This window comes from Sceloporus occidentalis, unplaced genomic scaffold, assembly GCF_023333645.1.
Source record: "Sceloporus occidentalis isolate IW3139 unplaced genomic scaffold, rSceOcc1.0.p SCAF_7, whole genome shotgun sequence".
In the NCBI taxonomy this organism is placed as follows: Eukaryota; Metazoa; Chordata; class Lepidosauria; order Squamata; family Phrynosomatidae; genus Sceloporus; species Sceloporus occidentalis.
Genome location: NW_028316987.1, coordinates 7,557,760 through 7,609,330, shown reverse-complemented (window position 1 = coordinate 7,609,330; position 51,571 = coordinate 7,557,760). Strand labels below are relative to the sequence as shown.

Sequence of the window (51,571 nt, the reverse complement as noted above, 5' to 3'; positions counted from 1 at the left end):
AAAATATAAGTTTAGTTTCATTGACTTTTCCAACCTGAATGTCTTCCAGATGTTTTGGACATCAGTTCCCTTCATTGTTTACCATGGTCAAGTTAATTGGGGCTGATAGGAACTGTAGTCCAAAACATTTGGAGATTCAGTTAGGGATAGCTATTTTTAAATAATGAGACTTCAAGCCTATTAATTTTAATATCTCTTATTGCTACATCTATCAATATCTATCAATGGAAACAACAGTCATAGCAGCAGTAGTTATAACATTTTAATATGGTTTAAATCCAGTATGGAAAAGTATTGTTTACTGATATAACATCATCAATGTAAGTAGTGCTTCACAAGGACAGAAATTCTCAAATGTTGATAGACTACAGTCCCTACCATACCTGATTACTGGTCTGTCTAGTAGGACCTGACAGAAGAGTCCAACAACATCTGGAGGTCTGCAAGTACCATACCCTTGCTTTACAATGTCAATCCAAGGGGCCTTATGCAACACAATGTGGTTGTAGGAAATAACTATGGAAACAGCAGAAACTGTATGCAGAGTAAAACAGTGAAGCATCATGTGTATGGAGCATGTCCAGAGAAGCATATCTAGAGGAGGGCAACCAAAATAGTGAAAGGTCTGGAAACCATGCCTGTGAAGACCAGCTTGGGAAGCTGAGTATGTTTAGCCAGGAGAAGAGAAGGTTAAAAGGTGACATGATAGCCATGTTTAACTATTTGGAGGGGTGTCATATTGTGGATGGAGCAAGCTTATTTTCTGCTGCTCCAGAGACTAGGGCATGGGGCAATGGATTCAAACTACAGGAAAAGAGATTCCACCTAAACATTAGAAAGAACTTATTTGGAAGTTGCATTCTCTTGTACCTATTCTAGTTACCAAAAAACAGGCTTCTTGTTTTCAGCAGAGGGTGCAGGTTTTTCCCCTCACTGTTAAGTTATTGTAGACATGCCAAGAAATTTTATTGTACTTTAAAGAGCTGAGCATGGTTGGGGATTAATCCCTAGATCAAATGATAGGTTGGGCTTTTCTCTTCCTGGTCACAGAACCAAGTATGATCTTCAGCTTGATGCCAGATCAGACATGATGCCAGAAGACCAACATGGTTCTTTTCCTGACTTTTTTTCTTCTCTTATCCAGTTACTCTTTCTCCAGAGACAGCTCTTTCAAGAGGGATGAACCTGCATCTGCAACTCATCTTCCTCCATCTCCTGTGCCTTTATGCACAGGCCTGGGCACATGAAAGCCCCACGCAGTATGAACAATTGAAGGCGCTGGACCAGCCAAAGAACAGAGATCTGGTAAGACAGCCAATTCCAGATTGTCTTCCTTGAAGTCATTTCCAATTTATGGTGACCCTAAGTCCACTATATAATGGGGTTTTCTTGGCAAAATGTATTCTGAGGGAATTTGCCACTCCCTTCCTCTAAGTCTGGGAGAGTATGACTTGCCCAAGGTTACCATGGCTCAGCAGGGATTTAAACTCTGGTCTTTGTCCAACGCTCAAACCTCTATGCCATTCTGGCTCTCATTTAATCTCATTCCAGATGGAGGAGGTTAATTTGTGCTTAGTTCTAATATGTATGAAGAAAAATCCTACATTTTCCAAACACAGCGTAAAAGTTCCAGAGGAAGAACTACACTAAAGCTCTCTTCTCACCGCCCCAGAACTCCTCATTTTGCTGAGATAGTCCCATTCTCCATGGCCATTCTACAGTAAATGTTGGTGAGCAGGGGAGGAGGCATTGGAGAAGCATCTGGCTAAGTTCCTACCACCAAATGCAGACTGATGACATTATTTGCTGAGATCTGCTGGGCTCTTCCAGAGATCTTGATGGATGATACCATTCCGCATCTAGCAATGGAAGCATAGCCAAAAGCATCTTTGATTCCCCACATAAACAGGCACACAGTGGATTTATGTTTGCATATGTCCCCAGCCTCTGTGTTTTCCTTCTTAATGTACCATAGCCTGAACCCAACTCACACATCTAGGTTAGAGGATGTAACTCCTTTTCTTTAAGTCTCACACTATCTAATACAGTACAGTATAGCATCCTGTCCAATGCCTGAAGGCAGCAGGCTAGTTTAGGGGATGGAAATTTGGTTGTGTAGCCCATAAAATGCCCTGGCCATATTCCAGGGTGCATCTACACTAGAGGAAAAATGCAGTTTGACACCACTTTAACTGCCATGGCTCCATGGACCCTTAAAAACACATTACAATACAGTACATTACAAACTGGACGTTTTTTTTTGGGGGGGGGGGATTAAGTACATTTTGTTTATTAAACAGGAGTAACTTTTGTAGAGCTGACTCTACCATAAGGCAGAGTGAGACAACTGATTTAGGTAGTTGATCCTGAGGGTGCATCTACACTGTAGAAATAATGCAGTTTGATACAACTATAAAGTGCCATAGCTCCATCCAACAGAATCCTGGGATTTGTAGTTTTACAAGGTCTTTAGCCTTCTCTCTGAGAGTGCTGGTGCCTCTCAAAACTACAACTCCCAGGATTCCATAGCAAGAAGCTACAACACTTAAAGTAGTGTCGAACTGCATTATTTCTACAGTGTAAAGTGGTATCAAACTACATTATTTCTACAGTGTAGATGCACCCTCAGCATCTACCATCTGAAACAGTTGCCTCACTCTGTCCTAAGGTAGAGTGAGCTATACGAAAGTTACTCTAGTTTAGTAAACAAAATGTATTACATATGAAGGCCAATTCCTTTCCATCCACACACTCTGCTGGCCTCATTTCCCCTTTTGTTCTTCTTCCATTCTCTCAAGAGATACTCCAGTTAAAAGCCCTGAGCTTTCTGAGTTCACATTCCATGTTTCTCTCTATTTCCGCTGGGCCCTACTTAATGCCTCACCTGGCTCTGAGGACTCTGAGGCATCTCTTTTACAAGAACAAAAATGGCTTTATTATGCTTTGGATTGCAGAAGAAGCAGGGATGAATGTATGAAGAGACAGAATGGAGACATCTCAGGTGACAGATGCCATATGAAGTTGAGTGGTACTTTTTATGTGCCACAAGACCTGCACTATACACTCAAGACTAGCCAGTTGCCTTGAAGTGCAGCACAGGATACTGTTCCATCTCTGCTGTTGAGACAGGTGTCAGCTACCTCTCAACTCATCTTCCTTATGGGTGATGGAGGCATGTGTGTTTTGTACTTTTCCTCAGGCTTAAGGTTGGCTGAATGAAAACTGGAGTGAGCTCCTGTACCTGTAATGGTTGTGAAGAAGGGGAAGTTTCAGCAGATGTCTCTTGTCATGCAACCAGGTAACAAATGACATCTGCTAAAATTTCCACTTCTATCCAACCTTTAAAAAGTACAGGAGCCCTCTTCAGATTTCACTCTGGCAACCCTATAAATCCAGGCAGGAAAACATCTTGGTTTGGCCTTGGGAAGTAGAAAAATGTCTGCTCAAAACACTGTACTGAGCCCTAGTGATTGATTTTGGATCTGGAGTGAGAATAGTGTGGTTCATGTATTGCTGGCTGAGAGTCCTCCTACTATGTCTTCTAGCCATGCCACAAAAATTCAACCTCAGAATGGATAACTGCATCCCAAAAATCCTCCAGGGGGGATGATTATCAATTTTAACTCTATTTGTAGAGATCGTGCACCTTTTTGGAAGCCCAAAATAGTATTTTCCCCCTAATCTGAAAGTGATAAATGGGCAGGTGAAGACTTCTGAGGAGGTGACAAACAGGGAAGATATGGACCGTTGGCCATCTGTGCCTGACCACCTGTGTTTTAGGTCGATGTGATCTCACACAATGCAAAAAACCCACAAATTGTGGTCCAACACCAAATGCAATAGGGTGGTAATGAAGTGACAGAATCCTAGGAATGGACTATACCGTTTCAAGGTGAAGTTAGAGGATACCATTTATGGATGTTCCTACATTAAAACATTTTTGAAAAGAGAAAACTAACACAACAGAGAGAAGACTGGGCTAGAACCTCTCTTATTGATATGCTGTTACATTTATATGTATATACATTATATACATTATATATTGATATGTTTTAATTTTAGTTTGATCAGAGAGTTGTTGGGTTTTAAAAAACAAAACAAAACATGGCACCATTCAAAAATGTACACTCTATTTGAAGTGGTACCATCCTCTCTACTACCTTGGGATCCTGCCATCTAACTTTGCTGTCTCTGTACGTCAAACCACAAGATTATCTTTATTAATAAGACAGAACTGGTATTGTGCATGCTTCCAAATCTCATACTACTATATTCCAGCCTCTTTCTTCAGACACTATATCCATTCTGTAGAACAGTGTTGTATGTCTTAAAAGCTGATGTAGGCAGCCTTTATTTTGAGTCTAGCCTTTGGAATGTCTAGATCAATATTACCTGCACTGACTGTGAACAGTTCCCCTGGGTTTCAGAAGTCTTTCCTAGCCCAGTCTGAAATTGCCAATGACAGAAGCCAGGACCACTGATATGCAAAGCCTGCAATCCACCGCTAAGCTACAGCCTTTCTAAAAAAAAATGACATCCTCCTACTGAAATACTAGATGGCCCAAAGAAACTTGTTTCCCCTTCTTTCTTCTGTTGGAAGCTCAGTAAATTATATTGTCACTTTGGCTAGACAGAGACAGAACAAACACCTATAGCAGCAGCACTATGTGATTCCATTCCCTCTAGTCATCTTCTCTTTTCCTTTGAACAGACTGGATTTCAAAGTGACAGTCAGACAATTCCGATACCTACAAACAATAATGCCCATTAAACTGATAAGAAGAGACCTTAGCTCAGGGACAGAGGACATCTATTGAATACAAAGTACCTTTGTATTCCTGGCATCTCTGACTAAACAGACTGAACAAAAAACAGACTGAAATCTTGAGGCCCTGTTCACAGCTAAAAGGCAACAGGTTTGACGAAAATAATCTCTGCCTGAAGTCTTGAAGAGACATCGGTAGTCAGAAAAGAAAATAAGAAACTAGATGTCTCCAAAATTTGGATGCACTATAAAACAGCTAAGCTTGCTTTTTTCAGAAATAAGTGGAGATGCTGCTTTCGGATAGGTTTGTCTGACACTAGTATGGGGTCCAGCAACTGTTCAACATAGTTTCAGGATAAACTATAGAAAAAGAGAGAGATTGCAAAAGGAACCATAAAAATCGAGTTTTGATGAACAGTAACCAAACAGTGTTTCATATGATTTCATGTCATGTAGTTTCTCCGTGCCCTGCAGTCGTACCTGAATAGTAAAGGCATCCAAATTGAAAAAACTGCTCCAGTATTTGTCTGGGTCTCGATGAGTCACAACACTGGGATGGATGAGGCTCAGGAAGAGAGAGATCTGGTGGTCCTGGAGCCTGTGGCAAAGAAATGAATAGACACGAACAGTAGGTGAGCATCCCTCACACACATCTTTTACATCATATATTAGGTTCAAGATGATACACCTTGGATGACAGAGTGGAGAACATTTGACCCTTCAGATGTTTTAGACTGATTCCCATAAGCCCAGCCATCATAGTCACTGGTAAGAGATTGTGTAAACTGTAGTCCACACATCTGGAAAACCAAAGGTTCCACACCTCTATTATGTGAGGCAATGGGGAAAAATCCAAAATTCATGTTCTTTATTAAAGTGTTGATTTCCAAATCTAACACTAGGGGCCCCTAAGATGTATTTTTTTAAAATCCTGCTAAATTTTTGAGGTGGTAATATTGATACCATACAGGAGGCATAGAGGTGGAAGACATCATTTGGAGCCCTTTCACACTACTGATTTATAGCTAGGTTTGCCAGTTCAGGCCTTGGGTTTTATGGGCAAAAACTGGAGATCTAGGGATGGACTCTGGTGCAGTCATTAAAGGTTGTAAAATTGAAAGTATAAACTGCCAGGTACATTTGCTCATAGCTTGTCATTCAAACACATGCACACATAATGCATTTTCCTGTTTGGAAATTAAGACAGAAATTCCAGCTAAAGAGGCTGTTCCCAAATCAAGGTGAGATTATGGAATTATTCCTTCTCCTCTGTTTAGGGAGAACATTTAATTTTGCCTACTTGATTCTAGCCAAAGGTTAATGCAGAGCAGAGTGGAGGGTGATCCCATGTGCCACAATTGGGAGAAAGGAGATAGCGAACTACCATATATACATATATATACGTGTATAAATTGATCTCAAGTATAAATTGAGAACAGGTTTTGGGAACAAAATTATGGATTTTGATATGACCTGTGGATAAGTTGAGGGTAAAACCCAGGGGTATGAAACAAAGGATGTAAAGGACAAAGCAAAGGAGAATGATGCCAAAGAATTTACAAAATTCCGGCAGGCATAACTGTTTATGCTCACACTAAAAGCTAAATCAGGGGTAGGCAACCTGCGGCCCGCGGGCCGGATGCGGCCCGGCGAGGCCTTGGGACTGGCCCCAGCCTGGTCCTGCCGCCAATTGCCACCGGGGCCTTTGGCCTCTCGTGCACAGGTGCAAGGGGAGCAATTGTCTATAGACGCCTCAGAAACATGCATTTATATTAACATTTTTTTAAAAATCAGCAAATTTTTTGCGTGTCCTCCACTTTTTTTAAAAAAAGTGTCCAACATTTGAAAATGTTGTCCTACATTTGTCCCGGTTTATTTATTTATTTAATTTTTTTAAAAAAATTATTTAATTATTTATTTTTTGGCTTCAGCCCCCCCAGTTGTCTGAGGGACAGCAACCCGGCCCCGGGCTCAAAACGGTTGCTTACCCCTGAGCTAAATGGATAAGGAAGGAACTATGGTAAATGGTGGCTGTGTGATGTGTAGGGGAGGCAACCAGGTGCTGGCAGGGCTGAGAAAGGATTAATTCACTAAAATTAATTATATTGGGTGATAACAATAGCATCTAATATAAGAGGTATCAGAAAAATACGAAGAAAAATAGAGTATAGTTTTAAATAAATAAATCCGTAACAATGGCAGTACTTACGCACTCAACAATATTTGAGTTGCAATAAGAGAAGGGAGAGGCTGTGGGTTCACTCAAAATGCTTTTACAAAATGAACTCATTCACACCCTCTCTCTCATCTGTTTAGTCCATGTGGCAAATTCTTTCCCTTTTTAATGCTTTTTTTTTTCTTTGTCAATTTTTAAAATTCTGTTTAGGTAAAATGATGTGTCTTCGTACTGCTGATCGTCTTTTCCTGAACATCTTTGCCTTGCCGTCTTGGTGTCGCACTGTGGTGTTTTTTTTAAAAAATTGCCACTGAGTTTTGATTTGGACGTCAGATTACCTCTTCATGTTCTTTAGGGTGTATGTGTACTGTAAAAATAATGCAGTTTGACATCACTTTAATTGCCATGGCTCCATCCTACAGAATCCTGGGATTTGTAGTTTTTTGAGGTATCAGCACTCATTGGCAGAGATGGCTAAAGGCTCTGTAAAACTACAAACCCCAGGATTGCATAGCATGGAAAGCTTGCTGAAGTGGTGTCAGACTGCATTATTTCTACAGTGTAAATGCATCATTACCTCGTCCTAAAAAAATCTGTTCAAGCCCAGTTCATTTAAGAGTTCATGTGGTATAATGGTTTCAGTATCGAACCAGGACTCTGAGAGGCCATAGACATTCCCATTCAGCTGAGAAAATCACTGTCTGACCTTAGACCAATCACTGTCTTTCAGACTCATCTTTTTCACAGTTGGTAGAATTCAGACATAGGTGTGTTAGTCTGGTTTGGTATGCAAAAGGATATTTGTAGTAGTAGTAGTAGTAGTAGCAGCAGCAGCAGCAGCAGCAGCAAATTATTGTTATTATTTCCTATCCACCTCTCCCTATGGATCGAGACGAGGAACAACAACAAATCAACAAATAACAACATCATCTCCCCTTGATGATGTATACTGTTCAATCCAGCTATTTGTTATGGTTTTAATGTTTTGTATGATAATTGGTTTTAGATGTTGTATAGTTTTTAATAGGTATGGGTGGTTGGTTTGCACATAATTGGGGATATATGTTGTTTATAATTGTTGTTTGTTGTATTTTTTTTGTTGGAAACCGCTATGATCTACACAGGAATAGCGGTATTAAAAAAAAATCAGTTAAAACACATCAATTAAAACATGGAACCGTTTAAAAGGACAAATAAGACGTACACATTTTAAAACAGTCTATATTTAACATTCAGCATCTTAATTTTTTTACCTTTGAAACTGAGCAAAGAAGTTTGTAGCATAGGCTTTCACAGTCTGTATCTAATTCATCAAATGCAAGTAGATTTAGGGCCTGAACAGACAGGCCATAGACTAAGCAGTGGTGGCGAACCTATGACACCCATGCCAGAGGTGGCACTCAGAACCCTGTCTGTGGGCACATGCACCATCGTCCCAACACAGAGTTCACTAGAGTTTGTCACTAGAAATCCAGAGGGATGCGGCACTTTGCAAAAATTAAGTAGGCTTTGGATTTCAGTTTAGGCACTTGGTCTCTAAAAGGTTCTCCATCACTGGACTAAGGTATGCTGTTTAAATGATGCATGCATGCTAAGAGGCCGGAAGCCACGCCAAAGCCATGCTCCAGTCCTAAGGACTGGAGTGCAGCTTTGGTACAGCTTCTGGACTCTTAAGATGTGTGTGTCATTTAAACAGCATAGCTCCAAAGTGACCCAAAGCAGCTTTATTTTGACCTGTCTGTTTGGGCCCTTAGTCTATGAAAGCTTATGCTGAAAACTTATGTGTCCCAATTAGTTTCACCTTTGGTGCTACAATATCCCTTTGCATACTACTTCACAGGGATTATTGCGAGCATGGAACCTGGTTGTGGGGGGAAGAAACATGAGCCTGTGTTCACTGCAAGAAAGACAGTTTGTGGATATTAAGATCAAAATATAAATTTATTTTCATGCCTGCTCACAAAAACCATTATGTGAACTTCGATGGCTTATGACAAATAGATACTTGGCATCTTCACAGCAGCATTGAGGAAACACTATCAGTTCATACTGTCATGTCAACCAAAGAATCCCATACAATGAATCTGTCTCCTTTCCTCAGAGATCTGAGGGAAAAAGGGAAAGCCAGTAAATTATCACATAAGGATTTTTTGTTGTTGCCATAATCGGTGTGGTGTTGGGGATATTAGGGCGCCGGCTTTAAATTGTACTTTGTGATGAGATATATAGATGCATTATGTGTATAAATGAGTGGTTATAAAGATGTGGTTTCAATCATTTAATTGAGATTGTTTTATTTCATGTATTCCCATGGGGTTCTGTGGGTCCCTCTCCTAACCCTCATCCCTTAAATGTTCTGAGAGAAGTACAGTAGCACCCAAAATCCACAAAACAGTGGCACCTTTTACTGGTATCACTGTTTTGTGGCTTTTGGATGTTATTGTATTTGGCTACAATGGCCGACATGACTAACCCCTGGATATAAGGCTGAGAGAACATGACTTGCCCAAGGCCATGGCAACCCACTGCCATTTTATATTAAAGGGCAAGTCAGACTCTCTCAGCTTCAGAGGAAGGCAATGGCAAACAACCTCCTCTGAAGAAACATGTCCCCCCAAAAAACAACAACCCCTGTGACAGGTTTGCCTTAGGGTCACCATAGGGCTTGAAGGCACACAACAACACAAGGTGACCAGATGTTCAAAGCTGCAAAGGAGGACAAGGCACTGCGAAATGGAGGACGTTCCAGAAAAAAATGGAGGACCAAATAAAAAAAGCCAAAAACACTCATGGAAATGTAAAAAAAATCATGCTTCTCATTCATCCTAAGACATTTTGGAATTCCTCCTGGGAAGAAGGTTTAAATGGAGGCAAGGTGACCAGATGTGTCTTAATAGCCAGGGGAGGACATTGCAAACCCCCCAAATGTAGGACAGTGAAGAAAAATGGAGGACATGCCCAAAACACTCATAGAAAAGTAAATTCGTGCTTCTTAACCGTGCTAAAAACGGAGGACACTTTGGAATTCCTCCTAGACAGGAGGTTGAAATGTAGGCAAAGTGACCAGATATGTCTTAACTGCCAGGGAGGACAAGGCAAACCCCCTAAGATGTAGGACATTTCAAAAAATGGAGGACACTCCCGAAACACTCATAGAAAAGCAAATTCATGCTTTTTAGCCATGCTCAAAATAGAGGACCTCTTGGAATTCCTGCTGGACAGAAATGTAGGACATGTTCTTGAAAAGGAGGACGTCTGGCAACCCTAACCACAACAACAACAATCCGCCTCGCGTCCCATTTTGGGAGAAAGGCGGAATATAAACATAATTTATACATATTTTTAAAATTTGAATTGAATGGGGTTCGAGGCACAAAGAATCAAACTGGATCCCAATACAATAACAAAACAACATTTTATTTTAAATAGTCCCTCCTCCCTCTCAGAAGGAGTACTTCCGGTGGCAGGGAAAGCACTTCCGGGTCAGGGGACACTTCAGCTGGGGCTGCCCAGCTGCTGAGCGAGAGAGGTAAGGTTTCTCAATCAGTGGCTTTGGGGGATTCGGAGGCTGCATCCGCACTGGAGAAATAACCCAGTTTGAGACCGCTTTAACTGCCCTGGCTCAGTGCTAGGGAATCCTGGGAACTGTAGTTTATTGTGGCACCAGAGCTCTCTCTGACAGAGGAGGCTAAGTGTCTCACAAAACTACAGTTCCCAGAATTCCCTAGCATTGATTGAGCCAGGGCAGTTAAAGTGGTGTCAAACTGGATTATCTCTGCAGCCTGGTTCCAGAGGTTAAGCTTAGAGCCCACTTGTAAAAACATAATCAAGCATAGAGCAAAATCTAGAACAGTGATAGCCAAGGTTTGGTCCTCCAGATGAAGTTTGGACTTCAGTTCCCAGAATCCCTGGCTTTTCAGCCAAGGTGACTGAAGCTTCTGGGAGCTGGAGTGTGAAATACCCAGAGGACCAAAGTATAGTGAGCCCTTGTTATCTGCTGGGGTTTGGGTCCAGGACCCCCGTGGATAACAAAATCCGTGGATGCTCAAGTCCCATTAAATACAATGGCAGAGCAAAATGGTATCCTTTCTATAAAATGCCAAATCAAGTTTTGCTATTTGGAATTTATGCTTTTTAAAAAATGTTTTCAAGCTTGAATCCATGGATAAAAACATCTATGGATAAAGAGAGTCAGCTGTAAAGAGATCTTGTAGCACCTTTGAAACGAATTGAAAGAAAGAAGTTGCATCTGAGGAAGTAGACCTAAGTCTAGGAAAGCTGATGCTGCCAACATCTTTCTTTCAGTGAGTCTGAAAGGTGCTACAGGATCTCTCTAGATACTGAGTCTACAGATTAACACAGCTGTACTGTAGCTTTGAAAAAAAGACATTGACAGCATGAGCTTTCCTAGACTAATGCATCAGAGGAAGTAGATCTTAGTCTAGGAAAGCTGATGCTGCCAACTTCTTTCTTTCAGTTTGTCTCAAAGGTGTTACACAGCTGTGGGTCCCAAACTTTGGTGTTCCAGATATTTCAGACTACAGATCCCGTAATTCATGAGTGTTGGCCATGCTGGCTTGGACCTCTGGGAGATGAAGTCCAAAAAACACCCAGAGGACCAGAGTTTGGGAACCACTGTGCTACCAGATCTCTTTACATAATAGAGGACCAAAGTTTGGGAACTACTGATTTAGAAAATGAGGATGGGAAGAAGAAGAAAACCTAAAGCCATGAACCCCAAACTTTTTGATAGTAATCCTAGTGAATTCAAACGTTATAGTCCAAACTTTGACCCCAAAAACCTGAGTTGACTTATCCAAGGGTCAGTGAAAGCACTATAGTTTAACTTTTACTTAAAAGGGAACCTTCCCCTGGTGAAAAGCCAAAAGTGTCATCTGTCCTGGAAGCACTGACGCCATCCAGCCTAGTCTGAGCACAAATAGTTATCTGTGCTGAAATTTTTTGGTATTGTTTTCCTTGGCTTCATCCTTTAGATCCTTTGTTACATGCCCTTGGTTTTACCCTTGACTTATCCATGGGTCATATCAAAATCCATAATTTTGGCCCCAAAACCTGCCCTCGACTTAAACATGACGTTGACTTATTGATTATATACGGTACATCTGATCAAACATGCCTAAAATTGGGTTGTTAGGCCACAATGTTACACTGTTTAACTTAGATAAATGAAATGGTCCAGAAAGATGATGGATGTAGAGGTAGGTACATAGATAGTTACAGTTTCTTTTGAAGGGGGAAGTAGTCTAAGAAGAGAGAGATCCAGGTAGAAATAATATGATATGCTATCCGGTTAAAGTTCCTTTGTTAGTCTGGAAACCTGGAATGTAGCAGGTGCAATTACACTATATATAATACCACGAAATCCAGCACTTAACATAGTTTGTTTTAGATTTTGCGATGGAAATCTTAAATATAACAATGTTATGGATGCAGGTTTGTGTATAGTTACATGAGAATTTGCTACATTGAATTTGGGGAATTGTATTATGTGAGGGGAAGAGGAAAGTATTGAGATGGAAAGGTGGCGTATAAATAAATAAAACACAGGTGATCTTACTTCTGGGAAAACAAACATGCATTTGTGCTGCACATTTAATGTATTAAATCATAAATAAATGCAATGGCGTTCCTTATATTTGCTTGACAAATAGTATGGAGCCCTGCTTGGCTGGGCAGTTGGAAAAATAATATAGGTCGAAAACAGACTGCAGAAATAAGCCAGTTTGAGACCGCTTTAATTGCCCTGGCCTGGCTCAATGCTAGGATATTCCAGGAACTGTAGTTCTGTGAGAAATTTAGCCTTCTCTGTCAGAGAACTCTGGTGCCACAATAAACTACAATTCCCAGGATTCCCTAGCGCTCAGCCTAGGCTGTTAAAGCAGTCTCAAACTGGATTATTTCAGCAGTGTGTTTTGGACCACAGTCAACATTACTTTTGAAAATTGGTCAAGTGGGAATGGGAGGTTGTGGGATACTGGGAAGAGGAGACAGACATAATTACATTGTAAGACATTCTTCCCTTCTAATATCTCATTTTCAGCAATTTCCATATGGCTGGCTGAGAGTTAATAGAAAAAGATGGAAAGAAATGCTGACTGTTACTCATTTCCACAGTTAAATTGCCTATTAACTAATGTTAAATACAGTAGTTAAAAATAAACAAAGACAAAGCTATAGAAGAGAAATAGGGGACATCTTAGTAAGCAAAGTGACTGTAGGTGCATGCATTTTATCTTATGCATGAATCTGTTAGTTATTCTATTCATATTTCACCCCACCCACAAGTTAGAGCACACTGTAGCTTCACAGCAATCTTTGGAGGTAGGATAGGGTGACTGAACATAGCTTTCCAATGTTGGTAAACTGAAGGCTGAATGCAGCTGAATGCAGATTTTATCGTGAGAATTTCTAATATTCTTCTGCTAATAGGAAAATACTTCTGAACTTCATGGTCTGATTTTTCAGTTTGTATGTAGTAGGCAGTGGTGGGGTTACATAAAGTCCTTTATTTGCTGCTTCCCACTAACCTTTGCTTCTCTTCTCTTTTGCACAATAGCAGCATGTCGGTTTTCCGCTCAGGCCTGCTGGTTCTCACATCACCACTGTCAAAACTTTCCCTGCGCCTTGTTCCTATTCTCACATCAGCTGCCCGGCTGGTACAAGACACCCTCTATGTTCATCTGCAGCCCGGGCTCAGCCTGACAGGTTCCACGCAACCCCGCTCCACGTATGTCCCGGCTACATCTGAGGTCTACAGCCTGATCACCAAGTTGTATGCTGATGCTGGTATCCACCACCACCTTGACGTCCGGGTGTTACTCACCAACATCCTCAACCAGGGTGCTTCTCCTCCCGCACTTGAGTCTGTGCAGAATCTTTCCCAGCCACCCGAAGTAGTGCTCACTGACTTTGAAACCAGAGATGGCGGGCAGTCCAACCCCGTCAAGCAGCGCCTGGAACGGTATGCGACTAGCTGCTACAGCTGTCGACCCAATCTTATCTCTGTTTTGCTATACCCAGAGTATGAACTAGAACCTAATGATGGGGAGCTGTCCCCACAGCAGGAGGCCAGTGTGACAGAGGAGCCTTTGCAGAGCTACAGTGATGTTGTCGTGGGAGGCACTTTCGATAGACTTCACTGTGGTCACAAGATCCTTCTGAGTGTGAGCTGTATGCTGGCGGAAAACCGGCTTCTCGTGGGCGTCTCCGACAAAGATCTCCTGAAAAGTGGGTCTCTTTGAGTCATGTATGCCTTTTATCCAAGCTCCCACAAAACTGTTTAGAAAAATCAAGAGCATTTAGGGCAGAGTGGTCAAAGTGCAGTCATCCAGAGGTTTTTGGACTGCAGCTCCCAGCTTTTTTCACCACTGGTTTGTTTGGCTAAGGCCATCTAGAAAGCTCAATTTTGCCCTGCCCTGATTTAGGAGAATGCTAAAGAAACTCCAGATTCTTCATATGTAATCTTGTTCTGTGACTGGAATCACAGCCAGAAAATCCTGGGATAGGGATTGTGGTGACAGCAGGGAAGGAGGAGGAGGTCACTTATGGCCTAGCAATGTGATGTTGGTTCTTAAGAATTCAGACGTTTTATAGCTCTTATTCTATACTACTAGTTAAGTACATTTGAAGGCCTTGAAAAAGTTTTTAGGGATGAGACCTACAGTATTGTTAGTCCAACTAGAGTACACTCATTAAATCAACAGGACTTGTTAAATCAACACTTAAATTCCATTGATTCAGTGGCTCAACTCTAGCTGGGACCAATAATTGAATTTAACCTGCCGTTTTCTACATGCTAGCACTAAATGTTTAGGAATTAATCTGTAAAATAGAGAAATATTACTGATTTTTAGAAACCATCCTAAGATTTCTGTGTGTCTCAAAATGTTCCAATCGTTTAGGACATCTTAGGGCTGTTACAGACCGGCATGAAAAGCCAGCTTCCAGCTGCTTGGGGGTGTGGCGTATACACAGCACATGCTCCCAAAATGCCCAGAAGCCAGCTTTACGCTGCCAGGCTGCCTGCATTGCAGCTGGCCTCAGGGTGCTCCGGCAGTGGGAATAAACTCTTCTAGAACACAGCTTCATAGCCTGAAAACAGAGACATTGAGAATAGCTACTGAATAAAAAGTGTATATACTCTGAAGGTCTTCCATTTCTCTAGCAAAAGAAAAAAGACAAAAAGAAGAAAGAAACGTGAAGAAAACCAAGTGAAAGCAGTGACAAGAACGCAAAAATCATACGTGCCCGATTGCCTGAGCATGCATGATTTTGTTGCTGATATTTAGGAATGTGAAGTATTTGTCAGCACCAGCAGCTTTTATAGTTTCTGTGAAAGGCAGAATTCATTCTAAATACCTTGTTTGTTCTCACCCCTTTCCCCTCCATTTACATCATTACAAACCTCCTTATGAGGTGCACTTTGATAATTTTTAAAGTATGTTAGTTTGGTTAGGAACAGCCCTGATGGATCAATCAAAAGGCCTAAGTAATCCACCATCCAGTTTTCTATAGCCTCTATTAGCAAGACATGAGGGGAACACCTCTTTGCTGGTTATAAGTTCCAAAGGCTTGCATTGAGAGACATAATGCTTCTACTGTTGAAGAGAATTTATAAGCATCAAGTCTGGTAGCCATTGATAGTTTTATCCTCCATGAATTTTTAAAGCCATCTAAATTGGTGGCTGTCACTGTGTCATGTGGGCAGCCAGTTTTGTATGTTAACTAGGTGAAAAAAATAATTCTGTTTGACTGTTCTGAGTCATTCAGCATCTCACCTCACTAGGTAACCCCAGATCTGAATATGGGAGTGGGAGGAAAAACTATTTGCATTCCCCAAATATGGGTAATTTAACCCACAACTGTATTTTCTGTAAATTAACTTTTTCTGAATAACCCGGACTGGCAGACACCTAAAATTGAGTTTTTGGATACTAGTACTTTTTTGTAACCTACACCTGGCTTTTTAAAATCATATTAATATAAATCTTTCAATAAAATATTGCTAGCAAACAGTTCCCATTTCCCTTCTTCAACTTTACCCTAGCCTTCTTTACTCCCCTCGCCCCATTGTATAGTTAAAAGAAAAACTGACACAGGATGACAGATCTTATGTGTATGAAAAAGCATTCATCATGCAAAATATTCCTCAGTTACAGCTAAAAGCCTCACCCTTGACATCCCCCTCGGACATATTCCAAGTAGAATCTCATCTGTGTATAACTCCCAAGAAACCACTATAGGGGCAGATTTCCTCATTTTGTATATGTCAACTACTGGGACTACACCAGTATTTTTTTCAACCATCCTTCATGGTTCAGGAGGGACTAAACACTTTCCGGTGGCCAAAACTACAAGTTTAGTAACTAAAAAATCCCTAATTAGCTATTTTTTCTGGTTTTCTTTGTACATCCAGTCAGTCTGGTCCAACTGAATAAGGCATAGGTCACTGAAATTTATAGGAGGAATTGGCTGTGATTTTTAAAAAGTTTCTTGCCCTCTTTGCTACAGAGGGGGGAAAAACAGATTATGTTAAAAATGTTGTGAGTGTGCCTTGAACTCATCTGTAACCATCAGCATCCCCTCCCCTAAAGTTTCTAACGACTTTGCAGAATTATTTTGGAGAAGTTTTCAAATGTGGTTTGTCTCGTTGCCCAAGATCTCCTGGTTTGGTTTGAAGTGTGAGGGCTTCAAAGCATATCTGAATGTGGTGCATGAAAGTTCTCACTTCCAGTAACTAAGCCCTAGGAAAGCAGGAAAACCACAAACAAAATATGGGAAGCCATGAAATGGTGTCATTAGGAAAAGGTGCTATAGCGGTGACATGAATGCCATGTTTAAATATTTGAAGGGGTGTCATATTGAGGATAGAGCAAGCTTGTATTCTGCTGCTTCAGAGATATGGAGCAATGGATTCAAACTACAGAAAAAGAGATTCCTCTTAAATATTAGGATAGTAGTCGAATTCAAGATATAGCTGTGTTAGTCTGTAGAATCAGTATGCAGAGAGACCTTGTAGGACCTTTGAGACTAACTAAAGAAAGAAGTTGGCAGTATGAGCTTTACTAGACTAAAGTCTACTTCCTGAGATGCATTTGGTGGTGTGGTAAATCAGTGACAGACTTATATGCCCTTGGTTTATGGGAATGTCAATTTAGATTCAAAACCCTTTGTGTATGGAAATGAAGTGACAAACCCAGTTTTAATTATAGTTGTTTATGAATGAAGGCATTGAAAACTACCTATCCATTCTCTTCACCACAGGCTAGTTCCAGTGTCAAACAGGATTTGCCACTTCATTTCCATGCACAAAGGCTAGTTTTCAATGAATGCATCTGAGATTTCATACTTTGAGGGGGAGGGGGGAGAATAATATGCTTGCAATACAACACCCAGAATCTAACAGGCAGCATGGCTTTTGGCTTTAAAAATTACATTTCTAGGAAGTAAGTCTACTTGGAACTTTCCCTTCCCTGAACCTAATCCTGGTTTGAACTGTGTGCCTCTTGCACAAGAGCAGGAGAGGCATAATAAAATAGCTGGTCTTATCAGGTTCAAAATATTCCTGGTGCCATATACATTTATGATGAACTGATGAACATTTTTTTTTCAAACAGGTTTTTGCACTTCCTTTAACCCAGAATGCTTTGAATGCTTGTTTCTCTGATAAAGGATGGAACCAGAGATTTGAAAAGTGACTTTTTTGCCGGGGGGGGGGGGGGGTACTACACGTTCCATAATCCCTCACTATGGTAGCCTTTGATAGGCCAGGTAGACAGATTTGATCAAAGAACCAGGTTTAGTTGCAGCCTTTCACAATGGGCTGTTTTCCTGTGCTCACTGCTTCTATACACACACACTATACACTTTTCTCTAGACACTACTCAGAGTGACAGTTTTGCTGCACAACGCATCTCTCTCTTGAGGCTAAATCTCTCTCAGTGATCCTACATGGAGGGCTCTTTGTACATTCCAAATAAATAAATTAAAATGACAGTTCCCACCCCTCCTCCATTTTGCAGATAAGACACTGATGGAGCTGATCCTTCCCTTTGAACAGCGTGTAGCTCAACTTAATGAATTCCTGGTGGACATCAAGCCCTCCTTGCGGTATGAAATCGTCCCTATTTTTGACCACTTCGGCCCATCCATCACAGACTCTGAACTGAAGTGTATCGTGGTCAGCGAAGAAACTCTCAAGGGTGGTCTGGCAGTCAACAGGAAGAGAGTAGAAAATGTAAGTGTGCGGTGTGCCTCCCACAGCCTCTTTCTTGTAATCAGATCCTTCATTTCATGGGCTCATGTTAGTCCTGTTCAGGAGTTACTGATTTGAATCAACATGTGAAGTGATGAGCACCTTACTCGCGCCCCCCCCACCCCCCAGTTGTGGCTTTCTTCACTTGGAAAGTGACAGGCATGCAAAGCAGCCAGTTACTGTTTAGCAAGGAAATTCTATGTCCATGCAAACAATAACTTCTCTTCAGGTTGTCACTTTTTATGTGAAGAAGGCAGCTATGGATGGGGCAAGACTAAGCACCTTCTCTTTATCAATTGATTCAAAAAGGTAAATAATGCATGCCCAAGTCTCTAGCTCTGATATGAATTTGGGCTCTTTCGTGCTGGCACACTGGTCCTCTGTGAATTTATTCCCTTTTTAAATCATTCCTGTTGGTAAACATCACAGTATCATGCAGCAATGACCTTCACAATATAACCATGTCTCTTTTTAAATAAAAATAGAATTAATTAATCTATGGTTCCATTAAAACTAAAATATTAATTAAGGGATCTATATCAACTCTGATTGATTGGGAACAGGGCAGAGAAGCCAATCCCCAGTCACTGGGAGCAAACAGTCATAGAATCATAGAATCGTAAAGTTGGAACAGACCACAAGGGCCATCCAGTCCAACCCCCTGCCATGCAGGAACTCTCAATCAAAGCATCCCTGACAGATGGCTATCCAGCCTCTGTTTAAAGACCTCTAAGGAAGGAGACTCCACTACACTCTGAGGGAGTGTGTTCCACTGTCAAACAGCCCTTACTGTCAGGAAGTTCCTCCTAATGTTGAGATGGAATCTCTTATCCTGCAGCTTGCATCCATTGCTCCGAGTCGTGTTCTCTGGAGCAGCGGAAAACAAGATTGCACCCTCCTCAATATGACATCCCTTCAAATATTTAAACAGGGCTATCATATCACCTCTTAACCTTCTTTTCTCCAGGCTAAACATCCCCAGCTACCTAAGTCGTTCCTCTTGGGCCTTGTTTCCAGACCCTTCACCATTTTAGTCGCCCTCCTTTGGACACGCTCCAGTTTCTCAATGTCCTTTTTGAATTGTGGTGCCCAGAACTGGACACAATATTCCAGGTGGGGCCTGACCAAAGCAGACTATAGTGACACTATTACTTCTCTTGATGTAGACACTATACTTTTATTGATGCAGCCTAAAATTGCATTGGCCTTTTTAGATGCTGCATCACACTGTTGACTCATGTTCAATTTGTGGTCTACTTGGACTCCCAGATCCCTTTCACATATACTTTCGTTCAGCCAGGTATCCCCCATCCTATATTTGTGCATTTCATTTTTCCACCCTCAGTGCAGTACCTTACATTTCTCCGTGTTGAATTTCATTTTGTTAGCTTTGGCCCAGCTTTCTAGTCTATTCAGGTCATTTTGAATTTTGATCCTATCCTCTGAAGTATTAGATATTCCTCCTAATTTGGTGTCATCTACAAATTTGATGAGTATGCCCCAATTCTGTCATCCAAGTCACTGATAAATATGCTGAATAACACTGGCCCAAGGACAGTGTATAGTTCTTGTCGGAGTTTCAGGCAAGGACTGTTCAAATTCCTCCTCAGCCATGAAGCTTCCTGAATACGCCTGACCAGTCACTACTCCTAATCCTAACTTACCTCACTGGGTTTTTGTAATGGTAAAATGGGGAATTGGGGAGCCCAGTATTCTGCCTTGGAACTCTTTGGAGGAAAGGTGGGATGTAAATGCAGTAATAAATGCAGCAAAAGAGGCTATTTTCAAACACCCACTCACAAGTTAACAGACTATAGTCTTGGGCTAATGGGCCTTAGATATCATAACAGTGCAGTACAGGTCATGACAAGTGTGATTTTGCACAACTTGGAAGAGATATTTATTATTTATTTGTCTGTTTAATAACTTGCTTTTCTCTGATGAATAGGACATGTAACAGCTGACATTAAATACAGTAAAATATATACAATGAATAAAAGCATAAAATATGTAAAACATACTTTTTAAACACATCAATACAAGAAAATGTAGCACCTGTCCAGTTAAAAGCCTTATTTGGCAGCAAGCAAGGTCAGTTTCTAAGGGCTATGTTTTTAAGGAGAAGTTGAACAACTGGAAAGGGGATAGATGACTTGGCTTTCTATCTTTCTGTTGTTCTTCCCTCTTCACTGATCCTTCTCTATGTTACAGAATCTGCCTGAGCTGGCTCTTCACACAATCAAGTTGGCCATTGACCCACAGCATGCCGGGTATGAGGAAGAGAAGATCAGTTCCTCTAGCTTGCGGTGCAGGTTGCTTGGGACTCTGCTGCGCTCCCCGAGGGTGAGTTACATACATTCTGCGGTAGTGTGTTTTATAGGTTATGTATTGTATAAGGGTTTTGCTCCTTCTCTTTCACCTTTTGAGTCTTGCAATCAACTGGAGTTCCCATATAATATGGCCCCTAAAACTTTCTCATTAACCCTTTGGTTACCAGGAACTAAGACAGCATCCAGATGGTTGTGTTGCCCTTAATGGTCAGGATAATGGCAGGATCCCATTATCAAAGGGCTGGAGTTGGTGGGTTTCCTACAGGATGCTTATAATGCAAACCTACATTTCTATGCAGAGATAGCCTTCATTGATTTTGGTGGGTCATACTACTTGGTTAGGGTAGCAGGCTTTATTCCAAGAAGAAATGGGGTGGATGAGGTGACACACAGGGAAATGAAGAAATTCATGTTTCTGTCCAACAAAACCAGCTTTGCATATGGCTTACTTACTGGAGAAGCACTAGTGGAGCTTGGTTAACATCCCCCACCACAATTTCCAATGTACAGCAGGCCCTCCCCTTACGTGAGGGATCTGTCCCCCCCCCCCCCCCCCGTGTAAGAGGAAATCTGTGTATGCTTGTGCCCCATTAAAAACAATGGAGCGTGTGCTTCTGGTTCGTGGCAGCGTGCACACCATTACTTTGATTGCCGCGTGGCTTCCACGTAAACTGAAAGCCATGTATAGAGCACCCGCATATGACGCGGGTGCACTATATTCATTCCATTAATAGTTATTCTTCCACTCTGTCTTTTGACTTCCACATTACCTGTATGCAGGTGAGAATTATCATGGGTAGTCAATATGGTACTCTAGTAACTATAGATAGAGCATGTGTCATGTAAAAGTGTGGTAGTTGCAGAGATGGATTAGGAAATCTGGGTTCTAGGCCCCACTGAGACACACAAGTCACTGGGTGACTTTGAGCAAATCTCTCTCTCTTCTTTCTAATCCACCTTACTGGCTTCTTGTGAGAACAACACTGGAAGGAGGAGAGTTGTATAGACTTCCTTATGCTCATGAGAGGAAAGTTGGAATAAAAATGTAAATAATACATAAAATTTAAGAGAATGCCCCACAAGGAATATTGCAGGGGGTTGGAAACACAGGTCTAAGTGAACACAGGGGAAAGTTCTCATGACTTTTAAACATTACAGCTGTGCTGTGAGATTGAATTTACTGAGAAACAGCAGATACATTATTGAGTAATAGAATGTGCACAATTGAGTCATTTCTGTCAATTCTGTCTTCTCCCTCCCTGATCCCTGGTCACAGAAAGAACCATCTCTTCCACTCTACCCGTACATTATCGGTCTGACAGGTGGATCTGGTAGTGGCAAGAGTTCAGTTGCACAACATTTGGTTCGTCTTGGTGCCTTCCATTTGGATCTGGACCGTCTAGGACACAATATCTACATGCCAGGAGGTCCTGTATATGAGCAAGTGGTAGAAACATTTGGAACAGGTATTGCTGAGTTCTGGGGAAATGATATTTAAAGTCAGTGTGCCTATTTAAAAAGGTTATATGGGAAGTATATCAGGCATTCCACCTAAAGAGTCTTTGAATTCTCTTCCTCCTTGGCCCCGACCGTCAGTCTAAGAGTGCATCTACACTGTAAAAACAACGTAGTTTGATGCCATTTTAACTGCATGGCTCTGTCCTATAGAATCCCAGGATTTGTAGTTTTGTGAAGCACCAGCACTTTTGGACAGAGAAGACTAAAGACCTTGTAAAACTTCAAATCCCAGGAATCCATAGGATGGAGTTACAGCACTTAAAGTGGCATCAAACTGCTTTATTTCTACAGTGTAGATGCACCCTAACAGCTTTTTCCTCTTTAATCCAGGCTGGGATTCATGTGGCACTTCATAATATGGTTGGACTATAATTCCAATCAGCCCTAGGAATGCTGGAGGGCTGCATGATTTTAAACTATTGCAAGTTCTTGTCTCCCCTATCAAATGTTCACTTTTCTTTTTTCTTATAAAATCTGCACGGTTCATCAACATCTTATTGTTGGCAGTTTTTACCATGATCAGCCATTAACATCACTATAATTGAATCACTGAAGAAGGTGAAGTGCAGATAATACTTGGCAAGAAGCAAAAAAGCTAAGAATGAAAGCAGATTTCATATGGTGGTAATAATAATAATAATAATAATAATAATAATAATAATAATAATAATAATAATTTATTTATGTTTCCCCGCCTCTCCCAATTGGATCAAAGCGGAGTTACAGACTAAATAAAAACACAATATATGCACTAAAATTCTTTAACATTAAAATATCCAACATGTAATTATCAATTAACTATTAACGTTAGATAACTACTAAATATATGTGAAATGTTAGTTGCCACACAGGGCTAGCGAAAATAACAGTGATTCTTATGGTCATTTTTTAACTGGAAGAGTTAGCTGGAGGCAAAGTTTTTCTTCTGCCTTAATGATCTAAAGTGATCCTATAGAAATGCTCCAATGTGATCAGATAACAAGCTATCATATTATAAAAGCCACTCGTTTTCTTGTTCCCCCCCCCCCCCCGAAAGAGCAATTTGTCATATTATTTCCTTTCAGAATCTTGTCCTGTGTTGTGAGTTTATCACTTTATGGCAAATTTTCAACCTCATAACATGGCAGTTAGCTGAAAAATAGGAATGGCGAGTCACATCTGAACTCTGACATAGGCACAACCTTTGGAAGATCTCCTTTCCACTGATAGGGAAAACTATGTGATTGTTTTGTATTGTTTTGTTTACATTGGCTGATGACATACATTTCTCTCACCTTCGCAGATATTTTGAAAGAAGATGGAACCATCAACAGGCAGGTCTTGGGGGCCAAAGTATTTGGAGATCAGGTAAAATAGCCTGAGTTTGAGGATAATATTTAACTTTGGGATTAACGTTGTTCGCAGTTGAAGTGGCGCTCATTTTTTGTTTATTTGTTCAGCTTTGTGCTACTGTGACGCATCTTTTTTCCACAAAATTGTCAGCCCTTTCACCTTCTTTCTCAGTATGTTTTCCTTTATACATGTGTGGGTGAAAGGTACTGATTGGAGAGCAGTGCAAACAAGAACAATTTCTCTGTACAGTAAGCAGTACAGTGTGACTCTCTCAGCTGAGAGTCGTACCATTGGAAGAAACGCATGCTGGGATTTTTCTCTTTCTTTAATAGTACAACCCTATGAAAGCTTAGCCTTTTGCTTCTGTGCACCAGTACATGTTCCGATTAAGGGCACAGATTACAGTGGGCCCTTGGTGTCCTCTGAGGCTCAGTTCCAGGACTCCTTGTGGTATCAAAATCTGTGGATGCTCAAGTCCCATTATATACAGTGACATAGTAAAATGGTGTCCCCTATATAAAATGGCATACTTTTTGGAATTTTTTGTTGAATATTTTCAAACAGTGGATGGCTGAATCCATGGATGCAGAATTTGTGAATATGGAGGGCTGACTGCATAGTTTAAAGTTATTTTTAGAAAGGCTGGTGAATTGTAAGCTCTCCCAGGTATGTTAGAGTACAATTCTCACAATCTTTTACTTTTACTTGCTTGGTCTTGCTGGGTGGGTTTGATGTGAGTTCTATGCCAAAATATGTGGAAGGTCAAAGATTTCCTACCCATTATAAAATAGAGAAAATGCAAAGATATAAGACAAATAGATTGAAACATTTAGAAAAATTAGACCCATATGTGATTCTGATTTTTTTTTACATGGCATATATCCTACTATACCCTTGCTCAAGACCCCTTAATTTCAGTAGGATTTTATAAAATTGTTTTCTGGTAAATGTTGCTCCCTCCTAAATAGCACTCCAAACAAACCACTTGGCCTTGCCATCCCATCTTGCATTAAATTAGAACTTCCCCCACATCATAATCCCCCAACCTAGTACCACATCATGGCATTCTCCATTGTCTTTTGCTGATTGCCACCTTGTCTTGAAAATTCTCATTTTCAGACACTTTTCTTCTCTTCTGCCAGGAGCAGCTGAAGAAGCTCAACAATATAATGTGGCCAGTGATGGCTCGAATGGCGAAAGAAAAAATTGATGAGGCAGCAGCGCAGGGTAAGAATGGGGCTGACATCAAGGAGCTGAGGGTAGGACAAACAGGCATATGAAATAATAGTTTTCAAACAGAAGTGTCAAAAATCTACAAAATGCAGTCAAAAGTCATTTTTTTAATACAGAGTCCAGCCACCAAACTGAATTCCCTTATTATTGAGAAATGTGTCAGTTTTTAAAGGTCTGCTCTAGGTCACTGCATCCTTTCAATTCCAGATTTCTTGTTAATCTTCAGCAGTTCTCAGATTCAGATTTGGTCTGCTTCAAAGGGATACCATTTTGATTTGGGTATTTTTGGTTTGGTATTTGCAGGAATCTAAAGCACATCGCAATTCCGATTGATTCTGGCTTACTGTGAATATAGAACAAGCAGGTGCACACATTCTTTCAATTCTACTTTGCTCCTCCAGATTGTTTATACAGGGGAGCAAGCCAGAAGTGTATGGGTTTATGGTGATATTCAAATCTTACAATAAGAATACTGTGATGCCCACTCCATAAGTCAAAAACAAACATTGGCTTTTTCCTTGGAGCAACAAACTAAGATTCTAGGTTTCAAAGTAATGCTAAGCGACCCATTCCTGGTTTGATTTTTTTTTTTACCCACATGTGTGAGCAAGTGAAACAAGATAGGAGCAAGTTGGGTATATTAACACACACAGTAAGCCTGGATACACCAGATATCCTTATTGTGAGGTATGCAAATATGGTCAAAGTGTCTTTCTACCCTTCTGTCCACCACTGAAGTTTCTTAATGCTGCCAATGCCTGACTTGCAGGAAAAGCTGTGTGTGTCTTAGATGGAGCCATGTTGCTGGAGGCAGGCTGGTCAGAAATGGTTCATGAAGTCTGGTCAATTATCATCCCTGAGGATGAGGTAGGTATTATGTTTTCTATGTAAATTTCCAGCAACTGAAGCCAAACATTGCCCTATAGTCATCCTTTTGACTGTAAACCATGTATGTGTGGCTTCAAGTTGCCTGTCAAATTATAGCAACCCCATGAATTTCATAGGGTTATCTTAGTCAGGGAATACTCAGAGGTGGTTTTGCCAGTTCCTTTCTCTGAAATATAGCTGATAGCACCTGGTATTCATTGGTGGCCTCTCATTCAAGTGCTAACTAAGGCTGACTCTGGTTAGTTTCTAAGATCAGATGGGATCTGGTGTCTTTAGAAAGCATGCCAGATACAAATTGGTTAGACTGAGACTTTCTTGTTGATGAACCCAGACTAGTAAAAGACTGTTCCAACTCAAAGGATTATATGCTGACACCAAGTGTGAAGGTGATACCAACCAGAAGGCACTGTGATGTTGGATAGGGTGAGGAACATCAAGGCCTCAATGTGTTGTTCAACTGCAGCTACCATCGCTTCTAGACAGACAATGGTGAAGAGTCTTGGGAACTGGAGTCCAACATCTAAAGGGTCACATGTTCCCCATGCTACTGGGCCTAGGTCAACTGTAGCCTTCTGGGTGATCTTGGGCTACAGTTTCCTGAGCTCTAGCCAGCATAGCCAACGGAGAAGAAATTAGAGGAAGTGTAGTCCCAAAATATCTGGAGGGTTGCAGTTGTCAAGCCCTAGTCCTGATCACATTACATTTTGATCCACATGCTGATGATTCACTGCATGGGCTTCTGCCACACACATGCTGTAAATCAGTACATTTATGAGTCTCAGAAGTATGTACAGTCAGCTCTTAGTATCTGAGGGGGTAACACACTGGACTCCTCAATCGATGGCAAAAACCACAGGATCTCAAGTCCTGCGGTTTTTAATGGTTGCACCTGCACTGCTGCATGAATGTGCCACCATTAGGGCCACCATTAGGTATTATGTTTTCTACGAATTCTCAGATCTATGAGTGGCAAGGCTGTGGTTGGGGTGGACTGTATATATCCCATTGTTCTTTTACTCTAATGTGCCTTATGGCTGTGATACAATAAAACATAGTCTACCAAACATAACAAAATTCAAAAGCAACAGCAGCAGTGCCCTAAAAATGCAGTTCACCAAACATCGTTCTATAAAAATATCACATAACAGTGTCATATTTGCATCCTTTGTAGCCTGGGTTGAGGCAGGATTTGGGGAATTCAACAACCTTGGTTGCATTGTTAGATGTCCTGGACCAAATACTAGATAGACAGTGGCAGTAGTTGGTTTTTGGTGGTATTTGATGCTATTGGTCATGCTTTCCTTCTAGGGCATTTGACCAGTGTGCAACATGACTGCACTATGTTGTGTGTGGTGAGCCATGGCTGACTGAGTACTGAGAAGTTGGTGCTGGTAGTCTGCTGACCAGCCTTGTGACTGCTAGCCTATGAATTCCCTGGACCACTCCTTTATCCCCCTATACTTTTTAACGTTCACGTGGAGCCACTAGGTGAATTGTGAAGAGAGTCATTGCTGTGCTGGTGATATTTTGCTGGTGCCAGAAAAGCTGTTGGGTTCCTGAATGGTTTCCTGGATTCAGTGATCTATTGAATGTATGCTAATATGTGCAGTGTCAGTCCAGATAAGATGGAGGTACTGTGGAAAAACTAATCTGGGATTTGGTTTACACTTTATTTGGATGGGCTATTGGGTTCTCCCCTGAAGGATTCTGCTTGGCTTTTTGTATTTAACTTTCTTCATCCCTAGTCTGTTTTTAAGATTATCACCTACTCTAAATTCTGCTGTTCATGTTTTAGAAGAGCAAAAATAAAACAGTCATAAATTGGTTCATAAATTTTAATTATGAGTTGTCTCGAGGGTCCCATTGCAACCACAAGGGAGCTCCTAATTTTCTTTGTTTGTTTGTTTGTTTAGCAGATTTTTACTCCACTCGCCAGCTGCAATGGTTCTCAGAGCAGTTTACAGATTGTTAATTTGACAGTTTCCTGCCTTCAGGTTTACTATCTAAAAAGACATGGCACAAAAGGAGAAGAGAATGGTAGTGGGAAAGGGGATCAGGTCCAGAAGATACTGTTGGTTCTTCTCTCCTTCCAAGGCCAGGGCAGTGGCAGTTTGAATGGAAGAAGGGTCCTCCATCTTCCTCTGGGGCTATGCATGGTGGAGCTATGGCTGCTGCTGCTTCTTTCCCTCCAAAGCCAGGGTGGTAGCAATTAAGATGGAGGGAGGCCCTTTCATCTGTCTTTGGGGCTATATCAATAAATTAAAAATAATGTCTAAAGAAGAAAGCTGGTTGCAAGAATTATCTCCAAAAGTCACATTAGAAACCAATACAATTCCATCTTGGGAAAATCTGATATTTGGGTAGCCCTGAGTGAACCCAGTAACAGATTTGTGTGTGTATGCATGTTCAGTTCACCTTTCAATTTATGGTGACTCCATGAATTTCACAGAGTTTTCTTAATACTTTGCAAGGAATACTTGGAGGTGGTTTTGCCAGTTCCTTCCTTTGTAATGTAACCTATAAGACTTGGTATACCTGTCTAATAAATGTGGTTTCTCTGTCCCTCTCTCCTTCCCCTTCCCCAGGCCATTAGACGCATCGTTGCCAGAGATGGGCTAAGTGAGGAAGCTGCCCAGTTGCGGCTGCAAAACCAAATGTCCAACAGCCAGCGTGTGAAACAGTCACATGTGGTCCTCTGCACAATGTGGGAGCCAGAGGTTACCTATAAGATGGTAAGAATCTGGAGTGGTGGTGGGGAAGAACTCCTATTGATCTCTTAAATGGGCCAGTCTCTTGAGCCCTGTCTCTGGTGACCTTACTGAACAATTGTCTATCCATCATTTACAGACAGAAAAGGCATGGGCCCTGCTTCAGAAACGCCTCAAGGACAAGTAGAACCTTGTACTGAGATGGGAATCACTTCTTCATTCTGCTCCCTCAGTGCTACCTGTCTGGAAGACTGTATGCTGAATGGGCCCCACGCTGCAGGGGACCACAGACAGGGGTGGAGATGACAGGGATGGAGATGTGGGACAGATAGATCAAAATGCTTCCTGGTGGTGGTACGGAGAGAACAAAGATAAAATTCCCTCTGCTTTTTTCTCTGTTACAAAAGCCTGAGGGAGATGCGTGAACAAAGTGGAAAGCAGGGGTGCTGGCCAAGCAGAAAGGAGCAGCTACTAGCACCTGAAGCCAGTGATGGTTGTATGATTCTGATGGAGACCAACATTTCAGCACTGCTGGTTATAAGAAAGGACCTGGAAAGGATTAGAGGGGTGGGGAAGTTGCTCTTTAGCTTTTGTCCCCACTACTTTGTACTGTGTGTCCTGTGCCACACTAAGCTACACATAAAGACAAAAATCTCTTGATGGCTCCATCTCTTGGCAATCATGCTCATTGTGTATCTCTGGTTGGGAATCTGTTGCCTGGACAGGGATGAAGAGTAACTAGTTCATCTCTGTCACACTCATCAAGGTAATCTTCCTCTTCTGCCCACTTTTGATTTCTCCCAGTTCTATCTGATGAGAGCTTTTAGTACAAAGAAGGATTTGCCATGCAGAACTTGGCATGGTATACTTAGAGTTCCCTTAGGATACTTAGAGTCCCCAATACAAGATTTCATTTAAAAAAATGAAAAGCATCAAATTTGAAAACAACACAGACAGTTTGTTCTGTTCCAGACCTGGGTGTAATTCCCCATTTCCCCAAGAGTTATTTTGGTGCTGAACACTGGCATACATTACTGCTATAGCATAAATGTCAGTGGTGGTAAAATATGCAGCAAGTGGTACACAGCAGAAAAGCATTCTAGCCTTCCAGCATCACAGCATACCCAATGGTAAAATTAGGCTTCTAAAAATTAATTCTATCCAGACTATCCTCAACCAATGATATAATTCAGTCCCCATAGTTGGCTATATGGGGCTCCTGGGCTGGTACGGACACCCACTTCACTGGGCGAGGCTGATGAAAGATAGTCTCCCAAGAGCTATATAATGCAAAAGCAAACAAAGAAAATCAAAGTGTGCAAGGATGTCCCATCTTGTGCCAATAACCCAACTTATACAAGCAGGTTAGCAACAGAAATATTCACCCTCTCAGTCTGGGTGATTGAGATCTGGTGATGGAAACTAGGTCTCTTATTACAGCTGGAATTATGGGATGGAGAGGAGACATTTTCCAATTGCAGTAACCACCATAGTCTTGTCTTTGGAGCTCTCGGCTTTACCCTGAGGATTTCTTTTTTTTGAAATGGAAGCGTACAACTTGTACACTTTCTTGCATACAAAGCCCTCTTCTCTTGCTCCCTTTTCACACATACAAAGCACCATTGTTACTTGCTTGTCATCCATTTCCTCCAGATTATGGATATATCCCATTACTACCAACCATAAGTAGCATCCTATGTGTGTACATGGGTTGGTCAACTTCCTTACCACTATTTGCTGTGCAGGCCACCTTTGTTTCTAATGCTGCTTTTTGCTTTTGTCAAATCTGTGGGGATTGTTATGGTAGTTCTGGGATACCTCAGGGGGATACCCCAGGGGGGTTGAGCAGTATCTGCTCCTTACAGGGGTCAAGCCTCAGCAGTTTGTTTGCAGGGGATATTTTGTGATTAATTCCTTGCTGGTATGTGACCCCAAGAAATGCCTGGCCATGTTGTATCATGTTCTGAATTGGCATCAGAGAGATCAGCAGCACATGGATCATTCCTATTCCAATGGGCAGGTGATGAATGAAACAAATATGATATCTTTTGTATTAATTCTACCTTTTTCTCCTGGGGTTCCCATAGCACCCCTCTTCCTGAGTCCAACTACATTTGGATGGACCAAGTGTAGGCTCCTGGCCTGTTTTGTTTTTTCCTTCCAGCTCCTGGAGTATCCCAGAACTACCATAACAATCCTCCAGTGGAAAAAAAAATAAGCAGAGAAACAGTCCAACAGCATTCCTGGAGACTTCGGAGGCACTATGGATTAGCACAAACACTCCCAAAGCCCTCTGGATATTCCCCAGTTCCTTGAAATAGACTGCTGATCACTTGCAATTGCAACATGGGGCAATTTCCTATATTGGGGGGGCAGTACTGCCTGTGGCATGTTCTTGGCTTCTACACGCACTCTCCATTGCATCTGCAAAATACCCATGTGAGTTAGGTCAGGCTGCCAGTGTTATTAGCAATAGCACTTTGAATTTCTATACCGTTTCATAATAAACTAAGCACTTCTCAAGCATTTTGCAGTGTTTTAGCCAATTACCTGCAACAAGCTGGGTACTCATTTTATCTACTTACAAAAGAATGGAAGGCTGAGTCAACCTTGGAGACTGTGATTGAACTCACAACCTTGTGGCATTTAACCACTGTACCATGAGGTTCACCCAGGAAGCTGGTGGTTTGGTCTAACACTCATCCTGAAGACCCTTTAACTATCCTAAAGTCTGGGGCCTAGAGCAATGCAACTCCCAAACACCCTAAGTTTATCTTCCAGACACCCAAATGTGATCAGGACAACACCCTTGCCACTCATTAATCAACAGCACCCTACAAACCCGGGCACCAAATTTCCAAAATTCAGTCAAAATCTTTATAATTGTTATGATTAGTTACATTTATGTACAGGTTTTGAATCCCTGCCTGGCCATGGAAACCCCACTGAGTGGCCTCAGGCAAGTCACATGCTCTCAGGGGAAGGCAAGGGCAAACCCCTTCTGAAAACATCTTGCCAAGAAAACCACATGATAGGTTCACTTTAGGTTTGCCTTAAGTCAAAAATGAGTTGAAGGCACACAGCAACATTACTTTGATGAGTTCTGCATTTTAGCTTCCCAACGGCCCTGCAAGGTAAGTCAAGCTGAGAAAGTAAATTTCATAAACCAAGGTAAACTTCACAGGTCTGTGATGAAGACCTGAAGCTGGATCTCCCAAATGCCAGTCCAGTGCTTAGATATTGGGGTCTTCCAGTGTTACGTAAAAGGTACTCTGCATATGTTTAGAAGCACTGTTTTCCAGTATTAGAAAATTTCCAGCCTCTGATTCCAACTAAGGACTTTGTGTACATTCTACTAAGGGCTTTGTGAACATTCATTCTCCAAAGACCATGCCCTGCCTGTAAAATACAGAGAAAATAGTGGTAAGGAGAAGCAAGTATCTCCCTTTCTGCCCATCTCTGATAGCAGAACACAATTATTTTCCAATTATTGTCCAAATTATTTTCATCCAGAATGGTTCTCATGCCATATTTCTTGTGAGACCTGAGGTTCAACTGCAGCAACTCAAAGCCTGGAAAAGTTAATATTTTGGACTACAATTCCCAGGATCCCTCAGCCAGCAAGGCCACAGTGGTTCTCGTACTCAGTCCGTACTATTTCCATTTGAATCAAGGTACACTAGGGTAAGCGTGACAGAAGGCACACATTCGCCCACCTCAAAATGCCCAATAAAGATGGATTGTTCCACTTTACTTGCCTTTTCACACTTGTAAAGACATTAAAAGTGTCATTCCAACCAGTGTCTGCAGTGTCCCTGGAGTGACCAACCCTTTGATGCTTCCACTTTATGGGGCATGAAGAGGAGATGGTATATAGAAGGGGCGTGTTTTATGCTTCTGTGCACCTGGTCTCACACTCAGCTCATTGCACTGTTAATGGAGAAATTAAGGCCTTGTGACTGGACACCTTCCTCTTGAAATTATTTTAGAGACCCAGTATGATGTAGTGGTTTGAGTATCGGACTACGATTCTGGAGACCAGGATTTGAATTCCGGCTCAGCCATGGAAACCCAGTGATTGACCATGGGCAAGTCACACTCTCTCAGCCTCAGAGGACAGCAATGGCAACCCCCTCTGAAGAAACCTGCCAAGAAAACCCCATAATAGGTTCACCTTAGGGGTGCCACAAGTCAAAAATGTCTTGGAGGCATACACAGGACAGACACAGGAAATTATTTTGGACAATTGGCTGATAGCTAGGGGGGATTCTGGAAGCTGCAGTCCAACAAAATGTTTTCAAGCCCAAAAATTCCTCACTTCAATTATTTAATTGCTGTTTAAATGATAACGTCTCTTTTAAAAGGATACTAATATACAAGGCCAAATGTAAGTGTACTTTCTGTGGCTTGGCACTCTATCAGCTCATTTATGTAAGCCTGTCTCTAACACCTATTTATGGCCACCATTAACCTAATGATTACTTTATGTTTGGCATATTCCTCCTTTGGATAATAAATGCATTTAATTTCACTCTCTTCAAAATTTGACAAGTTGTCCCAGCTGCCATTTGGGGAACCTTCTTGCTTAGTCTGCTAAGTACAGCCAAAACTTTTACCCCAACAGCACTGCTGGAATCCTCTGACAGAGCTTTGCAGTGTCTCTCTTTGGAACTGCAACTCCCAGAATCCCCCACCAATATGTTTCTGGGAATGTTGATCCCCAGCCATCAGGGCCAGATTACAGGCCCTAAGCACTTGAAAGATGTTGGTGCCCCCGTATATATTTAATTCAAAATAATAAACAGTCAACATTTTAAAAATCTCCAAATTTGGTGAAAACTCCTCATTTGGCAACACTGTACTGAGTCCCATTGCACTCAAATGATCTGTGAACTTTGGTGGGCCTTGTGGCAATTTACCAGTTATTATACATGCACATGTAGCATGATGTAGTGGTCTGAGTCTTGGACTAGGACTCTGGAGACCAAGGTTTGATTCCCAGCTCAGCTATGAAACCCAGTCACACTCTCTCAGCCTCAGAGATGGCAATGGCAAACCTCGTCTAAACAAATCTTGCGGTGTGGTTTGAGCATTGGGCTACAACTCTGGAGACCAGGGTTCAAATCCTGGCTTGGACATGTAAACCCATGTAGACTGGCAGATCCAGTTTTCCAGTAGTCCCATTGCAAAACTGGATCTGACAGTTCACCTCCATTCATGAAGACCAGTTTCCAATGCCTTTGTGCACTAACAACCATAGTTAAAACTGGACCTGCAACTTCATTTCTGTAAACAAAGGGTTTGTATTTGGATTGACATCCTCACATACCAATGGCATATACATGTCTGGGACTGTCTTCCACGCCACCAAATTCTCAAGAAGTCTTCATGTTTTGCACCAGGAAAGCTTTAGATGGTGTAGAGGTAAAGCATGCCAAGAGACCTTTGGCTTGACTAGTGATGATGGGGAAAGTTGGGTTGTCTGGGTGGCGTGGGAGCCAGAGCCTGGGCTGCTGGAGCTATCGGAGAGGGCATCCCTGTGATGCCCATGGGGGCACTGCAGATGCCAACCTGCCCCAAGAAAGGGAAGCTGGAGAGGGCGGGGAGGAGGAGGCTGGTCCTCTGCCATGACGCAGGGCTGGGAAAGGCTTTAAAAGAGCTCCACACAGAGAGACAGACAGACCCTGAAAGATGCCAGGAGGAGGAAGAGGGATGCAGGCTGCCACCTGCCTGGTCCCACGGAGCGCCCGGATCCTCCTGATGGAGAGCCCCTCTCGTCCTAAAGGAACCCGGTAAGTGTGCATTGTTCATCATTTCCCATTCAGGGCATGGTGCTTTAGGCTTTGGGGCTAAGCCTCTGGAGGAGACCAAGCAGGGCTCGGTTTCCCACTCAGCCCTGGAAAGCCACTGGGTGGACTTGGGCAAGCCACACTCTCTCAGCCTCAGGGGAAAGGCCAGGGTCTCTGAACAGTATGGAGAGAGAGCTGGCAGCATCTTTGAGGCTCACTGAAAGAAAGACGTTGGCAGCCTGAGCTTTCCTAGACTTAAGTCGACTTCCTCAGATGCCTGAAGTCTGTGAGATCGCTACAAGATCTCCCTACATACTGATTCTACAGGCTAACACAACTGTGGCTTTGAAAGAAAGAAGTTGGCAGCATGGGCTTTCCAAGATTAAAGTCTACTTCCTCAGATGCATCAGTCTAGGAAAGCTCATGCTGCCAACTTCTTTCTTTCAGTGAGTCACAAAGGTGCTCCAGGATCTCTCTACATACTGATTCAACAGACTAACACAGCTATAGCTTTGAAAGAAAGAAGTTGGCAGCATGGGCTTTCGTAGACTTGAGCCGACTTCCTCAGATCCAAATCTCAAATCCAAATGCACCTGAGAAAGTAGACTTAAGTCTACCAAAGCTCCTGCTGCCAACTTCTTTCTTTCAGTGAGTCTCAAAGGTGTTACAAGATCTCTCTACATACTGATTCTACAGACCAACACTGCTATAGCTTTGAATTCCTCCTCTGAACAAATCTGGCCAAGAAATCCTTTCCTCTGAAACAGAGTCCCTGGCAGTCTCCCATCCAAGTATCAACCAGGGCTGACCCAGCTTAGCTTCCAAGGTCAGATGGGTTTTGGGGCCTTTGGGGGTATTTAGGCTATTATTATCGCTATCAAGGAATCGCAGAAGAGGTCTATGATTCTATGACTTAGGGTCAGAAAGGACTTGAAGACACACAACAACTACATTGATGTGTTTTTTTTAATCCTGTTTTTAAAAGTTTTATTTCATTTTATTTATGGGATTTATATCCTGTATGTTATGGGATTCCAGGTGGCTCTTGGCTTACACTTTGTAAACTGCTTAGGGAGTGCTAGTTCGCTGATAAGCAGTATAGAAATGTACTTGCTGTTGCTGTTGCTATTGTTGCATTGTTTTTACAGTCTCTTTTGTGAGCTGCCTTGGGTCCAATTTAGGAGAAAGGCGGCATATAAAATAAATTAATAATAGATAGAGAAGTGGGATCCTCAGGAGGAGCAGATGGGGATGAAGGGGGCGAAACAACTTTGTAGAAAAAATGTAGTTTGACACCACTTTAAGTGCTTGGAATCTTGGGATTTGTAGTTTTACAAGGTCTTTCACTGCCTCGGCCAAAGAGTGTTTGGTGCCTCACAAAACTCAAAAGCCCATATACAGGATTAAAGTTTTTCCTTCTGAAGTCAACAAGATTTATTATTAAAAAAAACATATCAGTGTTGGTCGTGTTCAATAACATCCAAAATCCACAAAACAGTGATACTTTTATTGGACCAACCAAAATGCACAAAATACATGATGCAAGTTTTCAAAGCTCCGCTGGATACTTCATCAGGCAAAGATGTTAGAAATCACACTGGAGGGGAAAATAATATGACGATTTTAGTCACAAGCCTGCGTTGTAGAGCTTCGAAAACGTGCAACCTGTATTTTGTGCACTTTGGTTGCCCCCCAAAAAGGCATCATCACTTTGTGGATTTTGGATGTTATTGAAGAATTATTATAGGCACAGACAACTTATTAAACTCGGTAGTACTAAAAGTTTCCTTGAGTACAGCAAGGCTTACATGCAGGTAAATATGTTTGGGATTTTTAGCCTTAATTGCTTTCCTTGTAACCTTAGTATGTTGGGTTGGGTTGTGTCCACATTATACATTATTGAGCAGTTATTAATATAAAAAGACTGGGACAAGGAACGAAAAGAACATGTTGGGTGGATAACACTGTATCATATCATCTTTCCACTAAGATATATTATGGAAAGAGTACTTTTCAATTATTGTTGCTCTCAGTAGTGGGGAAGGCAATGGCAAACCTCCTCTGAACAAATCTTGCCAAGAAAACGCCATGGTAGGTTTTCCTTAGGGTTGCCATAAGTTGGATACAACTTGGAGGCACACAACAACAACAAATGTGTATTGTGTGCCTTCAAGTCGTTTTCTCTCTTATGATGACCCTAAGGTGAACCTATCATGGGGTTTTCTTGGCAGGTTTCTTCAGACGGGGCTTGCCATTGCCATCCTCTGAGGCTGAGAGTGTATGACTTGCCTAAGGTTACTTAGTGGGTTTTCATGGTCGTGTCAGGATTTGAACCCTGGTCTTTAGAGTCATAGTCCAATGGTCAAACCACTAATGCCACATTGGCTCTTTTCTCATACTATAGAGATAGGCTGTGGTCCATGAAATTAATAAACGTGCAAAGTTTATTTCATAATAAAATTGTTTTTTTTTTAAGATGCCACAAGACTTGCCGTTGAATGTAAATGGCAGTTCATCCACTGCTTCTCTATCTGTTATCCTTAATGATGTTCGCATTCTGTTTTTTCCTGCAGACTGGGTTTGCCATGCCGCCGGCACTTAAGATGCAATAGGATCCTTGCCTGTCTGAGTCCCAACACGTGCCCTTTCCAGGTCTCAGCATTGGCCACAAGGCAGCAAACTCGTCCCTTTCTGAGCCTGGCAGCCCCGCTACTTGGTGCCAAGAGAATAGAGTACGCAGAAGTCCGCCAGCTCCCGTGAGTCTGCCAGACAGAAATGGTAATGGCTTGGGAGTCCAGATGACAGAGTGCCCAAATTAAAAGAAACATGAAAGAATTTCACCTTGCATATAAAAAACTAGGGTGTCAAGGTGAAGGCTTGCCTAAAACCCAAATCCTTAGCATCTTGTTTTCCACATGAGGGGAGTAAGTCTCTCCTTTTCCATGGAGGGGCATTGGGTTAACATCTAGTCAGAGAAGGTTATCATCTTACAGCTGGACCCCTGCTTGCTGTACTCTGAACATGCTCAAAAGTACTCTTATGTTGATTACAGCATGCATTGTTGTTGCGTGCTTTCAAGTCATTTCTGACTTATGGTGACTAGAGTTTTCTTGGCAAGTTTCTTCAGAGGGGTTTTGCCTTTGCTTTCCCCTGAGGCTGAGAGAATGTGACTTGCTCAAGGTCGCCCAGTGGGTTTACATGGCTCAGACGGAATTTGAAACCTGGTTTCCAGAGCCAGAATTCAATGGTCAAACCACTACACCATGCTGGCTCTCATTATAAATGACAAAAACGATCTTCACAGTGATTTATGGCTCAAACTGAGCATTTCCCATAGATATTTGGAGGGGTATGGATGTGTGTGACCATGTCCCTGAAAATATGTGACTTTTTCCATTTCCCCCTTTCACATCCAGATTATTCATTCTCACTCATCTTTCCATTGCTCCTCTGTCTCTCTCAGGTACTCTGTTGATCAGATGTATGACATTGTGGCAGATGTGGGCAGCTATCAGAACTTTGTACCCTGGTGCAGCGGCTCCCGTGTTATTTCCCATCGAAATGGATTCTCGGAGGCTGAACTGGAAGTGGGATTCCCCCCAGTGGTAGAGCGCTATGTGTCTGAGATTTCCTCAATGCCTCATTGCCAGATCCGGGTAAGGGGCATTGTCAGATGGGAGCAAAGTTTTGAGGATGTTTTCTAGATGATACATTGTTTTAGTATGTCCTGTTTTGTCAGAAACTGTTTTGCATCTTTGCAGAAACTATGCTTGTTTCTTTGGAAGATCTGTCTTGAATTCCATCTATGTGTATGCTCTCAGTCAGTGGTGCCATCAGTAGAGGGACTAAGCTTTGGGGAGACTGAACTAGGGACCCAGTCTGAACCTGGCATACCTTTCCTCTAAAGAAATTTTTGTAAGCAAACAAAACATTCAGTTTGTAGCTTTTGGCTAGAATTAAAATCCCCTGATTGCTTATCTTGGGGTTGTTAGACTGGCTGCTGTTAAACTGGTTTGGATCTGGTTTCAGCTAATGATGTAGCAGCCCCTTGACTCACTTCTCCAGTCTTGCACTTGCCTCCCTTCACATGCAAATCTGCAACATCCTGGCAGAAATGATTTCATTGTTTTTTCTAGAAAGCCCTGCAACGTTACTATAGGCTTTCTCATAGAACATGTGACATTTGAAAACATCATTTCGTCAGAGTTTACGTTTGTTTTTGCTTCATTCAATACTGTTGCTGTGGAGTGTGTTAAGAACCTCACACCTCAGTGTGACAGGCTCTTGTGTTCAAACTACTGATGTGAAGGTTTTGAACATTAACCTTCTTCTGTTAGGACTAATTTGGGACCTGAAATTCCAATTTGCAATACTCATTTAGAAACAAGTATGAGAGCCAGCATGGTGTAGTTTTAAGTGTAGCTTTATGCACTGGTTTATGACTCTGGAGAGCAGAGTTCCAATCCCCACTCAGCCATGGAAACTCAGTGGCCTTAGGAATCACACTCTCTCAGCCTCAGAGGGAGGCCAACTCCCTTTAAGCAAATCTTTCAAAGAAAACCTTGTGATAGGTTTGTCTTTTAAGGTTGCTATAAATTGGAAATGACTTGAAGGTCCAAAACAAACTGCAGAAATAATCCAGTTTGAGAACACTTTAACTGCCCTGGCTCAATGCTAGGGAATTCTGGGAACTGTAGTTTTGTGAGACTTTTATCCTTCTGTCTAGTGCCACAATAAACTACAGTTCCCAGGAGTCCACAGCATTGTGTCAGGGCAGTTAAAGAGGTCTGAAACTGGATTATTTCTGCAGTGTGTTTTGGACCCAAGGAAACGCAAACAGAGTTCTGTGAATTATTTCCATTGTTATCAAAATTCTAGGGCCACGTTCCCACTATGATTTAAAGCAAATTGCTGATCAGGTTATATGACTGTCGTTTCCATTTGAAACTGGTTCCGATCCTACTGTGATCGGTTTCAGTCGTGATGAAGCTAGTTCTTTGGAGGTTCTTTTGAAAAGAATCCATTCCGAAGCATGTTCAACAAGTGGGAACGGCGGATCTGAATCGGATCATTCTGGAGGGAACGAACTAATGGCAGTTTATCATCCCTCCTCAGTTTTTGGTAGATCTACTATTTCCCCCCACTCTCAGTGCTGCCTTTGTGCTTGTAGTGTGACTTATAGGCGCATGTTTTTTTTAAAAATAAAATAAAATTGATAGAAGATTTGATTCATTGGTTTTACAACTACTCGCAATTACCCAGGCGATTAACAGCAGCTCATAGTGTTAAAAATAGTTTCCAAGCCGGGCTGCCTGGAGTGCTGCTTACATCACTGATGACGCAGATGATTGACATGCATTTAGAAGCAGCACAAACTAGTGGGGACGACAATCATGCCAAAAAAAAAAAAAAAACCTATTACAAGGGGATAATGAAAAGATCTGCTTTCATAGTGGGAACAATGGACCTTTTGGAATTGATTTACCAACATGGAGTGAAGGCGAATAGCAAACTGGTTTAAATGTAAGTGGGAATGAACCCTAAGGGACTTAGAGTGATGTCAAGCTGCATTATTTCTACAGTGTAGATGCACCCTAAGTCCTTACATCAGCAGATGGTCATTTGAACTGAAGTTTGCCCTTTTTTCCTGTTTGAACAGACTTAAGAACAATGGGCACTAATCTGATATTGATTTGTCCTTGTTTCAGGCTGTAAGTAAAGATGGGAGGTTGTTTCAGCATTTGGAGACACTGTGGCAGTTCAAGCCAGGACCGCCAGGAAAAGTGAACACTTGCATGCTTAAGTTTTACGTAAGTGCCCTTTGCTTGTCAGCTGTTGGTTGCGGGTGTGACTTCCAAAGCCAATAGAGTGTGTGATAAGAGTTGCAAGTTCTCAAAGTCCAGTTTCACTGCAAATTCAAAGAGTGATGCAACTGGAGGATTTTATGGTGGCTTTGCAAACGTGTCACCAATTGATTAGATAATTCCAGGTTTGGCTTTGGAAGTATCAATTACTTATCACTGATTGACTTTTAAAGGTTTTTTAAAAGCATATTTCACAATCATAAAGCCTAGAAACCTGCATTTAAGTAGTGAAACCTGGCTTTTCACAAAATTTAGGTGAAAGTGTGGCATGCCTATAGCCTTTGAATTTGCCATCAATTTACTACATGTTTGAGCTGAAGGTTGTTTTAACCATAGGGAAAAATATTAAACTCTTTATAAAGTTTCTCAAAAAATCAAAAATTATTTCATAATACATATTCTCAAAATGTATAAAGTTTCTCAAAAATTCCCGAGAGATGATGTTGGGTTTAGAGCAGGATGTCCACATTTTCACTAGATTAACAATGGTGGCATGCTTCATTCAGACATGGATATACACATTTCTCCACCTGCTCCCTGAACAATTGGAAGGCAAACTCCTTGTCCCTTTGGAAAAGCTCTATTATATTAATATTGCCTCCTGGAATCCTACCTACCTGTTTGCCTATTCCTTCAAATCTTGTGTATGAGATCACACTTTCAGTTTAGTAATGCTGCTTGTTCCATCCACCCCATTGCCTGTCAGCAGCAACATGATTTGCCTCTCCTTTTAAATGTTTGCTATGGGTTGGAACCACCCCACCTTTGCTGTAGATTTTGAGAAGTTCTTGTGCCAAATGCCAATGGCCCATTTGCTTGCATGCTCTTTTGGAACAAACCTGCACCATTCTGCTAAGTGTTGCAAGTGACAGTCACTTGTCTACGCAGTTAAGAGAGGGCAAATAAACAGATTGCAACAGCAAAGAGGAGGAGGAGGACTGGCAGCTCTAATGGTGAACATTTGGGCTCTTTGCAGAGATCTGGACCTTGGGAGGTGTCCAATTATGCTTGTCCTGGCTCTTATCTGTCAGGGTAGTATTGCCCCTACATATTTAGCAAGAGACAGGTGAGGAAGAATCAGTGCTGTACTGGGCTGTTAGCCAGAGAGATGGTATAAGACATAGTTTTTTGTGGGTTTTTCAGGCTATGTGGCCATGTTCTAGAAGAGTTTATTCCTGATGTTTCACCAGCATCTGTGGCTGGTATCCTCAGATCTTCATCTCTGAAGATGCCAGCCACAGATGCTGGCAAAACATCAGGAATAAACTCTTCTAGAGCTATGGATGCCGGCCATGAAAGCCTTCGACTTCACGTGATATAAGACACTTTGCAGCCTAAAACAGATTACTAAATCCACCCTCCATCCACCCAAGTTAAGGTGCGCAGAACCCAAATCCAACCAAGTTATTTTAGTACAGGAGATAGAAGATCCCATGAGTGCCTGTTCCTCTAATAAAATAATAAGAAAGTAAATTACTAATACATTGCTGCCTTTTCATGATACCTTAAATCTGCTTCTTGTGGGGAATACCTTACTCTGCTTATCAAGAGAGCTGGTTCTGCTCATGAAAGTGTCCAGTGAAGTGGTTTCTATCAGCACACACTTTGGGGAGCATACCCCATCATACATACACACACATACACACACCTACAGACAGAACCAAACATACACAATGTGACGTATTAATTACCTTAATCTTATCCTTTCCCCCAGGTTTCTTTTGAGTTCAAGTCAGCTCTCCACTCTCAGTTGGCCAACCTCTTCTTCAACGAAGTAGTCAAGCAGATGGTGTCAGCCTTCGAGAGGAGAGCAGAGAAGCTGTATGGCCCACATGTCATAGCCCAACCACGCAAGGCCATTCCCGGCAGGTGACAGCACAATTTGAACCCCATGCTGTGGCACCCATCTTGGCCTAAAGGAAAATTTTCCTTTTAATCATCTAAGGTCTGGACTTCTTCCTGGATTACCTCCGCCGGCCACCATTAAGAGACATTGCTTTATTTATGTCTATTTAACTTCTAATACCTTCCAAGTAAATTATTTCTCTGATTAAGTTATTTTATTGAAGATGTTGTTAGAACTAATTTATTGGATATTTAATTCAACTGGTCTAAGGACAACTCCTTGTTACAAAGGAGGCTACAACCAGCAAACTTGTGGAATTTTTTAGAAGTTCTATTTTTTTATAATAGAAATTAAAAAATGTTCCCTTTTCAGTTTATAGAAATTCTGGTGTTTTTATTTTAAATAACCATAACACTTATAATTACAGACATACACACACATACACCCTTTTTTACTGTTTTTTACTGAAGACCTTTTAGGATAAACCACTAAAAAGTTCTTCAAAATAGGTTTTACTAAGATGAATGAAACCATCACTTCTTAAGCTCTCTGATGTTTCCCCTAAACTAAAGTGTCAAGGACTAGCATCATTGTCCACTGAGAATAGCAATTTCTTTCTTGGAAATTCACTGCAGACAAAGAGCCAAAAGCCTGCAGATTGGCACTAGTCCACAGAATATCACTTTGAGTAGCACTAATCTAAATAGTTCTCTTGGTTAACACAACACCTCCTTAAAGTAAGTTGCATCCTCCCTTTTTTGGGGAGTTGTCTATTCCCTTCTGGGTGTGTGTGTGTGTGTGTGCATCATGTGCCATCAAGTCCCCTGTGGATTTCATAGGGTTTTCTGGGGAATATTTTTCCTTCTGTCCTTGAAGCAACCAATTTTTGGGAATAAATTCCAGCAACCTTGGCAAAAGCAATCCTGTTCAAAGCGGCTTCAAGGACCTGCAGGAGAAGACAAATCAGTCTTTTCTTGCTGTCTTAATATTAGCTCCCTGCAAGAACATGCCAAAATGGGTGGACTGACCAGGAAAATGAGTAACTGTACAAAAATTCTGATGACAGAGAAAAGCTATTAGCCTTTTCTTGTTTTCTTCCTTTCCCCTCATGTTCTCCGACCATCCTGTACGCACGCACACTGGACAAGGGTGTTATTGTATATACTGTTGGGAAGAATACTTAGAAGATATGTACTTATAACATCCAGCAAACTGGAAAAATCTGGCCTAGTTGGAACTCTTTCTTCCTATGAGTCTGAGAATGTGTTGTGGCAGATACAAAACTGGCCTAGATCCTATTGCTTAAATCCATACAGAATTAAATCTGCAGCTGAATGGTCAATGCATGGGTAAATCTCACTTATTCAAATGGGTCCACTCTAGTTAGGATAGCAACAGGATTTAGGTTAAGACTTAAGGAAAACTAGGAGGAGCTCTTAAATTAAGCAGATGGAAGAAACCTTCTCAGGCGGCAAATGCGCAAGAGGCAGCAGAAACAAACTCTTGGCCATTCTTGCTGATCTTCCTGGCTAGTTTTCTCTCTAAAGAGCTGTGTGTGTAGTAACAGCCTGTTCACAGTTCCTAATCTCGCCTGCTGCCCTCAGGGGCCATTTCACACTGCAAAATTATATCACAGTGATTCCACTTTAACTGCCACAGTTTCATCCTATGGAGTCCTTGGATTTGCCATTTAGGGAAGGGCATTTATAATTATTGCCCAGAGAGTTCTAGTGCTTCCGCAAACTACAAACCCTAGGATTCGACAGGATGGATCCATGGAAGTTAGAATGGAATCGTAATGTCAAGGTCCTGAAGGTGTTGTTGGACTCTGGTTCCCATCGGCTCCATTGAGCCAGGGCACCCTTGGTGAGGAGGGATAGTGAGAACAGATGTTGGTCAGTACCTACCAACTTTCCGACCTTATAATTGTTAGAACTGGCATCTTAACCACTAAGCCACCACATCCCTTAGGAGAAGAGTGTAGGCCAAATGACAAAATCTTTCTTAAGTTCCGAAAAACCCAGCCTTTGATGTAGTGGTTTGAGTGTTGGACTAAAATGCCAAGAGACCAAGGTTCGAATACCAGCCCAGCCATGGGAATCCACTGGCCAACTTTTGGAAAGTAACACACCCTCAGCTTTAGAGTAAAGCAATGGCAAAACCTTTCAAAATAAATCTTGCCAAGAAAATCCTATGACAAGACCACCATATATCAGAGTTTACTTGAAAGCATACCATCAGGGCACCAATATGGTGGGTTACCTCCAAAAATGGCCTCCTCCCTGTCTACCTTTATCTGATTCACCTCACTCTGCAAAGTGGCATCTATGTGTCGCAGCTGCAGCAGCACTAAATGTACTAAATGATTAAACTACTGTTCAAGAACAGTAGTTGACTTTCCCCTACTGACTTCTGCCTCGTCAACAGGGGCCTTTGTACCTGATCTGGCTGGAACAGGAATACCGTATATGCATTACATAAGTCAAGAACTGCCGACAGGGTTGGAATCGGCAGACACACAAGTGATGACACCAGGAAGCTGCTGTTCCCCTGAAGGCTGAGAGACGTCACTGGCCAAAGATAAGGTCTTGTCTTTGGACAATGAGAGCATTGTGGAAAAAAGGTCAACCAACCTCACCCTTCCCTCTGTTTGTCAAATCCAGGACTATGGATTGTCATGGAACCCAAATTCCACCACCTTAGAAGAGGGAAATCTCTGCTTGCTTGAAAATCTAGAAATTACACAGAATTAGAACAAAAAGGAGGGTGTGAGGACTTTAAAAGTATTTTTATCTCTCTTCCTCCAAATGGCTGGAATATACTGATAACTCTGTGCACCAAGTTACCTTATTCCAGGCGGAGACCTAAATTTTCATAGGACTGTCTGCTGAAAGCTAATCCTGTAAGAACTTTAGAAAACCTTCTAGGTCAGTGCTTCTTAACTTTTGGTCCTCCATATTTTTGGAACCTCAGCTCCAAGAATTTTTCTGCACTGGCCATATTGGCTAGAACTTCTGGGAGTTGAAGTCCAAACCACCTGGAGGACCAAAAGTTGAGAACCCTGTGTTCTAGATTCATGAGACTCTGGGAAGGACCATCACACTGAGTCTTACATTTCTGTGGAAAGCCAAACCTGACCTGAGAGAAATGTATTGTCCATGACATTGTAGACAATGATGGTTCCCTTACCCAAAGATCCTAACTATTGAGCAGAACACCAGGTTCAATGCATCTGTCATATGTGTTGGGTCTCATATTACTTAAGATACATTAATAGTTGTCATGGTACCCATTAAATACCAAGAAATGGCTTTGTTGGAGGACAGAGGCTGCACAGCTTATGCTTTGGGCAGGGAAAGGTAATTACATATCGACAGCGACAGCTCCCAATATATGGATCTTGACCATACTGTTGATCTGCTGCCTGGAAGGTAAACCAGCCCAACCGCTACCTTAGATAATCTGCACTGCAGAAATAATGCAGTTTGACACCATTTTAACTGCTATGGCTCAATGCTATAGAATTCTGGGATTTGTAGTTTTGTGAGCTATTTAGGCTTCTCTGTCAGAGAGCTCTGGTGCCACAACAAAGCCCAGAATCCCACAGCACTGAGCCATAGCAGTTAAAGCAATGTCAACCTGCATTATTTCTGCAATACAGATTAGATGTTAGTTTCCCAGCATCAGGTATAAACACTCAAAGCTGGAAGACTTTGAGGCAAAGTACCAGTTAAGACAGATAATAACCAACCCTAAAGATTAACATACTTTGTTTTGCATAAGTTTTTATGGACTCCAGGCTGCTTCCTCAGATGCAGCTTCCTCCAATGGACAGGCATCAACAAAAAGGGTGTGCTAAATAAATCCTGTTGGTCTTTTAAGTGCCATGACTTTTCCCTGCAACAGACTAGCAGACTATTTCTGTTGAGATCTGGTTGGAAAGACAGAATCCTCATAAAATCCTCTTCAGATTTCATGGAATCTCAGGCCCAACCAGTAACCTCTAGATTGGGAATTAGGATTCTGTAGCTCTCAAGATGTTGCCAAACTGCAACTCCCATAAGTCCTAGCCAGTGGTGAAGGGTTATGCAAACAGTAGGAAACTTTCTGGCTAGGTAGACAGGAAGATGCAGTTAGGCAATATTTTTTTTTTAAAGTGAGAAAACCTGCATTTTCTCAAATGCACTCACAACACTTCTGGTGAAAAATTATTTAACTTTTGGTTCTCCAAAAGATATTTAATTTCTGGCCTTCGGTGTTAAACTGGACCAGTGTCTTGTAATGTAATGAACACATTATTCTTTATTCTTCCATCCCCATTAACAATCCACGGTGTTTAAAGGATGAGTAAATCTCATGGTTTCTTCAAAAACTACCATTTAATTAAGAAATTAACAAATTTAACATAAATTCGGTGTCCATATTTCCAGTGCCAACAGATGAATTACCACCCTTCTAACAGGTAACATCAATGAATTCATTTTAAAAACTAATATTCTAAGCTCAGTCTCTAAATGATGAAAAAGACCATTTCACTTCTTCGTTCTCTGCAAGTGGTGGGAAATATAAGGCTCTACAGATATAACTAGACTGCAGTTCCCACCATCCTTCACCATGTGTTGGGCTGGCAGGGGCTCTAGTCCATCTGTTACCCAGTCCTGTTCACATAGGTTATTATGTGGTCAGTGATAGACATATAACTATGGAAACAGTGTTTGAGGTGTAGACCTATGCTCAGTAGGTGATTTCAGCAAGCATATGCGCAATTTTAAAACTGGTGGAGGGAAGCAGACTAGTCTGAACTTCCTCCTCTGCTGCATATATAGATGGCCAATATGCACTCAAGTCACAGAAGGTTCACAGTCTCTGCCTAGACAATCAATGGCACAGTATCCTGGAAGGTGTTTCTGCACATGTTGTATTGAACTGAACAGTAGCTGTGTCAGAGAGTGCCCCAGTGCCTTGCATCCAAGGCTGGTCTTCTGCTGATTTCTGTATTTCTTACATTTCCCCAAAGAACTCTGGTTTCTTCTCTTCATATGTGTGGCTAGGAATGTAGCTCTGCTTTTTGCACAAAATCTTCCTTGTGGGTACCATCACAGTATGGAGGGTTCTTGGTACATTTGCAGCCACATAGCCAGAGTTCTTTTGTTTCTTCAGCTTTGAACCTCAGGGGAGAAATTTTGGGGGCATTCTTTTTATGGGATCCATCACAGAAGGGCTGTAAGATGCAAAACAGAACCATGGAAAGATCACAATAATCTTTTTTTGTCTTCTTCAGCACTACCAGCAGGTGTCACGTGCAGCTTGAGTATTTCTTATTTTAATTAATTAATTAAATTAATTTATATCCCAACACAGGATCCAAGGTGGAATACAACCTTTTAAAAGCACAATACAACTAAAAAATATCTTAGTCCAAATATTCAAACATAATTACCTGTAAACCTAAATTCAGTTTTAAAAAATACAATTTAAAATGTAAGTTAAAAGCAAGGTTAAAAACACATATAAAACAATAAAATAAAAACACTGTATTTGCCATAAAAAACTCTAAATGCTGCAACCAAATACTTCCCTAAATAAAAAGGTATTTATCTTCTGGCAAAAAACAGCAGGGAGAGGGTCAAATAAACCTCCTGAGGAAGAGACTTTCACAATTTGGGAGCAGCTCTCTCCTGCGTCCTCACCAGAGCCTGGGATGGTGGTGGGACCAAAAGAAGGCCTTCCCCTGCAGATCATAAAGTTCCAGCAGGCTCATATAGGGAGATATGGTTTTGCAAACACTATGGATACAAGCCATGTAGGGCTTTAAAGGTCATAACCAGCACTTTGTATTCTGCCCAGAAATGAATAGGCAGTCAGTGGAGCTGTTTCAGCAATATCCACCCAAGATCCATGCCCAAACACCCCCAAATGGGTAAAAAACACCTCCCTCTCACCAAGAGACTGATGCACTTATCTGAAATGCTTGGGACCAGAAGAGTTTGAGATTTTTTCAGATTTTGGAATATTTGCATATACAGATATCTTGGAGATGGGATTCAAGTCTAAGCATTGTGTTTTTAAAATAATTTTGTGCCTGAAACAAAGCTTTTGTACACTGAGCTATCAGAAAGCAGAGGCATCACTATTCAGCCATCCATAAAAACAGTTTTGAATTTTGGAGCATTTCAGATTTTTGGGTAAGGAATACTCAACCTATAAAGGTTTTACAGAACTTGGAAAAGATACTCCTTTGGATAACAGTTCCCAGAATCTAGCATGACCAGTGCTGGGGGATTCTGGAAGCTCAAGTCCAAAAATTGTAACTTTTTTGAGCTTCGCTGTTTGGTTCAGATACAATGGATTTTTAACAGATCAACTAGGCCTCCACTGAAACCTTGATTAGTAAGTTTCTTTTACAAGGGTAGCACCACCTTTGGAACTGTGTCTTTGTTAATAGTTCTGTAACAGGAGACATTTTGTTCTCCAGATGTTTAGATTGCAATTGTCACAATCAATTACCATTAGCTATGCTGGGGTGGGTGAGTGGGTGGGTGGAGGGATGATGCGGAATGCAGGCTGAACTAGTGGTTCTTAAACTCTAGTCTACAAGATGTTTAACTTCAACTCCCAGAAGCACTATCTAGCATAACAATGAGAGGAATTCTGGGGGGAAACAGATGGGACGGAAGGGGTGGCTTGAAGCTGCCCCTTCCAAACATGGACTGGGGCCACAGCAAACAAATGCCACGGTCCCAATCCACCTTCACCCAGCCAAAAAAGGAGAAGATAGGATCTGCTTCTTTTTGGCCAGGGAAAAGCCAGTTTTGTCAGCTCTGTTGCCCCCAGGTGGCTTCATGATGCTCCAGCAGCATGTAAACACCAAAGCATCATGAAGCTGTCCATGTCTGGGCAGCTTGGTGGCTTGATGCCGACTTCCTGGCATCATCGGGACATGCAGCGTCTAAATGCTGCATGCTGATGATGTCCAGAAGTGGGCTTTTTTTGGCCATCTGTTCCAGCCCCCAGAAATTTAAACTCCAGAACATCTGTTAAATCAAGTTTGAGAACTACTGTTCCTCTGGAGGGGAAAGGTTTCCTGACCTGTTCTATACTAAGGATGGGAATCATATGCCATGCCATATGTTGTTGGATGACAAGTACCAGCAGCCCTAGCTAGCATAGCCAATGGTGAGGAATCTGGGGGTTGTAGTCCAACAATATCTGGAGGGCTATACAATTCCCATCCAAAACCTCATGCTTCTGGGACATGATGATCTTTTTGGTACTAATCAGCATTGGCTCACATGTTGCAGCATCACTTCTCTTCTCACATTCAGCCAGTCAGGGGATTGATGCAACACAGGATTGGATCTACTTTCAACTTTGTTAAGAGAAAGGCTTTGACAAGGGTGGATCTTGTTACCTACTAGAAAGAAAGAATATAGAGAAAAGTGAGAGGGAGGACAGAGGATTACCTGCTTTCGGCTATGGCCACAGGCACACCAAGCATAACCCTTCCCTTGTTTTAAATCCACTTGAAAGGGATGTTTGGCTGAAATCACCGGTTGAGCTGAAGATGCAGAACAGCTCCTCACCTGCAATAAGGTTTGGAGGAAGGCGAAGGGTGAAGAATATCATGAAAGGAACAAAAAATCTGTCTTCTTAATTGCCAGTCTGTTACATAACTCAAAATTATGGACAGGGAGAGAGCATATCTAGTCCTAAATCCAATTGCTTAGTACCAAAACAGACTCACTGACTCAATAACTTGGTAATCCAATGCTTACGTAAGTTCCCCCAAATTCAACTGGTCTACTCAAGTTGAACTGAGGCTCTGTCCCATTATCTCACAACTATAATTACCAAGTCAAGACTATCCCAGGTCCTGATTCCTGGAACCCTGATGGATATTAAAATCTGTGGATGCTCAAGTCCCATTAAATACAGTGGTATAGTGAAATGGTGTCTCTGACTGCCGCTTGGGTAACTCTGTTGCCCAAGAAGTAAAGTTCCCACAGTTATGTGGCTCATAGCAAAGCTCAAGACCCCTGAACTATAAGGATGCTGGTTTATTCAGTACTGGTTTATATTCGGTAGACTGCTCTCCTTCTTCAACTGGCCACAGTGGAGGTCAATCTCTACTGGCAGTGATTCATAACTTTGGTCCTCCAGGTGTTTTTGGACTTCAACTCCCAGAAACCCCAGCCACTTTGGCCCACAGTCAGGAATTCTGGGAGCTGAAGTCCAAAACATTTAGAGGGCTAAAGTTTGGGAACCACTGCAAGAATTTGGAGTAGCAGATAGAGGCTGCCGGAGAAGACTGAGGTCCATGGCACACTGCAGAAATAATCCAGTTTGAGACCTCTTTAACTGCCCTGGCTCAGTGCTAGGGGATTCTGGGAAATGTAGTTTACTATAACAAAACTACAGTTCCAGGAATTCCATAGCCTTGAGCCAGAGAAGTTAAAGCGCTCCCAAACCGGGTTGTGTCTCCAGTGTGGATGCAGCCTTAATGCCCTTCAAGCCTTTTTTTTTTGGGGGGGGTGTCAATGCAAAGCCTTTTATGGCTTCCAAGGGCGTCAGGGATTCTTCCTCAGTCCGCCATTTCAGGAAGGGAGGCGAGGGGAGGCTGGGGCTGCTGCTGAGGGGGATATCCGTTTGGATACCTTGCTTACCTGCCAGAAAGCGGCCCTCCCAAAGCCCAGGAGACTAGCCCCGTTTGCCCTCAGCCCAGCCGACATGGTTGGCAAGGAGAAGCAGCAGCCAGGCCCCGGTGGCTCCTCCTTTCGCTCTTTGAACCGCCCAGCCCTAGAGAAAGCCAGGCTGGATCAATAAAGCAGCTATATATTGCTTTAGGGTCGTTTTTCAGATAGACATTTTTAGCCCATGAATTAAAAACGTGTTGAGGATGGATAGTCTAAGAGGGAAAGAAACAATACCTTTTAATGAGAAATGAGATATAGATGTTTGTTTGTTTGTTACCCGCCTCGATGCAATGCAAGGAGAGGCGGGATACAAACAAACAAACAACTATTATAAGTATTATTCCTTGTTTTGCCCACATTTCCTGTTTATTGCTTTAGGGTCGTTTTTCAGGGCGGGCGATGCGTTGCGTGTATGTTTCCGTGTAAATAACGTTTGCTTGTTTGTTTACAAACAAAACATCGGGGGGTGGCCGCTGCGGCTTCGGGGGGTCCCGGCTCGGGATCCGAACCTGGGCCTCTCGAGACGCACTCGGGCGCTTATACCGCTACGCCACGGACACTCCCTCTGAGCGGCTCCGCCTCTGCTCGCTATAAGAACCGCCCAAGGCAGCAGCGGGCGCCAATCAGCGCTGAGAGCCCCTTGCAGGCCCCGCCCCCAAGGCTTACGGAGAATTCTTCTGCCTCGCCGTGCAATACGGCTCAGTCGCCGGACCACGTGACTCGCCCCCTCTGACCGTCCTTCCCCCTTGGACTCTCGCTGCATGGAACGCTCCACGGACGCTGGCCAATAGGAGAGCAGGAAGGCGTTCTGGACCTAACCAAGCCCCACTGAGAAGGGGGGTTTGGAGGGGATGCTTCCCCAGCCAATAGCGCCTCGCTCTCCCGTGAGCCACCGCGGCGGCCTGGCTGGGTACCTCCCTTGCGTCGCGGCGGCGGCAGCCAATCAGAGCGGAGGATGCAAGAGTGGGAGCTCATCTTGGGCAACCTTTGCTCCGCTCCCGAAGACAAGCGCTGCTTATGGACAGTTTGGGGACAGTGGGACCGAACCTATAGGCAGCACTTTGATTGATGGGAGACCCACGAGGGATGTCCTGCTTGAGCATCTAATGACTGTATTGTTACAGGGCTGTACGTGTTTATTATTCCACGTGTAA

At 42.1% G+C, this 51,571-nt stretch overlaps 3 protein-coding genes across 4 annotated transcripts; 2 read left to right on the top strand and 1 right to left on the bottom strand.

Annotated features, from left to right (window-relative positions):
• Positions 1 to 7,689: 7,689 nt before the first annotated feature.
• On the top strand, positions 7,690 to 28,881 carry LOC149309105 (bifunctional coenzyme A synthase-like). Of its 2 annotated transcripts, none has more exons than XM_089531800.1 (10): positions 7,690 to 7,708; positions 13,519 to 14,189; positions 17,984 to 18,198; positions 20,428 to 20,559; positions 21,823 to 22,012; positions 23,347 to 23,411; positions 24,539 to 24,623; positions 25,399 to 25,496; positions 28,103 to 28,249; positions 28,365 to 28,881. In XM_089531800.1, the coding sequence occupies exons 2-10, from the start codon at positions 13,523 to 13,525 to the stop codon at positions 28,410 to 28,412; spliced, it is 1,647 nt and encodes a 548-aa protein (XP_089387926.1). In that variant the 5' UTR covers positions 7,690 to 7,708; positions 13,519 to 13,522; the 3' UTR covers positions 28,413 to 28,881. The 2 variants fall into 2 exon arrangements, with proteins under 2 accessions (XP_089387926.1, XP_089387925.1); XM_089531799.1 differs by lacking the exon at positions 7,690 to 7,708 and adding an exon at positions 10,413 to 10,470.
• Positions 28,882 to 33,924: 5,043 nt separating this feature from the next.
• On the top strand, positions 33,925 to 42,088 carry LOC149309104 (coenzyme Q-binding protein COQ10 homolog B, mitochondrial-like). The gene is made up of 5 exons (XM_089531163.1): positions 33,925 to 34,017; positions 36,588 to 36,770; positions 37,478 to 37,670; positions 39,723 to 39,824; positions 41,593 to 42,088. The coding sequence occupies exons 1-5, from the start codon at positions 33,938 to 33,940 to the stop codon at positions 41,749 to 41,751; spliced, it is 717 nt and encodes a 238-aa protein (XP_089387289.1). The 5' UTR covers positions 33,925 to 33,937; the 3' UTR covers positions 41,752 to 42,088.
• Positions 42,089 to 46,102: 4,014 nt separating this feature from the next.
• On the bottom strand, positions 46,103 to 50,520 carry CISD3 (CDGSH iron sulfur domain 3). Its single transcript, XM_089531798.1, has 3 exons — positions 50,388 to 50,520; positions 49,188 to 49,307; positions 46,103 to 46,945 (listed from the first exon to the last, which is right to left on the bottom strand). The coding sequence occupies exons 1-3, from the start codon at positions 50,451 to 50,453 to the stop codon at positions 46,772 to 46,774; spliced, it is 360 nt and encodes a 119-aa protein (XP_089387924.1). The 5' UTR covers positions 50,454 to 50,520; the 3' UTR covers positions 46,103 to 46,771.
• Between the last annotated feature and the right edge of the window lie 1,051 nt (positions 50,521 to 51,571).

Excerpts from the sequence above, each read along its gene's own strand:
- LOC149309105 (XM_089531800.1), top strand. The coding sequence starts at position 13,523 with ATGTCGGTTTTCCGCTCAGGCCTGCTGGTTCTCACATCACCACTGTCA. Across the intron at positions 18,199-20,427 it reads ACAGGAAGAGAGTAGAAAAT|AATCTGCCTGAGCTGGCTCT; the intron begins GTAAGTGTGCGG and ends TCTATGTTACAG. Across the intron at positions 25,497-28,102 it reads TTATCATCCCTGAGGATGAG|GCCATTAGACGCATCGTTGC; the intron begins GTAGGTATTATG and ends CCCCTTCCCCAG.
- CISD3 (XM_089531798.1), bottom strand. The coding sequence starts at position 50,453 with ATGTCGGCTGGGCTGAGGGCAAACGGGGCTAGTCTCCTGGGCTTTGGG. Across the intron at positions 49,308-50,387 it reads GGAGGGCCGCTTTCTGGCAG|GTGAGGAGCTGTTCTGCATC; the intron begins GTAAGCAAGGTA and ends ACCTTATTGCAG. Across the intron at positions 46,946-49,187 it reads GTGGCCATAGCCGAAAGCAG|CCCTTCTGTGATGGATCCCA; the intron begins GTAATCCTCTGT and ends TGCATCTTACAG.
- LOC149309104 (XM_089531163.1), top strand. The coding sequence starts at position 33,938 with ATGCAGGCTGCCACCTGCCTGGTCCCACGGAGCGCCCGGATCCTCCTG. Across the intron at positions 36,771-37,477 it reads GCAGAAGTCCGCCAGCTCCC|GTACTCTGTTGATCAGATGT; the intron begins GTGAGTCTGCCA and ends TGTCTCTCTCAG. Across the intron at positions 37,671-39,722 it reads TGCCTCATTGCCAGATCCGG|GCTGTAAGTAAAGATGGGAG; the intron begins GTAAGGGGCATT and ends TCCTTGTTTCAG.